This window comes from Bombina bombina, chromosome 1 (assembly GCF_027579735.1).
Source record: "Bombina bombina isolate aBomBom1 chromosome 1, aBomBom1.pri, whole genome shotgun sequence".
Lineage (NCBI taxonomy): Eukaryota > Metazoa > Chordata > Amphibia > Anura > Bombinatoridae > Bombina > Bombina bombina.
In genome coordinates this window covers 868,159,950-868,232,038 of record NC_069499.1, presented here as the reverse complement: position 1 = coordinate 868,232,038, position 72,089 = coordinate 868,159,950, and the positions used below count along the sequence as shown (strand labels likewise).

General features: G+C 39.5%; 1 long non-coding RNA gene across 4 annotated transcripts; it reads left to right on the top strand.

The window, feature by feature from the left end:
- The first annotated feature begins 26,757 nt into the window (after positions 1 to 26,757).
- Positions 26,758 to 59,089, top strand: LOC128646076 (uncharacterized). Of its 4 annotated transcripts, none has more exons than XR_008400182.1 (11): positions 26,758 to 26,819; positions 30,507 to 30,648; positions 33,223 to 33,329; positions 37,084 to 37,225; positions 39,297 to 39,403; positions 42,378 to 42,459; positions 42,825 to 42,997; positions 43,328 to 43,403; positions 51,208 to 51,328; positions 56,583 to 56,670; positions 58,879 to 59,089. It is a non-coding gene; the product is annotated as an uncharacterized LOC128646076 (long non-coding RNA). The 4 variants fall into 4 exon arrangements; XR_008400180.1 differs by lacking the exon at positions 42,825 to 42,997 and adding an exon at positions 38,338 to 38,407; XR_008400181.1 differs by lacking the exon at positions 42,825 to 42,997 and adding an exon at positions 32,279 to 32,348.
- The last annotated feature ends 13,000 nt before the right edge of the window (positions 59,090 to 72,089 follow it).

Here is a 72,089-nt window from a genome sequence, read left to right as displayed (position 1 = left end):
CATACACACCCTCACAGAGACACCCATAGAAAAAGCTCAAAGACATATGCGCACACCCTCACAGAGAGACCCACAGAAAAAAATACATACACACTCATAGAGACACAAACCAAAGCACAAAGACATAAACACAGACACCCACAAAAACACTCACAGGAGGTAACATTTATGCACCTTGCATCCCCTAAATCAACAGTGTGTGACATGCATGATAAAAAAAAATGCAGAAATTAAGAGATCACTTTTTAAAGAATTATATTTGTAAATGTGCAAACAAAAATATTTCTGTGAATTCAAAATTGTACATTAATGATCTGGGTAGATGGCTAGATGAAGACAAGTACTTTTAAAAGGTTGATATATGTTTGTTTTTCCCCCAACCAAGAGCACCACTTGAAATATAGTGTACAAATGTTCCCATCTGTCAGCTGTACATATGGATTTTGAAAATGCTGTACTCTATATGGTCTTGGTAGAAGCATAGGCTGTGGTACTCATACCATTTGATCTGGTTAAATGCAGGCCTGTTGGTATGTATTTCAAAATTAAGTCAGCTGTAGTGTAAACTGAACAGTTTTAAGTTAACCTGTCTCATTTCAAACACTGAGCAATCAGTCTGAGTATAACATTTTATGCAGATGTTAAAATGTTAGATAAAATGCCTCCTTGCATCTGGAAAGTCCTTGCATAATGGGGCAGTAAACTGGAATGTTTATATATATATATATATATATATATATATATATATATATATATATATATATATATACACAGTGGGGCAAAAAAGTATTTTGTGCAAGTTCTCCCACTTAAGAAGATGAGAGGGGCCTGTCATTTTCATCATAGGTATACCTCAACTATGAGAGACAAAATGTGGAAACAAATCCAGACAATCACATTGTCTGATTTGGAAAGAATTTATTTGCATATTATGGCGGAAAATAAGTATTTGGTCACCTACAAACAAGCAAGATTTCTGACTTTCACAGACCTGATCTTCTTCTTTAAAAGGCTCCTCTGTCCTCCACTCATTGCCTGTATTAATGGCACCTGTTCGAACTTGTTATCAGTATAAAAGACACCTGTCCACAACCTCAAACAGTCACACTCCAAACTCCACTATGGTGAAGACCAAAGAGCTGTCGAAGGACACCAGAAACAAAATTGTAGACCTGCACCAGGCTGGGAAGACTGAATCTGCAATAGGCAAGCAGCTTGGTGTGAAGAAATCAACTTTGGGAGCAATAATTAGAAAATGGAAGACATACAAGACCACTGATAATCTCCCTCGATCTGGGGCTCCACGCAAGATCTCACCCCTTGGGGTCAAAATGATCACAAGAACGGTGAGCAAACATCCCAGAACCACACGGGGTGACCTAGTGAATGACCTGCAGAGAGCTGGGACCAACGTAACAAAGGCTACCATCAGTAACACACTACGCCGCCAGGGACTCAGATCCTGCAGTGCCAGACGTGTCCCCCTGCTTAAGCCAGTACATGTCTGGGCCCGTCTGAAGTATGCTAGAGAGCATTTGGATGATCCAGAAGTGGATTGGGAGAATGTCATATGGTCAGATGAAACCAAAGTAGAACTGTTTGGTATAAACACAACTCGTCGTGTTTGGAGGAGAAAGAATGCTGAGTTGCAACCAAAGAACACCATACCTACTGTGAAGCATGGGGGTGGCAACATCATGCTTTGGGGCTGTTTCTCTGCAAAGGGAACAGGACGACTGATCCATGTACATGAAAGAATGAATGGGGCCATGTATCGTGAGATTTTAAGTGCAAACCTCCTTCCATCAGCAAGGGCATTGAAGATGAAAAGTGGCTGGGTCTTTCAGCATGACAATAATCCCGAACACACCACCAGGGCAACGAAGGAGTGGCTTCGTAAGAAGCATTTCAAGGTCCTGGAGTGGCCTAGCCAGTCTCCAGATCTCAACCCCATAGAAAACCTTTGGAGGGAGTTGAAAGTCTGTGTAGCCCAGCGACAGCCCCAAAACATCACTGCTCTAGAGGAGATATGCATGCAGGAATGAGCCAACATACCAGCAACAGTGTGTGACAACCTTGTGAAGACTTACAGAAAACGTTTGACGTCTGTCATTGCCAACAAAGGATATATAACAAAGTATTGAGATAAACTTTTGATATTGACCAAATACTTATTTTCCACCATAATTTACAAATAAATTCTTTACAAATCAGACAATGTGATTGTCTGGATTTGTTTCCACATTTTGTCTCTCATAGTTGAGGTATACCTATGATGAAAATTACAGGCCTCTCTCATCTTCTTAAGTAGGAGAACTTGCACAATTGGTGGCTGACTAAATACTTTTTTTCCTCAATATATATATATATATATATATATATATATATATATATATATATATATATATATATATATGCATATCTTCCAAAAGGGCACCTACCATTTGTGTATTGAGGAGGAAACATTTCTGCATGGTTTTAAATAAAGAATTTCTACAGCATTGTAAAATAATCATAAATACACTGCTGCTAAGAAAAATGTGTTTTTATGGACCCCTGGTCCCACCATACAACTACTACCACACTGAAGTTACAATCCGAAATTGCACAAAGAAATAAAAAACATTTGCTAAGTAAGTCCTACCTCCTCTGCAAATGAAAGTGATTTGCCATCTGACTCAGGCACACACTGTACAAACAAAGTGCCAAGTCTGTCTCACACTGTGCATAGTGGCTTAGTGCACACTCAGAAATCCTCTCAAATGCTAATACTTTACTCCTTGTAATAACATTTCCCATGCTCAATTAGCACTCTGCTGTAGTACCCACTGGTGGCTGCCAAAATTTAAAAAAAAAAAATTTTTTTTTAGTTCTTGCCTCATGGGGCCCCCCTGGCCCATTGGGCCCCTGGCAGGAGTCACCCCTGTCACCCCCTGATGGCGGCCCTGCAGTCTACTTCAGAATTGTTATTGTTTAAAAAGATAGAAATCACTTTATTACCCATTCCCCAGTTTTGCATAACCAACACAGTTATATTAATACACTTTTACCTTTGTGATTACCTTGTATCTAAGCCTCTGCAAACTGCCCCTTTCAGTTCTTTTGACAGACATGCATTTTAGCCAATCAGTGCTGAATCATAAATAACTCCCCAGGAGTGAGCACATTATCTATATGGCACACATGAACTAGCACTGTCTAGCTGTGAAAACTGTCAAAATGCACTGAGATAAGAAGTGGCATTCAAGGGCTTAGAAATTAGCATATGAGCCTACCTAGGTTTAGCTTTCAACAAAGAATACCAAGCGAAGAAAGCAAATTTGATGATAAAAGTAAATTGGAAAGATTGAAATATTTAGGAATATTTCTGACTCCAAAGATTAACCAAATATTCGAGACAAATTTCTTACCTCTCCAATCGACCATTATATCCACCTTGTCCTCTTGGCGTAGGAAACCTCTATCCTGGATAGGTAGGATCAACACTTTCAAGATGAGTATCCTACCAAAGATACTATATATCATACAGACACTACCCATAGCCCTCCCACGCACTTTTCTTACATCCTTGCAAACTAAAATCTTTGAATTTATATGGAACAAACACCATGCAAGGATCAATAGGAAGGACATGTATCAGACATTAGATAACGGGGGGCTAGGTGTACCTGACTTAGTCGTATATTGGAAGGCCACACACTTACAGAGAATAGTGGACTGGTACACTAACTTCAATTTTAAAATTTGGGTTCGCCTTGAACATGAGATAACTGGCTGTTTACACTTGGGTACACGGTGCTGGACGCCGTCAATTATGGGATCGTCACAGGTCCATCTCGCACACACATTACAGGAGACCATGTTGATATGGGAAAGGACCCTTGTAGAGTTCCCTAACATCTCCTCTACCTACTCCCCTCCTACTTCTTTCATCTCTAATAAGGAATTTGCCCCTGGCCTCTTGGCAAAGATAAAAAATGACACACAACCGGACAGGGAGTTGATGATATGTCACCTAGGGAATGAAACTCAGTTGCTTTCTAAGACGGCCCTAATTGAAAAAGGTTTTAATTGTTTTGGAGATTGGTATTTTTATATGCAGTGTTATAACTACCTATCAGGACATCCACACAAAAGGAATATGTTGAGACCCCTGACAATATTTGAGTATTTGTGTCATAAAGAATCTCCTACAAAACACACACTATCAGTGATATATGCGCTACTGAAACAAAATGCCCCAGGTCATTTTTTAATATGGCAAGTAATAGTATTAAGATACTGATAGCCAAGAATTGGAAAAGCTCCGTAATCCCGACCACAGCGCTGTGGGTGCCAGAGTGCAACCGCTCCATATTGCTAGAGGAATACCATTACCTTAAACAGCGAAGGTTAGACAAGTACATACAGATTAAGATACTCTGGGAAGAATACTTGAGGAATAAATTTGACTCCCACACATCATAACACTCGTAAGACAAAAAGCGCCCAAACACATGACATAGGATATTGGTGTAGGAAATGGAAGCCAATATAGAAGTAGTAGAGGGGGAATACATGAGAGATACCGGGAGGCACAGTGTGTTTGTTTTAGGTGTTATTATATGATTTATTGTTCCTTTCTTTTTTATTGTCTGTTTATTTGTTAATTGCATTGTGTATGTGCAGTCTACGCAGCTGTAAAGTCATATTGAGTTGTAACTCTACCAAGAGTACATGCACAGTGTATAATACTACTGGGAGCTAGCTGGTAATTGGTGGCTACCCACATTTCTCTCTTGTCATTGGCTCATCAGATGTGTTCAGCTAGCTCCCAGTAGTGCATTGCTGCACTGGAGCTGATATTATCTATGTGTTTAACTCCTTATATACAAGCAACTGTGCAATAACACCATGATTTAACATATTGCAGCATTTTCTTTTTGCACTTTTTTCTTTCTTTTAAGTAAGAGGAAAACATTTTGTTATTGGTGCAATCAGTATTACTCATCTGCTGTTTTTTTTATCGGTCGTGGGTAAGTGGAAATTTCCACACTATATATATTGTATAAAAACTTCCCTATATATAAATCATTAGTACACAGCAGGCTCAAACCCATAACTGCAGTAAGTACCCTACACGGTTAACTCCTTGACTGCTGCTGCTACATTGGACTAAATATGGGTACAAGGTTAACCTCTTGGATGCTGCAATGTTATATACAACGCCACATGCAGCTTTAACCGTTTGACTACTACAGCATTTTGTGCTAAATGATTGTGGGCAACCAGCAAGGTAAACCGTGTGACACTAAATGAATACTATGATGAGACATTTAACCTGATGGAAGCTGCACTGCTTGTGGTTGACCTTCAATAATTATCCCTCTGCATATATGAGTATCCTATATATTTAACCAATAGGACACTGCAGTATAAGATACTATTGTGTGTGTACTATATATTTAACCAATAGGACACTGCAGTATAAGATACTATTGCTTATGTACTATATATTTAACCAATAGGACACTGCAGTATAAGATACTATTGCTTATGTACTATATATTTAACAAATAGGACACTGCAGTATAATATACTACTGTGTATGTACTATATATTTAACAAATAGGACACTGCAGTATAAGATACTACTGTGTATGTACTATATATTTAACCAATAGGACACTGCAGTATAAGATACTACTGTGTATGTACTATATATTTAACCAATAGGACACTGCAGTATAAGATACTATTGTTTATGTACTATATATTTAACCAATAGGACACTGCAGTATAAGATACTATTGTTTATGTACTATATATTTAACCAATAGGACACTGCAGTATAAGATACTATTGTGTATGTACTATATATTTAACCAATAGGACACTGCAGTATAAGATACTATTGTGAATGTACTATATATTTAACAAATAGGATACTGCAGTATAAGATACTATTGCGTATGTACTATATATTTAAACAATAGGACACTGCAGTATAAGATACTATTGTTTATGTACTATATATTTAACCAATAGGACACTGCAGTATAAGATACTATTGTTTATGTACTATATATTTAACCAATAGGACACTGCAGTATAAGATACTACTGTGTATGTACTATATATTTAACCAATAGGACACTGCAGTATAAGATACTATTGTGTATGTACTATATATTTAACAAATAGGATACTGCAGTATAAGATACTATTGCGTATGTACTATATATTTAACCAATAGGACACTGCAGTATAAGATACTATTGTTTATGTACTATATATTTAACCAATAGGACACTGCAGTATAAGATACTATTGTTTATGTACTATATATTTAACCAATAGGACACTGCAGTATAAGATACTACTGTGTATGTACTATATATTTAACCAATAGGACACTGCAGTATAAGATACTATTGTTTATGTACTATATATTTAACCAATAGGACACTGCAGTATAAGATACTATTGTTTATGTACTATATATTTAACCAATAGGACACTGCAGTATAAGATACTACTGTGTATGTACTATATATTTAACCAATAGGACACTGCAGTATAAGATACTATTGTTTATGTACTATATATTTAAGCAATAGGACACTGCAGTATAAGATACAACTGTGTATGTACTATATATTTAACCAATAGGACACTGCAGTATAAGATACTATTGTTTATGTACTATATATTTAACCAATAGGACACTGCAGTGTAAGATACTATTGTTTATATCCTATATATTTAACCAATAGGACACTGCAGTGTAAGATACTATTGTGTATGTACTATATATTTAACCAATAGGACACTGCAGTATAAGATACTATTGTGTATGTACTATATATTTAACCAATAGGACACTGCAGTATAAGATACTATTGTGTAAGTACTAGATATTTAACCAATAGGTCACTGCAGTATAGGATACTATTGTGTATGTACTATATATTTAACCAATAGGACACTGCAGTATAAGATACTATTGTGTAAGTACTATATATTTAACCAATAGGACACTGCAGTATAAGATACTATTGTGTATGTACTATATATTTAACCAATAAGACACTGCAGTATAAGATACTATTGTGTAAGTACTATATATTTAACCAATAGGACACTGCAGTATAAGATACTACTGTGTATGTACTATATATTTAACCAATAGGACACTGCAGTATAAGATACTATTGTTTATGTACTATATATTTAACCAATAGGACACTGTAGTATAAGATACTATTGTTTATGTACTATATATTTAACCAATAGGACACTGCAGTATAAGATACTATTGTTTATGTACTATATATTTAAACTATACATACTAAATCAATAGCACATCTGAGCCACTCACTTCCCATGTTATAATTGTCCCATTACCCCATCCTCTCATTATTTCGACCATGGCCAACCCTCTGCACTCCCAGACTCTACGCAGGACACTGCTGCCGGATCCGCACACCATATCTGGGTTTTGATTGCGGTCCCTGCAGCAGAGGGAAAGCAACAATGGTCCTGGTAGCTGGAGTATGTGGGAGCCAGAGTGTGCATATACACTGTAGGGCTGGCTGGCTACACAGTAGAACACAAGTGGCGCTATGAGTGCTTAGCATATGGTTGCCACCTCGGCCATGTTTTCCTGGACACTTATGAGTTACACATGCTGCAGGGTGAGCAGAGGGGATCATGTATTGCGTCTCTGGACATCACATGAATACTGCTGATGAACAGCACAATACAGGTTCCTTCTGGCACACCCAACAGAATGTGTAACTCATAAGTGTCCAGGAAACTTTAGCCAAGGTGGCAACCCTAGGTTAGCACCCCAGGTCTGGACAACTGTGGTCACCCCACATCACCCGCACCTCCTTGCACAGAAACCAAAGTCTATACCTGGACTTAGAGAATCCCAACTTGAACCAAATTCTGACTCTGGGTTCTAATACACTCCAGAGATCTCACACAGGAACAGAAGTGGCATTTACTTGACACAAGGCATGCTGGCCTGGAGATTGTAGTTCTGTGTATTTAATGCCATGCTGTCTAATGCTAAAAGTCTAAGAGCTGTATATTTTATCGGCTGTGTATATAACTCTGTGCTATATAATGTACTAGGCGAGTGTATGATTACTACTCATGTAAAAAAACAGGACGATTTGGTGCGATTCAAAAAGTTATGGAGACACTGGGACAGTCAGGGCCGCCACTAGAAATTTTGGGGCCCCTGACTTAACCATTGATCAGGGCCCCCCCTCCCCTCCTTTGACATGTGCAATTTTTGACCAAGTGACTAAAACGTATATGCACTTTATTCTTAAGTGTCTATTTAAACTTGGAAATGTTGTAAAGGTAGTAACATACACTGAAACAAACACAATCACACATAAGGATTCACATATAGACACTCTAGCAAACACGGAAAGAAACTCAGACACAGACACCCAAACAGACACTTAGCACTTGTTTACATTGACCTGACAAGTAATGAGGTAAACTACAGTTTTGTAAAAAAAGGAGATTTAGAAAACAAAATATGGAGTTCTGATTATCTTTTTGTAAAGGAAGATGCCAACTAAATGATGACAACAGCATGCAGTGGCTGAAAGGAAGGGCCCTGAACTGCCTAAACAATAATTTAAAGGTTAAATGGTAGATCAGTGACTTCCGGAAAGGTCTCATTAGTCTCAAAGTCTGTAGAAAGATGTGAATAATCAGTAGTAAGGTCAAAATGTCCTAAAAAGGAACAGACAATGGACACACACACACACACAAACTCAAACTTGCACATACACCAACAGAGACAGCCTCAGAAAACACACAAAGACATACACACACACACACACAGACACCCACAGAAAACACATAAAGACATACATACACACCCTCACTGAGACATCCACAGAAAACACACAAAGACAAACACACACCCTCACAGAGACACCCACAGAAAAGACACACCCTCACAGAGACATCCACAGAAAACACAGACATACATACACACACACACACACACACCCTCCCAGAGACATCCACAGACATACACACCCACCCTCACAGAGGCATCCAGAGAAAATACACAAGGTCAAACACACGCCCACCCTCACAGAGACACCCATAGAAAAAGCTCAAAGACACACACCCATCCTCAAAGAGATACCAACAGAAAAAAAATACATACACACTCATAGAGACACAAACCAAAGCACAAAGACATAAACACAGACACCCACAGAAACACTCACAGGAGGAAACATTTATGCACCTTGCATCCCCTAAATCAACAGTGTGTGACATGCATGATAAAAAAAAATGCAGAAATTAAGAGATCACTTTTTAAAGAATCATATTTGTAAATGTGCAAACAAAAATAATTCTGTGAATTCAAAATTGTACATTAATGATCTGGGTAGATGGCTAGATGAAGAAAATTACTTTTAAAAGGTTGACATATGTTTGTTTGATATTTTCCCCAACCAAGAGCACCACTTCAAATATAGTGTACAAATGTTCCCATCTGTCAGCTGTACTTGTGGATTTTGAAAATGCTGTACTCTATATAGTCTTGTTAGAACCATAAGCTGTGGTACTCATACCATTAGATCTGGTTAAATGCAGGATTTAAGTTTTTTTGGTATGCATTTCAAAATTAAGTCAGCTGTAGAGTAAACTGAACAGTTTTAAGTTAACCTGTCTCATTTCCAACACTGAGCAATCTTAGTCTCAGAGTATAACATGTTATGCAGATGTAAAAATCTTAGATACAATGCTTCCTTGTATCTGGAAAGTCCTTGCATAAAGGGGCAGTAAACTGAAATGTAATATATATCATTTGTGTATTGAGGAGGAAACATTTCTGCATGGTTTTAAATATAGAATTTCTATAGCATTGTCAAATAATCATAAATACACTGCTGCTAAAAAATGTGTTTTTATGGACCCCTGGCCCCACCATACAACTACTACCACACTGAAGTTACAATCTTAAATTGCACAAAGAAATAAAAAACATTTGCTAAGTAATTTCTACCTCCTCTGCAATTGAAAGTGATCAGCCGTCTGACTCAGGCACACACTCTACAAACAAAGTGCCAAGTCTGTCTCACACTGTGCATAGTGGTTTAGTGCACACTCAGAAATCCTCTCAAATGCTAATACTTTACTCCTTGTTATAACATTTCCCATGCTCAATTAGCACTCTGCTGTAGTACCCACTGGTGGCTGCCAAAATGTAAAAAAAAAAATTATTTTTTTTTTAGTTCTTGCCTCATGGGGCCCCCCTAGCCCATTGGGCCCCTGACAGGAGTCACCCCTGTCACCCCCTGATGGCGGCCCTGGGGACAGTGTATGAAAAAGTGGGACAATCCCATTAAAAACAAGATGTCTGGTCATCCTACCTTAGTTTAGCAGCCCCCCTGCCCCTCTTAGATAGAGATTAATTGATTTACTGTACAATAGCTGCATGCAGTGCCTGCCTCAAGTTATAGGCTGTCAGCACCGCATTCGGGCAGAGAGAAGGGAGAGGGAAAGAGGGGCAAGATATCAGATGCAGAACTGTCTGAGAAATAGTCTGCAGTGCTAGCAGGAAGCTGGGTCATTATACCCACAGCAATTCTCTATCGTGGCTGCTGACACACACACAAAAAGCAAACAGTACACATTTATTATTAACAATTGGCCCTGATTTAGTCCATAAATAGTGACCAGGAGGCAATTACCACCCTACTCCGGACCAGTCCCTCTCTGTTTTTGGATATAGTGATTTTTTTTAAAAATGACCACCTCAACTGTAAGTTGAGCACTACACACACCACTACTGTAAGACAGAAGGCAATACATATATTTTTTTAATGTAAAGCTTATAAACAATATTTATTTAATTTTAACTTAAAGTACTTTTTAAATAATAAGTCTCCGTGCACTTGTTAGCACCGCCCACTTCCTGTACAGCTCCCAGCCCCTTTGCAGGGCTGCTACCAGAAGCTATGGAGCCTGCTAGCAAAGGAGAATATATAGGTAATACTCTGCATAAAATGCACATTTTTTTACCATGCTGTGCAGTTGATGTACGAGCAAATAAGATATGTTTTATTAAAATGATTGTTGCAACTGTTTTATATCACTTTAATTGACATATATATAGGCTAGATTAGGGTTGACACCTCAGCAATGCTTTCCTGGACACTTATGAGTTACACATGTTGCAGGTAGGAACATGAATAGTGCTTTCTAGGGTCACTATTCGTGTGATGTTTAGGTGTGCAATGCATGTTGTCTTCTGCACACCCTGCAGCATGTGTAACTCATAAGTGTCCAGGAAAACATGACTGAGGGGGGAACCCTAGTCTAGATATGTGCATTCAGATCCTTTGTGAGGATCAGAATGAAGAAGTAGGCGGCCGCTCATGCTGTTCGGCTCATTTCAGGGCTTAGCAAGGTTTAAAGGGACATGAAATGCAAAATTTTATTTCATGATTCAGAGAAAGAATACAATGTTAAATAACTTTCCAATTCACTTATTATCCAATTTGCTTTATTATCTTGGTATCCTTTGTTGTAGAAGCAGCAATGCACTACTGGGAGGACGCTGAATGCATATATGAGCAGCCACCAATCAGCAGCCTCTGAGTCTACCTAGGTATCCCTTTTTTACATACGATTTCAAGAGATTAAAACAAATTAGATAATAGAAGTAAACTGGAAAGTTGTTTAAAAGTACATTCTCTATCTGAATCATGAAAGGGAAAAACATTTGGTCTTATGTCCCTTTAAGATATCAGACTCTTTGTGTGCTGGTAATGTAATTGTTTTCTAGGCCCATCTTTGAACTAGCTTTATGGGGCCAGTGCTTATGGTCTCCTATGGACACCGCTGCTGCCTACAGAGTTTTTGGCAGTGGATCCCCAGCAGTGACCTCCCAACCCCCACATCCCACTGATTCAGAGAACTGAATTAAAATCTTCTATCACTGCAACAGCAAAATGACTATTTACCTCATAAAATGGCGCCTACTTGTTAAACGTTCATTAGTGTTTCAGTAGAAGTAAAACATAAACAAAAACGTGTGTATATATTGTTCTTGATTACTACAGTCCAATGACAGGAGTAGGTTAGCAGGTTAAACATACTGAGGTAATAACACTGACTAATTTCAGGATGTGTAAGCAATCCAGGAATAGGAACAGCACTTTTTAACCCTTTTCCTGCCGGGGTTAACTTGTCTACATCGGAACAAATTTGAAATCTTGCGATCGTGCAAGTGATCACAAGATTTCAATGATGGGATCGCGTCAGGGGGCGTCCCTATGATGCTAGGCACACCCTCCAGATCACGATCCCATCAGGGAAGCGCCAGTGGCTTCGGGAAAGCAGTTAGGACGTTGTATTTCGTCCTTCAACGCTAAAGCACCAGCAAAATTCGGACAAAATACAATGTCCTAACGGCGTTAAAGGGTTAAACTGAGTGCCCGGAGGAGACTTACCAAGTCTCAAATCATATGTAAAGCAACAAGTCCTCCAGCACTTCCAATAATAAAAGACCTTTATTAATATTACAACATGAGTCAACAAATATCTGAAACGTTTCGGGCCTAGCTCAGCCCTTCCTCATGCATAATTTCAGGATGTGTAACATCATATAAACCAGGATGCTTTGTGGTGTCCTTCTATACAGATTCCGAATTGTTAATAATTGACTTTGTTCTTGTTGGAAAAGTATTCTTCCTATGCTAATTATATGCTTGAGTCGGGATAAGGCAGCCAATGAAGAGCATGATGATTTAACCTTCATTACATCAATATAACCAGACAAAAAGAAAATCAAATTCATTTCAATCCCGAATTACAAATTTTTAAACCACAATTGAAATCACTAGAGTCAGACTCGATTTAAATCATGGTTTTCTACATAAAGGTTTAATTTTTAGAATAAGATTTCAGATTTTTTTTTTCCAGTTGTATTATGAAATTATTGGGAGGTGAATTATCTCTAGTTTAATAAGTCAATTGTTCATATTTGATCAACTTTTCAGCAAAGAAACATAATAATTGTCTTAATAACAATTAAAATAAATATAATAATAAAGTTTAAAATAATTATAAGTTTCATTTTAATTTTTACTGCTTGCCCCTCCCTTCTCACACTTAGGTCCTTGTGCAGATCTGTCCCAATCCAAACAAAATTCTATTCATTGTGCTTCTTGAAATTTAGTAAGGGGTTGATTCTATTTACATAGAATTGCAGAGGAACTATGGGATTAAAGGGACTGTAAAGTCAAAATGAAACTTTTGTGATTCAGATAGAACATGCCATTTTAAACTGCTTTACATTGTACTTCTATTATCTAATTTGTTCTCTTTGAATCCTTATTTCAAAAGCAAAACTAGGTAGGCTCAAGAGCAGTAATGCACTACTGGGAGCTTGCTGCTAATTGGTGGCTGCACTTATATGCATCTTGTTATTGACTGATGCAATATGTCCAGCTAGCTCCCAATAGTGCTTTGCTGCTCCTTCAACAAATTATACCAAGAGAATTAATCAAATTTGATAATAGAAGTAAATTGGAAAATTGTCTAAATTTGTATGCTGAGATCTGAGATGAGGAGGCAGTGTGCAGAAGCTTAGATACAAGGTAATTGCAGAGGTAAAACGTATATTTCTTTAAGTGTTGGTTATGCAAAACTGGGGAATGGTAAATAAAGGGATTATCTATCTTTTTAAACAATAACATTTTTAAACCATTTGAATCTGTGAATGAAAACTGTGAGCTGTCCCTTTAAGGCTGTGTGTTTTTGTGCCTGCTGCTTGTTTGAACCTGTAACACAATATCAGATTTATCCAGCAACAAAACCAGTGGATAGAGCTTCAAGGAGTCACTACCAAACTCCCCAACAATAATGCAAAAATGAGGATGAAGCTCTCCAAAATGCCCAATTATTTAATGCTTTATTGGAATGAGTGCAGAGTCATACAGCCACAACGTTTCGGGGAGCTATGCCCCTTAATCATGTGGTAAGTGATAATACAGGTGCACCTGTTTAAATACCTTACACTGGGATTTTAACCCTTACAATCTTATGAAATGCTTACTATAAATGTAACAGCACCATCTACTGGTCAAAAACAGGTATATACAAGTACAACATTTTTTAAAACATACAGCTATGAAGCCTCTGAAAAAAGGATCACATATACAAAGAATATAGTATAGAGAAAACTTCATCCAACTAATAATAGATATATTACATTAACAGGTTAATTTGCAACAAAAACAATGTGCTGAAGAATCTTGAACACAAGAGCAACATCAGTTCAATAGAATACAGACCAATCAATCTCTCTATTCAGCCCCCTCGGCTCCAGGGTATCCAACTTAAAAATCCAATAGGATTCACGTTGTTCCAAAAGGATATCTCATTTTTGCATGTTTGTCCCTGTAAGCCTGCGCGTATTGTGTGTGTGCAAGCCCATTTAAGACTGTGTCCGCATGGTGTGAGCTGTTCCTTTAAGGCTGTGTGTTTTTGTACCTGCTGTTTGTTTGTCCCTGTAAGTGTGTGTGTAAGCCCATTTAAGACTGTGTCCGCATGGTGTGAGCTGTTCCTTTAAGGTTGTGTGACTCTGCGTGCGACTGTACCCTGAAGACACTGTGCATATGGTGTGAGCTCTCCCTTTAAGACTGCATGCACCACCTTTCTTTGTGCATGCTGTGATCTGTCCCTTTAATACTGTATTTAGAGTGCTTTAAGGCTGTATGTATTGTGTGAGAGCATATGTCCCTTTAAGACTGTTTGTTGTCTGTGTGTGGTGTAATCTATTCCTTTAAGGCGTGTACCATTTAAATTGTGTGCAGTTGTCCCTTTAAAGGCTGCCTGTGTGCCTGTTTCTTTAAGACGGTGTCCTTTTAAAGCTCTGTTAGCTTAGGTGCTTCATGGGTCCCAGTAGCTAACAGCCCCAAATGTGTAATTTATGTGACAGGGGTAGTATCATAAAAGGCTTTTGTCAAAGAGTGATTTTTGTTCATGCTGCAGTAAGGTGTCCTGTACCTTTTAAGGAGGCATAAAAGATCAATTAGGCCTTAAAGGGACATGGATGTTGAAATCTTTCTTTCATGATTCAATTTTAGACAACTGTCCAGTTTACTCTATTATTTAATTTGCTTCATTCTCTTGGTATCCTTTGTTGAAGCAGCAGCAATGCATTACTAGGAGCATTGGAAAGCCAATAACATGAGACATTAGGGTTGCCAGGTGTCCTCCACAAAAATACCGAACACCCAAGAAATTTTTTTAGTTTGCGGTGAAATTTACTGAAAAAGATAAATATATATATATATATATATATATATGTACACATACAATATATACACAGTATATATATATATATATATATATATATATACACATATACAGTATATACATACACACACACACACATACATATATATATATACACATATATATATATATATATATATATATATATTATATTGGCTGGCTGCTGCTTCAATGATTTGTGTGACACAGTGTAGATAATTTATGATGACTTATTCAGGCACACACACTTGCCTTCACAGTGTCTGTTAAATTAATATAACAGCAGAGTTATCACATTATTATTTCAAAATTCAAAATTTTTCACAACAAGGGAGGGAAGCAGACTAGCAGGGCAGCACGCACTATTAACTTATTGCTGGCTGTCACTACTCACTAACTTATTGCTGGCTGTCACTCTGCAGTTGCACTCAGACTCTCTCTCTGCCTCTGCCGCGCCTGCAGGCAATGAATGACACACAGACTGAGGCTGCTGAGAGCGGGTCTTCTGTTCTCTGGCGTGATGACGTCACGCTCAAGTGACCCGCGTGATCACGTGCAATACGGCAGGCAGCGCAGAGAGAGGCCCCGACTCAACTCCGGCTCCGCACATCACTGTCAGGAATCGGATCAGAAAGATGATGATCCGATCAGACAGCTGAGCAGAGCCTGAGTTGAGAGTGAGACTGAGACACACGGGCTATTAGCTAAACAGGGGCTGGTTGGTTGTGTGGGGTTACGGGTAAGCAGCTAGCAGCAGCCACAAGCCAGGCATAATTTTTTTTTTAAAGAAAACTGCAAAGGCTATGTCCGGTTTTTTTAAAATAAAATTACCGGGCAGTAGCCTGAAATACCGGACAGTCCGGTCTAATAACGGACACCTGGCAACCCTATGAGACATATATGTGCAGCCAACAATCAGCATCTCCTGAGTCTACCTAGGTATCCCTGTCAATAAAAGAATTCAAGAGAACAAAACAGTTTAGATAATAGAAGTAAATTAGAAAGTTTCAAATTGCATGCTCTATCTGAATAATGAAAGAAAATGTTTGAGTTTTATGTCCCTTTAATGCCTGAGGGACATAAAACTCAAGGGGAGAGGAGCCTGGTACTAGTCTGAAGGATACACAGACTTGTGTTTGCCTCTCAGACTGTGTATGGTATCAGCTGTTCCTTTAAGACTGTGTGCCTTGGGTATTTGTGCTCCTTTACCAATAAGGTCTAAACCCCCTATTACGTCCTACGTAGTGTAGCATAACATGAAATAATAAGACAGCACACCAAGTTGGGAGGAAAAGACCGGTCACGGTCGCGTTTATTAAAATAAACGAATAACTAATGCCTAAAGCGTTATTCGAATTTGCCTTAGGCATTTTACTTAATACCAAACTTGGCAACAAGTTCGTTAACAACAAAACGTTGGCGGCATCTCACCCTAACCTAGCCCCTTTAGTCAGATGGTCAAGGCCCCTTTCGATGCCTGCAACGTGACACCCGGCTGTCACGCCCAATGGCACTGAGAGAGAGCTGTGATGGTTTAGAGGTGTTCGGTCTTGTTCGCCAGGGAGAGGACCCCCAGGCCGGCGCCTGGCGGGCGTAACCCCCCCCTTTAATTAGACCGGCACTCTTCTCTCTCCGTGCCCGCTCCCCAGGGCCCTGACCACCCGCCTAACTGGGCATCAACCCAACCCAGTACGGTGACCTCTCGCAATCGAATCGTACAACCCTATTGATAGAGGTGGGTGACTAAATTAAGAACCCGGTCTTACATAAGGCTAGCTCAAATAAACCTACCCCTGCCGGGTTAGCTCACCCTACAAGCCGCATTGCCGCCAATCCACTGCTACTCCGGGGACGGGTGGGCGGGAAACTTTCCTCTTGAAGTCTGGAACCAAAAAGAGGCCGGATACTCTGCTGCAGGACCCTATAAAGGTAAGAACAAAACACCGCCTCCTCTCTTGCAACAATGTAACAAACAAACACAATCTCCAGACTTCAAGTTGGTAATCCCTTAGTGATGTTACAGGCCCACTAGAGGGCCCTCCACTCTCATAAGGTCTAAACCCCCTATTACGTCCTACGTAGTGTAGCATAACATGAAATAATAAGACAGCACACCAAGTTGGGAGGAAAAGACCGGTCACGGTCGCGTTTATTAAAATAAACGAATAACTAATGCCTAAAGCGTTATTCGAATTTGCCTTAGGCATTTTACTTAATACCAAACTTGGCAACAAGTTCGTTAACAACAAAACGTTGGCGGCATCTCACCCTAACCTAGCCCCTTTAGTCAGATGGTCAAGGCCCCTTTCGATGCCTGCAACGTGACACCCGGCTGTCACGCCCAATGGCACTGAGAGAGAGCTGTGATGGTTTAGAGGTGTTCGGTCTTGTTCGCCAGGGAGAGGACCCCCAGGCCGGCGCCTGGCGGGCGTAACCCCCCCCTTTAATTAGACCGGCACTCTTCTCTCTCCGTGCCCGCTCCCCAGGGCCCTGACCACCCGCCACAAGAGCCAGGCATTCTCTTGCCGCCACTTAACCGACAGGCACCTACAATAAAATAACATGTCAACAGTAACAAATAACCAAATGAACAACAACAAACAGCTTTTTTTTTTTTTTTTTTTTTTTTTTTTTTAAAACTATAATACCCTCAACAAAGTGCTCTTAATATCTGACAGAAACATGTCCAACCCGACATCAGTCAGATGGACCCCATCAGGGCGAAATAGGTCCTTCTTGTCGGCCGTTATCCCATCGTGTCTAATCACGAAGCCCCCCAAGGCCGTGACCGCTCTTCCCAACTCTCTATTGACCTTCTTCCGCACGTTATAGGCTGCTTTCTGGGTCACAATGTGTCGCCAATGCAGCCGAGCAACCACATTTGACCAACCTATTTTGACCTCTTTCAACCACGTGTGCACCCATTTAATATCCGCTGTCATCCTTTTAATAAGGTCCAGGGCCGGTAATGCACCCAAGTCATTACCCCCCAAATGCAGCACAATGACATTCGGCTGCCCCCACCTCCTATGTGCATCCTGCAACAAGGCTGGTAAATCGTCCCACACAAGACCCCTGCGTCCCAACCACCGGAAGTTTGCCCTGGACGTTCGGAATCCAAGCTGTCGCCCTTCCGGCATCCGCAATGCCCTGATGGACGCCCAGTGGATAAATGAGTGTCCCACTATCCACACTCGCACCGGTGGTGAACTTCCCACTGTACCTGGTAAAACAGACGACACCAAATTAAACCTGGGCTAGTGCCCTAGCCCCGCAACAACCGCCCACTCACCTTCTGAAATCCATCAGCAGCCCTGTCCCACACACGCACCCGCCAACCCACCGGGTGTCGCGCAGAAGCTAACTCGCCTAACGCTCAAAGCCACCAGGCCGCCACCTATCCTAGCAATGCGGACCTGGTGTGGGCCTAATATATGCCTTAAATTGGGCCGACTTCCATCTTCCCAAGCGCTTAATCTCCGCCGATGATTCCCCTTTCTCCGCTGCGCTAGTTGCAGCGCCTATCCGAAAGGAATGGGCCGCTATTCTCTTCGGGTCCAAGCCCGCCAACTCAGCCGTCTTAGCGAGAACTCTCCTAAACTGAAATTTGGACAATGCGGACCCATCCTCGTGCAAGAGAAATTGCGGGCCTTGTCCCGGACGGAGTTTCGCAAACTCCTCTACGCAACGCACAGGGCAGCATATTGCTACCTCATGGCGCGCGAGAGGCAGCCATGTGCCTTTGCCCTCCTGGTCGGTTTTGGACATAGGAACGTACAATAGCACACCCCCTCGTGCTAATCGAACGTGCTCCGCCAATACCCCCCCGGACCCCTCAGTCTTCGACGAGGAGACCAGTTCGCTCACCCGAAGGGCACCCGCAAATGCCAACGCAAAAGCGGTTCTAAACAGCAACGTCTCGTAGTCAGACTTGCATACGTCTTGCAGGCACCGAGCCAACTGCTCTAGCCTGTCCGCTGTAATCGGTTCCCTTTTATCCTTCACGCGGGGAGCAGTTCTCCCCCATCCCTTCAGCACTTTCCTTACTAGGAAAGCCCTGGAGTGGTCGACAAAACCCAAAGCCTGGTTAAAGAAAGACACCGCTGCCAGCCTACCAACTGCTCCAGCCCTGCTAATGCCTTCCCCTTTCAACTGAGCCAACCAACCCAACACTTGCACCCTCGAGGCCCCTTGTACCTGAACCTCCCTCTGCCGACAGAAAGTCACCCATCTGTTCCAGTGGCCCAGGTAGGTAGCCCATGTCTTCGGAGCCAGTGATGTCTTAACTAGCCCGAGGATGCCTTCCCAGCCTTCGCCAGCTGCCAAAGAAAAGAAGGGCACGTTAGACCCTCCTTAGCCGCCCTGGGCGCTGCCCTCCTAAACTGCCCCCAGTTGAATCGAGAGAGTGCGTCAGCGATAACATTCTGCACTCCCGGGACGTGTTTGGCGGTGAAAGAGATGTTGAGCTGCAAACAGCGCAACACCAGGTGCCTCAGATAGCTCACCACATGAGGTGAAGCCGCCGACAACCTATTAATGGCGTACACCACGCTTAGATTGTCTGTCCAAAACACCACTGACCTATTTGATAACCGCGCACCCCATATTTCTACAGCTACCACTATGGGGAACAGCTCCAAAAGCGTCAAATTCCTGACGTACCCGGCCTCTATCCAATCCCTGGGCCAAGGAGCGGCGCTCCATTCCCCATCCAGGTAAGCTCCGTACCCGAAGCCACCCGCTGCATCCGTGAAGAGGTGAAGTGCCTGATTGGAGACTGGTGGGTGCCTCCAGAGGCACACCCCGTTGAAGTCAACTAAGAATCTGGCCCAGACTTCCAAGTCCTCCTTCACCTCTATCGTAACGCGCGCCCATTTCGCCTGACCTGGAGGGCCTTTCAACTGGCCCTCCAATCGGCGATTGAAGACCCGGCCCATCGGGATCACGCGCCCAGCAAAGTTCAGGAGGCCTAGCAATGATTGCACCTCCTTGATAGGCACCCTATCGCGTTCCATAATTGCTCGGACCGCCTGCAGCATTCGCTGCACCTTGTCGCCGGGCAATCTACAGACCGCACGCACTGTGTCAATTTCTATCCCCAGAAACGTGATACATGTGCAGGGGCCCTGCGTCTTTTCGTCCGCCAGGGGCACCCCGAAACTGGCCATTACATCCTTCATGGTTCTCATCAGCTGTTCGCAATCCGCGTAACCCGCTCTCCCCACCAGAAGGAAGTCGTCGAGGTAATGGGCGATCGCCCCACCCCCCCCGACGCCGACCAGACCACCCAGTGCAGAAAGGAACTAAAACACTCAAATAGTGAGCAGGACAAGGAACACCCCATTGGTAGGCACCTGTCCACATAATAGGACCCTTCGAACCTCATCCCCATGAGCCTAAACGCTGAGGGGTGAAGGGGCAGCAGTCTGAATGCCGACTCAATATCGAGCTTTGCCATCAATGCCCCCGAGCCACACTCCCTAACCACCTCCAGAGCGTTATCAAAAGACTGATAATGCACCGAGCTGATTTCCGGGTCGATCGCATCATTGACTGACCCGCCTTTCGGGAAAGACAGGTGATGAATCAACCTGAATTTCCCCGGCTCCTTCTTTGGCACCACCCCCAATGGCGAAACCACCAGGTTCTCGATGGGAGATTCCGCAAATGGGCCAGACACCCTACCCAATGCGACTTCCTTTGCCAATTTCTCCCTCACCACGTGTGGGAATTCGTAAGCCGTCTTTAAATTTTTGTGTACCCCAGACCCACGCACCATCCTTGTAACCGGTATCTCGAAGCCCCACTCCAGGCCACCCCGGAGCAGTTCCGCTGCCCCCCTGTCTGGATAACGGGCCAGCCAGGGAAGCATAGGGGCCAGCTTAAGCGGGGTTGGGGCCCTTGACCACAGCTCCAGCTTTTGGCGCTGGCTTCGATTGCCCCGAGTCCCTGCGTTTGCTGCAATCGACCCCCGCATGCGGTCCTCCACAATATCTGCAGATGTGGCGAAAGGAGCAACTGCTCCCTCTGTCGCACTGCTTGTCCTGGAATTTCCAGCACTCTCGCCCGCGCCGACCTACCCTCGCACTCTGCCTCGGCGATCCCAGCCGCGCCAGCGTAGGGGGGGTGGGGCCCCCTTCCAACCCCAGCTTCGACCACAGGTGCATGTCCTGCGTACCGAAATGAAGTAGGTGGTTGCCCACCATCTTCCTCCTGAAGGCCATGTCATATTCCCTCCAAGCACCCTCTTTAAACCTGCCATGGATATCCTCAATAGTATCCTGGTACTTAAAAAGGCTGTGGCCCTGCAGTGGCCACCTATCCACATAACACGCTGCCAGCACTCGGAAGCATTTCAGCCACTCCTCGTATGTTTCAGGCCTGCGCACTTTTTTGGGGCCTGACCCATCTTGGGCCCTTTCTTTCGCCCTAAACGCGTCCAGTGAGAGGTCAAAGACATTAACGTAACGACCCTCCTGTATTTTCTTCACTGTTTTCGCCTTGAGGTGCCCGTACAGGGAATGCACCAAACACGGGTACGTGTCTCCCTGTGCCGCCACCTTACGAGGCACCGCGGTCCCAGGGGGGGCGCCCCCAGGCCCTGCGGGCCCTTGGACCCCTTCAGCGGGTCCTGGCGCCCTGTCCCTCTCCTTCGCCTGCCCTGCCGCCATCTTCTTGATCCAGCGAAACATTCTACGCTGACCCTTTCCAACCAGCCCCAGGTCCTCCCCACTATCTGAACCTGAAACACTAGATGAGGACCCTGTGTCAGCGTGCAGTGTGTGTGGTGCATAGTACTCACAACTTCCCGAGCGGTCTGCTGCGATGGGTGCCTGGGACGAAGATCCGGCCTGCTCTCTTTGCTCTGCGCACTGTCCTGCCACCACTAGCGCACTGGATGCTTCTGCTGCCATTGTGGAAGTATTCCTACTCGATACCTGGGGAGACAAATTAACTTGGGGAGTACTCTGGGCAACGGGTGGAGCGTCAAAAGAGCGATTCCTCCCCTCCACCCTGAGATCCCCCCCAGCGTCCATCCCCAGAGCTGCAACCACAGCCCTTCTAATCAACAGTTCTTGCCCAGGCCCCTCCTGGGCATGAGCACTAAACCCTTGAGGGGCCTGCTGCCTGGCCATCTCACGCAGCGCAATCTCCACAGCTCTCTGTATCATTGCCTCTTGCCCCAGTGCCGTCTGCGGTGCCTCAGGCCCACCCCCCGAAACTCCTGGCCTGTCACCACCAAGCCTCATATTCCCAGGCACCATACACCCATACACATCCTCACCAACCGTAACACACTGTGACCCATGTGCACTGACATGCGTTATCCCCGCATGTGTCCTCCCTCTGCCCCCAGTGACATCCCCCATACTCCTGCCACTGCTGGCTTCCATGACTCTCACAGTATTGCTGCTCATATTCATGCCCCTTCCAGCTCCAGACACTCTCCCATGACCGCTAGCTCTATGCCCCCCTTGCGCCTGCGCGCCTGTACCTCCGCGACTCATGTCTGCCTGCGCCGTCTGCGTAGGCCCCACAGCTCTCAACCCCACAGGCTCACACCTCCAGCCAGCATCCACCAGGCCTTGGCGCTCCTGCGCCCACACTACAGGCCCATCAGTACTCGTGTGCGCATGCGCGCTTGTACTAGGCCTCGCCTCCACGCCGCGCTGCTGAGATCCTGCCGCCCCAGCCGCCCTAATGACGACCGGTAAGTCCTGCCGCCTCCGCTGTGCGCTGCCCTCTGCCGCCCCGCCCGCGACCGGGAGCCTCCCCAAGTTACCTGGGCCGCTCCGGTCGCGGGCGGTGTCCTCCGGACCTCTGACCCTCCCTCCAAGATGGCGGCCGCACTCCTCCTCCTCCGATGAGCTGGAGGAGAACATCTCGCGCGACCCGCCATCTGAGAGGGATGGGCCTGCTGCGCACTCTGCCATGTGGGGCCTCGTGGTCCCTGACACACCTGCCCCACTCGCCACAACCCCACCGCCAGCCAGGGCCGCGCTCCCGCCCTGCCCTTGAGCCTCAGGGGCCATCACAGAAGCCAGTGATTGGGCCAGGACTAGTACCGCCGCCATGGCTACCGGTGGCAATGCAGGCAAAGCCCCAGCCTGTTCACACCCTAAACTTTCCTCTTGAAGTCTGGAACCAAAAAGAGGCCGGATACTCTGCTGCAGGACCCTATAAAGGTAAGAACAAAACACCGCCTCCTCTCTTGCAACAATGTAACAAACAAACACAATCTCCAGACTTCAAGTTGGTAATCCCTTAGTGATGTTACAGGCCCACTAGAGGGCCCTCCACTCTCATAAGATTGTGTGCGTGTGGTGTAAGTTGTCTTTTTAAAGGGACCCTAAAAACCTTCTGTTTCCATGTAATTGTCATTTATTTTTACCATTTATGTTTAGATTGTAATAAAAGATACTGTAGGGAGTGCTTCATTTGTCTTGTTTAGGAGTAGGGAGAGGTCAGCTATAGTGTAGTGTTCTGTGCAAACCATGGATAATAATGATCATATGGCTGCCTGATCATTATTATCCATGGTGTGCACAGAACACTACACTATAGCTGACCTCTCCCTACTCCTAAACAAGACAAATGAAGCATTACCTACATTATCTTTTATGATCTTCCTAATACCTGCTAATTAGACAAGCCACTGATGCTATAACATGAGGAGCACAGAGAGCGTGAGCTGCTGGTCAAAGCCACAAATAAAAAACTAAGGAGAAGATTTGCAAAGGGTCCGATCTAAACAAACTCTGAAAGTTATAGGAAAGAAAAAAAATGTATGGCTTGAGGGGGACCCCGGGAGCTTGGAGAGAAAGGAGAGGGGTAGAAGGGTGACACAGCTTAGTGTTGAAGATACCAGAATAAATTTGAGACAGCAGCCGCCTCGCCGATGGAACAGTGTGTTGGGCGATCCCTACCCATCCCTCTTTCCCTCACACCACAAGAATGAATTTTACATTATGAATAGAGTAAAAAAGAATGATTAGCTTACAAGTGTATTAGCTATAGCTATATAGCAACACTAGCTGATGCCGGTTTAAAAGATATTCTTGAGAAAAAAATAAAGATAATAGCTGCAAACTTTATAGCAGCAGTAGTTTTTTAGTTATGCTGTGAGCGTCTACATTCCTGTGCGCTCACAACAATAAGCACAGACTTCCGGTTTTGTCCACTCACAGCCATGTCTGCACGGATTCGGCATGGAGCGCTCAGAAAGCACAAGTAAATGTAAAAAAAACACAAATTGGAACACCTATAATAAAAAAAAAAGGGATTTGCATTTTAAAAACTAAAAAAACTTTATGAATAAAAAAAACACAAAATCCTAAGGACAAGTGTTTAAAGTTCCTTTAAACGCTGAGTGAGTTGTGTGCATGAGTGTACGTGTCTGACCCTTTAAGGCTGAGTGCATTGCTTTGAGAGAGTACAAGGTTGTGTGTGTGCACATAAGGTGGTCTGTCCCTTTTTAAAGGTTGTGTGCATTGTGTGTATGCCTACCCCTTTAAGACTGAGTGTTCCTTTGGTGGTTGTGCGCCTGTACTATTAAGATTGCATGTGTGTGGCCCCTTTAAGTCTGTGTTGTATCTGCCGTTTCCTTTAAAGGCTGTGTGTGGTGTGTCTGCACCTATCCCTTTAAGACTGATTGTTGCTTGGGTGCACCTTTACCATTAAGATTGAATGCATGTGGTTTGTTATCCCTTTAAGTCTGTGTGTGTTGTGCCTGTCCCTTTAAAGGCTGTATGCATTATTTGTGTATGCCTTAGGGTTGCCACCTCAGCCATTTTTTCCTGGACACATATGAGTTACACATGCTGCAGGGTGTGCACGGAGGAACATGTATTGTGTTTATAGACAGCACTATTCATATTCCTCTCTGCACACCCTGCAGCATGTGTAACTTATAAGTGTTCTGTATTTTAAGGAACGGGTGGCAACCCTAGTATGCCTACCCCTTTAAGACTGAGTGTTCTTTGGGTGGTTGTGCGCCTATAGCATTAAGATTGCATGCGTGTGGTGTGTTGCCCCTTTAAGTCTGTGTGTGTTGTGTATGTGTGTCTGTCCCTTTAAAGGCTGTGCACATTGTGTGTGTGCCTGTCCCTTTAAGACTGAGTGTTCCTTGGGTGCATGTGCGTCTGTATCATTAAGATTGCGTGCGTGTGGTTTGTTGTCCCTTTAAGTCTGTGTGCATTGTGTGTGCTTGTCCCTTTAAAAGCTGTGTGTATGCATACCCCTTTAAGACCGAGTGTTTCTTGGGTGGTTATGTGCCTGTACTATTTAGATTGCATACGTGTGGTGTGCTGTCCCTTTAAGTCTGTGTGCATTGTGTGTGTGCTTGTCCCTTTAAAAGCTGTGTGCATTGTGTGTCTGTGCCTATCCCTTTAAGACTAAGTGTTCCGTTTGTGCTTGTAAACCTGTACCATTAAGATTGCATGTGTGTGGTGTGTTGCCTCTTTAAGTATGTGTACGTTGTGTGTGTGCATGTTCCTTTTAAATGCTGTGTGCATTATGTGTGTCTGCGCCTATCCCTTTAAGACTGAGTGTTCCTTGGGTGCTTGTGCACCTGTGCCATTAAGATTGCATGTGTGGTGTGTTGCCCCTTTAAGTGCCTGTCCCTTTAAAAGGCTGTGTGCAAAATGTGTGTGCGCCTATCCTTTTAAGACTAAGTGTTTCTTGTGTGCCTGTACCATAATTGCATGCATGTGGTGTGCTGTCCCCTTAAATTTTTCTTTCATGATTAAGGAAGAGCATGCAATTTTAAACAATTTTCCAATTTACTTCCATTATCTTATATTCTTCATTCTTTTGATATCCTTTGTTCAAAAGAATATCTAAATAGGCTCAGTGGCTGCTGAGTTGCTCACCCATGTGCATTGATATTTATTCAACAAAGGATATCTGAAGAATGAAGCAAATTAAATAATAGAAATAAATTGGAATGTTGTTTAAAATTGTATTCTCTATCTGGAACATGTTAGAAAAAAAATGTTTCATGTCCCTTTAAGTCTGTGTGCATTGTGTGTGCCTGCCCCTTTAAGACTTAGAGTGTGTTCACATACTGTGATCTGTCCCTTTAAGACTGTGTGTGACATGAGTTGTCTATTTAAAGGCTGTGTGTGCATGTCCCTTTAAGACTGTTCCCTTTTGCTTTTGGAGATATAACCAGTCCTGCATTATTGTTGGTCACCCCATACCAATTGTTAAAGTAAAATATTGCTGTATATCCAAGAAAATAACTTACATTTAATTAAATGTTGTTAAATCTGCTAGAAAAAAAACCATAATACAAATGAACTGTTTAGTCAGAAATTCACTTTTCATCATGTACTGTAGTGTTACATACAAATAAAGCATGTTAAAAAAAAAAAAACAACGAAAAAAAAAAAACCTTTATTCTGATTGGTTGCTGTATGCCACATGATCATAAAGCCATGAGGTTGCTTCTGGAAGGCTGAAATTGCGCCAAAAAAATTGTGAGATGTTTGTGTGTTTACCAGGTGAGAGTTGCATTACTTTGTGTTGTGTTAAATATGTGATTTGTATCTTATATTCAGCAGTGCTATTTATATCATGTGTTTGCCTGCAGATGAGTGTGTATATGAGACAATAATTATTGTCTGCTTATTATGCTTTTAATGTGACCTAGTAAACTGTTTAGCTGCAATGCAGAAACCTATAAATGCACTATCTTCACTACGTGTGCTTTCTCCATTAATACTGTAAGCATTTTGCATTTTACAAAAGATGTCTTGATGTTTATAAACGTTTAGTTGTGTAGCATTGATTTGATCTATAGCTCAGATTACAAATAAGAGACAGTTCTCTTGATTTCAGTGGATAAAAAGTTCCTAAGTAAATGAGTTACAGCTCTGCAGTGTAAAAAACAAACTGCTTTGTACTGACTGAATGGGATGTGTAGCTTGTTTGTGGGTAAGCACATAATTAGGCTAGGAAGGAACGGAAACTCTTGCAATGGCAGATTATTATTTTAGTGTAAGAGATCAGTCTGTAAATGTCTCTAGAAGTATCCAATAGAAATAGACAACATTTTACATAAATGGGTGTATTACTCACTTGCACAAGGAAGGTTTTTTTTAAATATTTTTTTTTTAAAAAAAAAGGAAAAAACTTGCCTGCTAGTATATTACTCTTTAAATTCATTCAGTGGGCTTTGTGTTTGAGCCTGTTTTGTATACAGTATTGTGTAAATGCTTCTATTTAAATGCATTGATGCACATTTCTGTTTTTACCTTTCTATTTAAAGGGACAGTATACAGTAAAATTGTTTTTTGCTTAAAGGTAAGGTAAAGTTGAGCACACTACTTAACGCTATGTTTACTATTTTTAAAAAATAACATAAGTTTCATTCATCATTCGAGAATATTTCACATAATTACATATTTTTCTAACGTTGAACTATTGTTCCGACACCAATCTTTGTCCGCCCGACATTTTGGGAACTTTGATTGACAGTCGCTACCGATATTATAGACCAATCCGCTGTTTCCCCTTCAGGGGTTTAGCCCATCCATTCCGACGTCACTCGATGACTGAGCGCATGCGTCGGACTAAACCTACTTCCACCCGTGCTCGTTCGTGAGTCGCGCATGCTCAGTGTAAGTTATGTAGCGATTGCTTTATTATCTTTCTGCCTGCGATCGACGGAACTCTTAGGCTCAATGAATCATTTGTTACAATCTCAACAATGTATCTGGCAGTGGGGGAAGTGGCGCATGCGCATAAGATCTATAGAGTCTGTGAACGCGCATTGAGCTGACGTAAGCAGAGGGGTGAGACCGCTTGCTGAAATAAAATATAGAAACACGGAAGTGGCATGGGGGAGGAGAATTGAATACAACGTTAGGAATTATAAACTTTGGATTTCAGGTAAACAACATAATATAACAAAAAACAAAGTTAGCGACTAGCTTATGGTTAATTAGTACTTTGATTATATGGATTCAATAGCCCTAAACTTTACCTTACCTTTAATGTATTTCCAATGACTTATTATACCAGTTGCAGAGTATATAAAGTGTATGGGGAATTGCATTTTCAGGTTTATTTATAAGATATTAAATTTCTGGTTTTAAACTTGGTTGACTGACCTTGCAGGTACAATTTATCTCATTATGTTACCAGTTTGTGTACACACATTTGCTTCCTTATCTTGTCTGTTTGTAAACCAAACCCCAATACTTACAATGAAAAAGTATTTTATTTAGTTATCTCTTCTACCCACCAGGAGTGTCATTTCTTCTGCTGGCTGTGTTTACATAGTTTGTCAATTACTTGGACTTAAAGGGACAGTCTAGTCAGACTTAAACTTTCATGATTTAGATAGTGCATGCAATTTTAAACAACTTTCCAATTTGCTTTGTTCTTTTTGTATTAGTGTAAGGCTAACCTAGGTAGGCTCATAAGCCCTTGGAGGCCGCCTCTTATCTGAATGTATTTGACAGTTTTTACTGCTAGTGGGCTTTAGTTCATGTGTTTCATATAAATAACATTGTGCACGTGGCCGTGGATTTATTTAAGAGTAAGCACATTTATTGCCTGACATGCAAGTCCGTCAAATGATCTGAGATAAGGAGGCAGTCTTCAGAAGCATTGATACAAGTTAATCAGAGGTAAAAAGTATATTTCTATAACAGCGTTGGTTATGCAAAACTAGGGAATAGATAATAAAGGGATTATGATGTAAAATATATTTTACTAACACATTACAAGTTAATTGCTTTTATTTTGATTAAGCAACTACAAGTATATGAAATCATTAAAGGGACAGTATACACCAATTTTCATTTAAAGGGACACTGAACCCAAATTTTTTCTTTCGTGATTCAGATAGAGCATGCAACTTTCTAATTTACCCCTATTATCAAATTTTCTTTATTCTCTTGGTATCTTTATTTGAAATGCAAGAATGTAAGTTTAGATGCCGGCCCATTTTTGGTGAACAACCTGGGTTGTCCTTGCTGATTGGTGGATAAATTCATCCACCAATAAAGTGCTATCCAGAGTTCTGAAAGAAAAAAAAAAGCTTAGATGCCTTCTTTTTCAAATAAAGATAGCAAGAGAACGAAGAAAAATTAATAGGCGTAAAGTAGAAAGTTGCTTAAAATTGCATGCTCTATCTGAATCACGAAAGAAAAAAATTTGGGTTCAGTGTCCCTTTAACTGCATGTAATAGACACTACTATAAAGAATAAGATACACTGATCTAAAAATCCAGTATAAAACCTTTTACAAACATACTTGGGAGCTCCCAGTTTAGCACTGTTGATGAGGTAGTCTGGGACACTCGCTGTAAGGGGCTTGGTAAACAAAACAGACACTTTTCTTCATTTAAAATATAGCTGTTATAGTTCTGCTGGTCTCATAATAGAAAATAAACACCCACTGCATGCAGATCTGCTCACATTGAGCTGCAGACACGGAGGACGCTTTGTGGTTGCCTTGGAGATGTCAGCTTGCAGAGAAGGCTGATTGGTTGCCGGTGCACCAGCATTCTCAAACACTGCTCAGTTTCTGTGCGCGGATGAATAAGCCAGGCAGTCTGCATGAGCAGGTGTACACAGGGGTCGTATGACTGCCCTGCCCTGGGAAGCTCATAAATTTGAAATGCACAAACAATATTAATGGATTTTAATTATAAAAATGTAAATGTCAAGTAATTTTTTTTTTTTTTTAATGGTTTTTGTTCCCAAAATGACTGTCCTTTTAAGTCCAAAAACTTTCAGTATAGGTTGGGATACCACAGGCTAAATCGGCTATTTCAAATGCCAAAATAAGGGTAAACTAGCTTCTTGTAAACAATGCAATGCACTCCAGCAGGATATATATATATATTCTCTCTCTGTGTCTCTCTGTGTCTCTCTGTGTCTCTCTGTGTCTCTCTGTGTCTCTCTGTGTCTCTCTGTGTCTCTCTGTGTCTCTCTGTGTCTCTCTGTGTCTCTCTGTGTCTCTCTGTGTCTCTCTGTGTCTCTCTGTGTCTCTCTGTGTCTCTCTGTGTCTCTCTGTGTCTCTCTGTGTCTCTCTGTGTCTCTCTGTGTCTCTCTGTGTCTCTCAAATTATTATAATAAATCCCTTAGTATACTGTTGCCATAGCCTGACTACCTCTGCTAGGTTACTTCTCTGGAATCTATAATATAAATGTATTAAGTCTATTTTGTCTCTTCTAGCTGGCTTGTTTGGAATATCTGTCCAGCTCAAAAATGGCTCCAGCGGTTAGAAACCGGTGTTGGATGGCAGAATGGTTTTATGGAAACTTCAAGCATATGACAGCTTCATTTTCTTCCACAAGGCTGTGAGACCAGGTTGCAGGTAAGTACAGGTTATTAATATGTAGGTGTCGCATGGTCACTGGCAGATATTATAGTGAGCTCTCTGCACATGGTGGCAGCTGTAGTTACGGACACTAAGAGCAGTCCGCGGCTGCTCCTGGTGCCCGTGACTACAGCTGTAAAGCTATGGTGGGGAGTAAACTGTTTCTGAAGCCTCTGGACATGTGACTAGTCTAAAATAATTAATTTCTGCCTCTAGGATTATATTTTATTTCCCCCTATTTTCAAAGACTGCTTAACAGCATCATTTACTTCTCTCCCGTAAAACCCAACATGGTCATTGGCAGACGTTACAGTGAGCTCTCTGCACATGGTGGCAGCTGTAGTTACGGACACTAAGAGCAGTCCGCACCTGCTCCTGGTGCCCGTGGCTACAGCTGTAAGGCTATGGTGGGGCGTAAACTGTTTCTGAAGCCTTTGGTCATGTATAGTCTAAAATAAATTACTGCCTTTAGCATGGCATTCCCCCCCCCCCCCCCCTTATTTTCAAAGACTGCTTAACAGCATAATTTACTTCTCTCCCATAAAACCCAACATGGTCATTGGCAGACGTTAGTGAGCTCTCTGCACATGGTGGCAGCTGTAGTTACGGACACTAAGAGCAGTCCGCACCTGCTCTTGGTGCCCGTGGCTACAGCTGTAAGGCTATGGTGGGGCGTAAACTGTTTCTGAAGCCTTTGGTCATGTATAGTCTAAAATAAATTACTGCCTTTAGCATGGCATCCCCCCCCCCCTTTATTTTCAATGGCTGCTTAACAGCATAATTGTACTTTCTTCCCTCCTGATAGTCCCAACATGGTCACTGGCAGACGTTACAGTGAGCTCTCTGCACATGGTGGCAGCTGTAGTTACGGACACTAAGAGCAGTCCGCACCTGCTCCTGGTGCCCGTGGCTACAGCTGTAAGGCTATGGTAGGGTGTAAACTGTTTCTGAAGCCTTTGGTCATGTATAGTCTAAAATTAATTACTGCCTCTAGCATGGCATTCCCCCCCCCCCCCCTTATTTTCAATGGCTGCTTAACAGCATAATTTACTTTCTTCTGACCTGTTAGACCCAGCATGATCACTGGCAGATGTTACAGTGAGCTCTCTGCACATGGTGGCAGCTGTTTTTTTGGACATATGGAGCAGTGCGCGCCTGCTCCCTGTGCCCATGGATACAGCTGTAAAGCTATGGTGGATTGTAAATTGTCTCTTGACGCCTATGAGCATGATATTTTAAAATAAAATAATTTACCTCTAATATAGCCTTTTGAATTTTCCCTTTTTCCCCTATTTTTCAAAGTAAAGTTTCTGACTTTATAGTCTATATTAAATAAAAATAGCCTAATGCATTTCTCCTATTAAAGTACATGACCACTATATCTCTCCTTTTCAAAGTACTCTAAGGACCCTTGTCTTGTTTTCCTACATGACTGCTTCACACATGCTATATATCCAAGTAACTCCTCTTTGGCAAAGATCTCTCTTCTCCATATGTTTATTAGCGGTAGGTACAATAAACGGTCTTCATAGCAGCGGTGTCTTTGGGAAGTGGAAGCAGCGGGCCCCTGCTGAAGCTACCCAAGGCTAGTTCTATACTGTGGTACATTACAAGTTTGTCTCCTCAGCCTTAGGTCATGCTCCCCATCATACGTCCCATGCAAGCCCAGCCTAGAAAATGCACAGCTAACATTCATGGTAAACTCTTGTTGTATTTATTATTGCTCTGTCACTGCCTATAATTACCAAATCTTTACTAATCCAATTCCTGATCCTTTTATACCATTCCCCAGACACCTGGATTTCTTACTCTTCTTTCCCTTCTTATGCTCTTTATTTTATAATTGTAGCATTTATGAAATGATTATATGGAGTGACTGTTGGGTGGTAGTTTTGAAGCATTTGGTCATATAGCTAACCACTTAAACCCACTAAATAGATATGCTGTGCAGCCCAGAATATAGACCTTAAGACTTTATGTTCATTCTAAGTGTTTTATCTCTGCATTTTCTACTTGAGTATTAACTATAGGCAATGCAAATTTACCACAATGTCCTGTTTCTTACGTTAAAGGGATATTCCAGCCAAAATTGGAATCCACATGGATGCATTTCGGTATTGAACAGAAGCAATTTTGTAATATACATGCATTATCAAAAATGCTTCTAATAAAAGCTATAGCTGTTTCCAAAGTGTATTTAAGTATGCACCGTGCACCAGCATTTTAAACACAGCACTTGCTTAGAGAGCCTAAGGTGCTGGTACCATCTGGTAATTACTCAATTTGTTCATTGCTGACATGATACAAGCCCCAGTGATGATCTGAGCAGCTGCATTATTTAAAATGTGGGTATAGTGACAATATCTAGCAATGCTTCACATGCACGTGCAGAGAAAAATTTTAATACTAAAATAGTGATAACTTTTACTAGAAACATTTTTGCTAATAAATGTATATTATAAATATGTTTCTATTCAAAGATGTAATTCATCTATGTGCATTTAGATTTTGACTGGAATGTCCCTTTAAGTAGTATGTATTTTTTTTTTTCCCCCCCCCCCGTATCTGTAGGTGATGCTAAAGTTATCAGATCTACAGCACCAGGTGACATACAGCCAACACTTACAGTGTCTACTTCATTGTCAAAAGAAATGTCTGTGTCTCCTTTGTTAAACCAGGTAAGAGTTAAATTGTTGTAAAATACATTAAATTCATAGTGTTGGAGCTGTTTCCTGTATAACAGTAGATCATTTTTATTGCAGACATATAGTATAATTAAATGGTGATAATAGTCATACCATTACATGCTCTAATTTGTTATTAGCAAATGGAATTTTAAGACTAGCGACCCTGCATTATTGTGTGTTTTTAACCCGCAAAGGGGTAAACACAGAGTAGAAGTACTTCTTCAGACCAGCAAAGCAGTGCTGGTCCCAATTGGTGGCGCTAGTTAAATATCCGAGTTGTGTTACTGATTGTATCTGCTTGGGACTAAACACATAGCATTAGACAATGTCCTGCTCAAGACCCACAGAGCACTGCTCTGGGGGTCCCAAGCAGTATTTCTACTGTGTGTTAACCCACACAGTGGTGCAGGATCACTAGTCTTAAAATTACATATTCTAACTAATGTAATTTTACCACTATAATGACCCTGTAATGTTGTCCACTTGTCCTTGCAGTGTCTTTTTGAGGCCTGACTGTACTTTTTATCCTTAAAGGAATAGGGAAAGCATTTGATAGTCCTAGTGTATATCTATCTTGTCTCTTAAAGGGGCATTAAATAGTATGTTGTTGGGCAAAATAGCTTTTTTTTTCTGAGATAAAACAGTGTTTTAGCTTCTTAAGCAAGATTGACGAGCATAGGCAGCTATTTATTAAAGGGACAGTCTATGATAGAATTCTTGTTTTAAAAGACAGATAATCCCTTTATTACCCCCCCCAGTTTTGCACAGCCAGCAGTTGTATTAATACTTTTTTTTTTTTTTTCTGTTTACCTCTGATTACTTTGTATCTAAGAACCTTCTGACAGCCCCCCTGATCACATGACTGTGACTATAAAATCTATTGAGTTGCATTTAGTATCGTGCTGTGCTAACTCTTAAATAACTCCTTGTGCCTGAACACAGTGTTATCTATATGGCCCACAGTCTCTTGTTAAAAGCAATTTAAAAAATGTGGTAAGAGGCAGCCCTCAAGGGCTTAGAAATTAGCATATGACCCTACCTAGGTAATAATTATTGTCTGCTTATTATGCTTTTAATGTGACCTAGTAAACTGTTTAGCTGCAATGCAGAAACCTATAAATGCACTATCTTCACTACGTGTGCTTTCTCCATTAATACTGTAAGCATTTTGCTGTTAAACTTTTACAAAAGATGTCTTGATGTTATAAACGTTTAGTTGTGTAGCATTGATTTGATCTATAGCTCAGATTACAAATAAGAGACAGTTCTCTTGATTTCAGTGGATAAAAAGTTCCTAAGTAAATGAGTTACAGCTCTGCAGTGTAAAAAACAAACTGCTTTGTACTGACTGAATGGAATGTGCAGCTTGTTTGTGGGTAAGCACATAATTAGGCTAGGAAGGAACGGAAACTCTTGCAATGGCAGATTATTATTTTAGTGTAAGAGATCAGTCTGTAAATGTCTCTAGAAGTATCCAATAGAAATAGACAACATTTTACATAAATGGGTGTATTACTCACTTGCACAAGGAAGGTTTTTTTTAAATATTTTTTTTTTTTAAAAAAAGGAAAAAACTTGCCTGCTAGTATATTACTCTTTAAATTCATTCAGTGGGCTTTGTGTTTGAGCCTGTTTTGTATACAGTATTGTGTAAATGCTTCTATTTAAATGCATTGATGTACATTTCTGTTTTTACCTTTCTATTTAAAGGGACAGTATACAGTAAAATTGTTTTTTGCTTAATGTATTTTCAATGACTTATTATACCAGTTGCAGAGTATATAAAGTGTATGGGGAATTGCATTTTCAGGTTTATTTATAAGATATTAAATTTCTGGCTTTAAACTTGGTTGACCTTGCAGGTACAATTTATCTCATTATGTTACCAGTTTGTGTACACACATTTGCTTCCTTATCTTGTCTGTTTGTAAACCAAACCCCAATACTTACAATGGAAAAGTATTTTAATTAATTATTTCTTCTACCCACCAGGAGTGTCATTTCTTCTGCTGGCTGTGTTTACATAGTTTGTCAATTACTTGGACTTAAAGGGACAGTCTAGTCAGACTTAAACTTTCATGATTCAGATAGTGCATTCAATTTTAAACAACTTTCCAATTTGCTTTGTTCTTTTTGTATTAGTGTAAAGCTAACCTAGGTAGGCTCATAAGCCCTTGGAGGCCGCCTCTTATCTGAATGTATTTGACAGTTTTTACTGCTAGTGGGCTTTAGTTCATGTGTTTCATATAAATAACATTGTGCACGTGGCCGTGGATTTATTTAAGAGTAAGCACATTTATTGCCTGACATGCAAGTCTGTCAAAAGGTCTGAGATAAGGAGGCAGTCTTCAGAAGCATTGATACAAGTTAATCAGAGGTAAAAAGTATATTTCTATAACAGCGTTGGTTATGCAAAACTAGGGAATAGATAATAAAGGGATTATGATGTAAAATATATTTTACTAACACATTACAAGTTAATTGCTTTTATTTTGATTAAGCAACTACAAGTATATGAAATCATTAAAGGGACAGTATACACCAATTTTCATTTAAAGGGACACTGAACCCAAATGTTTAATTTTGTGATTCAGATAGAGCATGCAACTTTCTAATTTACCCCTATTATCACATTTTCTTTATTCTCTTGGTATCTTTATTTGAAATGCAAGAATGTAAGTTTAGATGCCGGCCCATTTTTGGTGAACAACCTGGGTTGTCCTTGCTGATTGGTGGATAAATTCATCCACCAATAAAGTGCTATCCAGAGTTCTGAACGAAAAAAAAAGCTTAGATGCCTTTTTTTCAAATAAAGATAGCAAGAGAACGAAGAAAAATTAATAGGAGTAAATTAGAAAGTTGCTTAAAATTGCATGCTCTATCTGAATCGCAAAAGAAAAAATTTGGGTTCAGTGTCCCTTTAACTGCATGTAATAGACACTACTATAAAGAATAAGATACACTGATCTAAAAATCCAGTATAAAACCTTTTACAAACTTACTTGGGAGCTCCCAGTTTAGCACTGTTGATGAGGTAGTCTGGGACACTCGCTGTAAGGGGCTTGGTAAACAAAACAGACACTTTTCTTCATTTAAAACATAGCTGTTATAGTTCTGCTGGTCTCATAATAGAAAATAAACACCCACTGCATGCAGATCTGCTCACATTGAGCTGCAGACACGGAGGACGCTTTGTGGTTGCCTTGGAGATGTCAGCTTGCAGAGAAGGCTGATTGGTTGCCGGTGCACCAGCATTCTCAAACACTGCTCAGTTTCTGTGCGCGGATGAATAAGCCAGTTAGTCTGCATGAGCAGGTGTACACAGGGGTCGTATGACTGCCCTGCCCTGGGAAGCTCATAAATTTGAAATGCACAAACAATATTAATGGATTTTAATTATAAAAATTTAAATGTCAAGTAATTTTTTTTTTTTTTTTTTTAATGGTTTTTGTTCCCAAAATGACTCCTTTTTAAGTCCAAAAACTTTCAGTATAGGTTGGGATACCACAGGCTAAATCAGCTATTTCAAATGCCAAAATAAGGGTAAACTAGCTACTTGTAAACAATGCAATGCACTCCAGCAGTATATATATATATATGTGTGTATGTACAGGCTAATTAATGGTTTCTCAAATTATTATAATAAATCCCTTAGTATACTGTTTCCATAGCCTGACTACCTCTGCTAGGTTACTTCTCTGGAATCTATAATATAAATGTATTAAGTCTATTTTGTCTCTTCTAGCTGGCTTGTTTGGAATATCTGTCCAGTTCAAAAATGGCTCCAGCGGTTAGAAAACGGTGTTGGATGGCAGAATGGTTTTATGGAAACTTCAAGCATATGACAGCTTAATTTTCTTCCACAAGGCTGTGAGACCAGGTTGCAGGTAAGTACAGGTTATTAATATGTAGGTGTCACATGGTCACTGGCAGATGTTATAGTGAGCTCTCTGCACATGGTGGCAGCTGTAGTTACGGACACTAAGAGCAGTCCGCACCTGCTCCTGGTGCCCGTGACTACAGCTGTAAAGCTATGGTGGGGAGTAAACTGTTTCTGAAGCCTCTGGACATGTGACTAGTCTAAAATAATTAATTTCTGCCTCTAGGATTATATTTTATTTCCCCCTATTTTCAAAGACTGCTTAACAGCATCATTTACTTCTCTCCCGTAAAACCCAACATGGTCATTGGCAGACGTTACAGTGAGCTCTCTGCACATGGTGGCAGCTGTAGTTACGGACACTAAGAGCAGTCCGCACCTGCTCTTGGTGCCCGTGGCTACAGCTGTAAGGCTATGGTAGGGTGTAAACTGTTTCTGAAGCCTTTGGGCATGTATAGTCTAAAATAAATTACTGCCTCTATCTAGCATGGCATCCCTCCCCCCCCCCCCTTATTTTCAATGGCTGCTTAACAGCATAATTTTACTTTCTTCTGACCTGTTAGACCCAACATGATCACTGGCAGATGTTACAGTGAGCTCTCTGCACATGGTGGCAGCTGTTTTTTTGGACATATGGAGCAGTGCGCGCCTGCTCCCTGTGCCCATGGATACAGCTGTAAAGCTATGGTGGATGGTAAATTGTCTCTTGACGCCTATGAGCATGGTATTTTAAAATAAAATAATTTACCTCTAATATAGCCTTTTGAATTTTCCCTTTTTCCCCTATTTTTCAAAGTAAAGTTTCTGACTTTATAGTCTATATTAAATAAAAATAGCCTAATGCATTTCTCCTATTAAAGTACATGACCACTATATCTCTCCTTTTCAAAGTACTCTAAGGACCCTTGTCTTGTTTTCCTACATGACTGCTTCACACATGCTATATATCCAAGTAACTCCTCTTTGGCAAAGATCTCTCTTCCATATGTTTATTAGCGGTAGGTACAATAAACGGTCTTCATAGCAGCGGTGTCTTTGGGAAGTGGAAGCAGAGGGCCCCTGCTGAAGCTACCCAAGGCTAGTTCTATACTGTGGTACATTACAAGTTTGTCTCCTCAGCCTTAGGTCATGCTCCCCATCATACGTCCCATGCAAGCCCAGCCTAGAAAATGCACAGCTAACATTCATGGTAAACTCTTGTTGTATTTATTATTGCTCTGTCACTGCCTATAATTACCAAATCTTTACTAATCCAATTCCTGATCCTTTTATACCATTCCCCAGACACCTGGATTTCTTACTCTTCTTTCCCTTCTTATGCTCTTTATTTTATAATTGTAGCATTTATGAAATGATTATATGGAGTGACTGTTAGGTGGTAGTTTTGAAGCATTTGGTCATATAGCTAACCACTTAAACCCACTAAATAGATATGCTGTGCAGCCCAGAATATAGACCTTAAGACTTTATGTTCATATCTAAGGTTCATTCTTATAAGTGTTTTATCTCTGCATTTTCTACTTGAGTATTAACTATAGGCAATGCAAATTTACCACAATGTCCTGTTTCTTAAGTTAAAGGGATATTCCAGCCAAAATTGGAAACCACATTGGGTGCATTTCGGTATTGAACAGAAGCAATTTTGTAATATACATGTATTATCAAAAATGCTTCTAATAAAAGCTATAGCTGTTTCCAAAGTGTATTTAAGTATGCACCGTGCACTAGCATTTTAAACACAGCACTTGCTTAGAGAGCCTAAGGTGCTGGTACCATCTGGTAATTACTCAATTTGTTCATTGCTGACATGATACAAGCCCCAGTGATGATCTGAGCAGCTGCATTATTTAAAATGTGGGTATAGTGACAATATCTAGCAATGCTTCACATGCACGTGCAGAGAAAAATTTTAATACTAAAATAGTGATAACTTTTACTAGAAACATTTTTGCTAATAAATGTATATTGTAAATATGTTTCTATTCAAAGGTGTAATTCATCTGTGTGCTTTTAGATTTTGACTGGAATGTCCCTTTAAGTAGTATGTATTTTTTTTTTTTTCCCCCCCGTATCTGTAGGTGATGCTAAAGTTATCAGATCTACAGCACCAGGTGACATACAGCCAACACTTACAGTGTCTACTTCATTGTCAAAAGAAATGTCTGTGTCTCCTTTGTTAAACCAGGTAAGAGTTAAATTTTTGTAAAATACATTAAATTCATAGTGTTGGAGCTGTTTCCTGTATAACAGTAGATCATTTTTGTTGCAGACATATAGTATAATTAAATGGTGATAATAGTCAAACCATTACATGCTCTAATTTGTTATTAGCAAATGGAATTTTAAGACTAGCGACCCTGCATTATTGTGTGTTTTTAACCCGCAAAGGGGTAAACACAGAGTAGAAGTACTTCTTCGGACCAGCAAAGCAGTGCTGGTCCCAATTGGTGGTGCTAGTTAAATATCCGAGTTGTGTTACTGATTGTATCTGCTTGGGACTAAACACATAGCATTAGACAATGTCCTGCTCAAGACCCACAGAGCACTGCTAGTCCCAAGCAGAAAGCGCTGCTGATTGGGACCGGCACTGCTCTGGGGGTCCCAAGCAGTATTTCTACTGTGTGTTAACCCACACAGTGGTGCAGGATCACTAGTCTTAAAATTACATATTCTAACTAATGTAATTTTACCACTATAATGACCCTGTAATGTTGTCCACTTGTCCTTGCAGTGTCTTTTTGAGGCCTGACTGTACTTTTATCCTTAAAGGAATAGGGAAAGAATTTGATAGTCCTAGTGTATATCTATCTTGTCTCTTAAAGGGGCATTAAATAGTATGTTGTTGGGCAATATAGGTTTTTTTTTTTTTTTCTGAGATAAAACAGTGTTTTAGCTTCTGCAAGATTGACGAGCATAGGCAGCTATTTATTAAAGGGACAGTCTACGATAGAATTCTTGTTTTAAAAGACAGATAATCCCTTTATTACCCCCCCCCAGTTTTGCACAGCCAGCAGTTGTGTTAATACTTATTTATTTATTTTTTTTTATCTAAGAACCTTCTGAAAGCCCCCCTGATCACATGAATGTGACTATATTAAATCTATTGAGTTGCATTTAGTATTGTGTTGTGCTAACTCTTAAATAACTCCTTGTGCCTGAACACAGTGTTATCTATATGGCCTACAGTCTCTTGTTGTTAAAAGCAATTTAAAAAATGTGGTAAGAGGCAGCCCTCAAGGGCTTAGAAATTAGCATATGACCCTACCTAGGTTTAGTTTCAACCAAGAATAAGAAGAAAACAAAACAAATTTGATAATAAAAGTAAATTGGAAAGTTGAATAAAATTACAAGTCCTATCTGAATAATAAAAGTTTAATTTTGACTAGACTGTCCCTTTTAATGTAAATGTTTACTTGCTTGCACATGGGATCATAATAACAGCCAGTGGTAAAAAAAATTAAACTTAAAGGGACAGTCTAGTTCAAAAAAAACTTTCATGATTCAGATAGGGCATGTAATTTTAAACTATTTTCCAATTTACTTTTATCACCAATTTTTCTTTGTTCTCTTGGTATTCTTAGTTGAAAGCTTAACTCAGGAGGTTTATATGCTAATTTCTTAGACCTTGAAGGCCGCCTCTTAAGAATGCATTTTAACAGGTTTTTCACCACTAGAGGGTGTTAGTTCATGTTTTTCATATAGATAACACAAACTTCAAGTCTGTCAAAAGAACAAATAAAGGGGCAGTCTGCAGAGGCTTAGATGCAAGATAATCACAGAGGTAAGTTATATATAAATATAACTGTGTTAAAGGGACAGTACACTATAAAATAGTTTTTATATAAATTTATTTTCAATGACTTGTTTATACCAGCTGCAGTAGATAAAATGTGAGAAATTGCATTTTCAGGTTTATTTGTGTATATGAAGTAGCTGGTTTTGTGCTTTTAAACCACAGCCTATTACAATGGGTTGAGTTTCAGTTGATATCAGATCTCATTATGTTATCACGATGTGTACACACACTTGCTTCCTTATCTTATATTTCTCTGGAAAACTAAAGCTCAATACATAGAGGGAACAATGGAAAATAATAATTGTATTACTTTACTATCCTGCACCCCACTGTGAGTGTAATTTCTTCTGATGGCTGTGTTTACTTAGGCTATGCAATAGCTGAGACTCCAGTATAGGTTGGGAAACCACCAGCTAAATAAGCTATTTCAAATGCCAAAATAGGGGTAAAGGAGTTAATTAGAAACCATTAAATGCACTCCAGCAGGTAAAAGGGATCATTGAGAACAATTTAAATTGGAGAACATTTTTAGGTGAACTGTCCTTTTTAAAATCACTATCTAATCCATTTAAACAAGTTTCCTATTTTATTTCTGTTATCAATTTTGCTTAGTATCCTTTTGTTAAAGGGATAGTCTACACCAGAATTGTCATTGTTTAAAAGATAGATAATCCCTTTATTACCCATTCCCCAGTTTTGCATAACCAACACGGTTATATTAAATATACTTTTTACCTCTGATTACCTTGTATCTAAGCTTCTGCAGACGGCCCTCTTATTTCAGTTCTTTTGACAGACTTTGTATTTTACGTGCACACTCCTGGGCTCCTTTCAGCCGACTTGGCTTTATTCTTCAACAAAGGATACCAAAAAGAATAAAGCAAATTGAATCGTGAATGTTTAATTTATAAGTCAAGCATCCTAGAGTTATATTTTAAAACCATGTTTAAATATTACTGTTTTTTCTTATGTGTTGTAATTTAATTTTGTTTGTGTCCCTATGTCACTTTTGTTATGTTAACATATATATTATATATACACCATTGGGAAACAGATGTGAAAGATAGAAAATACTTTCTTTTCATGACCTTTTAGACAGATATTGAGGGGGGGGGAGGGGGGAAGAGTGTTGCTCTTATAATCTGTACATGAATGATCCTATTTGTGTTTATCATGCAGTGCGAGAAGCACACTTCACTACACCCCCCTTCTCTGTATTTGTGTTTATCATGCAGTGCGAGAAGCACACTTCACTACACCCCCCTTCTCTGTATTTGCCTTTTAGGGATAGCTACAAAAATGACTTTTTATAGCTACTTATGTATTGCTGTGCAAGAATTGAAACTTTGTTTCCTCTCAACAGATGCAGCAATGTGAAGCGAGAGGCCATAATATACAGAGGTCTTCACTTCAACTGCGTCTGCTGACATCCAGGCTGCAAGTTGGTAAGGACAGAGACTGGGGCTACTGTTGCCTTTCCCATATATTAGATTCAATTTTGTAACAAACTGCTTTATAAATTATAAAGCAGAAACCTTAATGCTGCTGTTAAGCTAAGGTTTTATGATTTGATGTTTGATCATTTGCCATAACGAAGGCAGGATGAGGTATACATTGTATTCTGTGTTTGACAGCTGTGTTTATAGGCAGTGGGGACAGTGCGGCCGACTGCTCTCACCACCCGTGATCATGGAAAGCTAGGCAGATAACAATCTCTACCTCCAAATGCCTTTTTGGCATTTTTTTTTTTCTTGGTCTATTGTGAATGTATATCTGTCTCCTGTGCATCTCCCATTAACATTTGTTTAAGGTTATCCGGTCAAGCTGCTGTTTGCTGCATGAGGACACCTCTGCTGCACAAGATCTGCTACGTCATTCTGCTGCACAAGATGAGACTTCGCTGGGACACCATTCAAGTATGACAAGGATTCAACCAGATTCATCCGTCCTCAGACGTGTTCAGAACGCTACGTTGAGATATATGTATAATGTTTTATTATTATTCTGTATAAAGTTAGAATTCGTAGTATGGTAACTGAACACATTGAATTCTGTGTCTGCTGAAGTGTTCACGGATAGTGAGTGTAGAGTGCGGCTGCTCTCACTGTTTATGATCATGGGAAGCTAATCAGATTTCAGTTTTTTTGGTTATCGTACAAAATTTCTATAATTATGTATAATTTATTATTATGTATAATATGTTTGGCTTAAATATGGGAAAGGCAACTTTAACTCTGTACTTTTTGTACACTGGGTGCATTTAGAGCACCAGGTTGTCTAGTTTCTTACACTAATTTTGTTTTCTGTATATAGACTTGGTTTTATATAAAGATCTTCAAGCACTGGACAAAATGTCTACATGAAACATTTCTCCGTTACATCAGCCCAGGTAAGCATGAGTGGTTGTGAAGATGTAGCATTTAAAACTTTCAATGCTTGCATTTTTGTTTCCCTGCATCTAAAAGGGATATAAAAACCCAAATGTTTATGTCATGATTCAGATACAGCATGCAACTTTCCAATTTACTCATATTATCAAATTTTTGTTCTCTTAATCTTTTTTTGAAAACGCAGGAATGTAAGCTTAGGAGGCCACCCATTTTGATTCAGAACCCTGGGTAGCGTTTGCTGATTTATTGGCTACATTTAGCCACCAATCGGCAAGCGCTACCCAGAACATTTGGGTTTCATATCCCTTTTATGTTCTGCTTACTTGGTTTTGTTAAAATTGCATAAGTCTCATTGTCATAGCAATGGCACTTAATGCTAAGTCACTAAGGTTCCGGGTTTAAAAATTCACATGGCCCAGGTGGAAGGAATATCTATGTCTACCTCATTTCTAAATTTACTTCAATTTTCTCTTGGTATTTCTGGTCAAAAAAAGAATATGCACATATCTTACAGTAAAGGGAGCTAGCTATTTATTTGTTCCTGCTTATTAGAAGTAATAAGGAAAGCTGTTTTAAAATTGTTTATTTCCAAATCACAAAACTGAAGCATTTGGCATTTTTAAGGATTTCAACTCGTTTTGTCACCATCTCATAGGTTCATGAGTATAGATAAAATGTGACTATTGTAACACATCTAGAACTCGCACACCCTCTATATAAACTGTACCTTGTTCAGTTACTTAATTTCCTATTGCCTCTATAGGTGAGAACTGGTTCTGGGATGCTGTAATGATCACTAACTCTTTGCTTCAGTCTGTCAGAATATTTGTGTACAACTTTATTTTACTTCTGTTTATAATGTACCTCACGCTTTATTTTACTTCTCTTTATAATGTACCTCACGCTTTATATTTTACTTCTCTTTATAATGTACCTCACGCTTTTTTACTTCTCTATATAATGTACCTCACGCTTTATTTTACTTCTCTTTATAATGTACCTCACGCTTTATTTTACTTCTCTTTATAATGTACCTCACACTCCCCCCCCCCCCCCTTTTTTTTTGCTTAAACTTCTTTTCATAAGAGCATAATGAGGTAGGCTTAAGAGTGGATGTCTTGAGCATTGTTGCAAACCCTTTTGCTTATGCAGTGCTTAAGACATGGGCACGTACTTCTTGAGCCTACGGACATGCTCCTAAAAAGAAAAATATACCCTGTGAGCTTGTGCACGTGCTCAGTAGGGGCTTGTTCCCCTAGAAAGTGTGAATATAAAAAGACTGCAAAATTTTGATGTCTTTAAACTGCATGTTATTTCTGAATCATTCAAAGTTTTTGACTTCAGTTCCTTTAATTCTGTATTAAGACAAACGGTTTCAGATCTGATGGAGTTGTACTTTTAAAGAGACAACCAAATGCAGAATCATTTGAAAGTGATGTAGCAAATCTGTAAAAGGCTGACAATAAAATATCACCTTAGTATCTCTGTAAAAAATGACCGTATGTGACCTCTGTGTCTTTGGTAGCCTCATCCCATTATAGACCAAATGTAAGCATCTATGTCCCAGGACTAGCACAGGATCATGCGCCTTAGATGTCCCTTTATTTCCGTTCTCCGCTAAAGAAAGTTTACTATGATTAATTTTTGGTTAAATCCCACAAGATAACGGTAAAGTATGAACTTGGCACAGACTTATGAAATTCCTGACAGTGTAGGGGTTAATTATGTAGCTTGTAAGATTAAGTGTGGCTGTAGTGTTTTTTTCCTTTTGCGCAGTGTAGGATTCACACACTGCTCTCTTTTCTCGAGTGGGACATGCAGAATAGAGCAATCTCGCCACTGTCAGCTAGATTGCCGCAGAAAGCCCAGGACAGTGGCATCCTTTAGGGCTAATAAACTACTGCGCCTGTACGGCACTGTTCGTTAAGGGGTTAAACGGAAACAATGCATATTGCTGAATGAGTTGATACCAGGTGTACGTGTTCCCTGAATACAATTTATTCAAATGGATGCCGTTGAGGAGAAAAGTGTACACCATGTCTACTGTACGTTATCCTCTAGGGTTTGTAGGAATCCCCCATCCAGCTCCCTTTCTGCTACCGGTGCATCCTGGTTCAGCCCCTTTGTGATGTCATCACGTGCGTACGTGGTGACATCACCAGCACTCCTGTGAAGCCTGGGAGTGCCGTCCATTAGGTCACTAATGGTCCCCGGCCTGCAGTGCATGTGATTACCAAAAAACAATTTTGATCGGCGATTCCCCACCTTTGTGCATTGAAGGGATTAAATTATATATATTTTTTTAAGCCGAGGTAAGCTCTGGAGCACTATATGGCAGCAGTTTTACAAGAATGTTATCCATTTGCAAGAGCACTATATGGCAGCAGTTTTACAAGAATGTTATCCATTTGCAAGAGCACTATATGGCAGCAGTTTTACAAGAATGTTATCCATTTGCAAGAGCACTAGATGGCAGCAGTTTTACAAGAATGTTATCCATTTGCAAGAGCACCAGATGGCAGCAGTTTTACAAGAATGTTATCCATGTGCAAGAGCACTATATGGCAGCAGTTTTACAAGAATGTTATCCATGTGCAAGAGCACTATATGGCAGCAGTTTTACAAGAATGTTATCCATGTGCAAGAGCACTATATGGCAGCAGTTTTACAAGAATGTTATCCATGTGCAAGAGCACTATATGGCAGCAGTTTTACAAGAATGTTATCCATGTGCAAGAGCACTATATGGCAGCAGTTTTACAAGAATGTTATCCATTTGCAAGAGCACTATATGGCAGCAGTTTTATAAGAATGTTATCCATGTGCAAGAGCACTATATGGCAGCAGTTTTACAAGAATGTTATCCATTTGCAAGAGCACTATATGGCAGCAGTTTTACAAGAATGTTATCCATGTGCAAGAGCACTATATGGCAGCAGTTTTACAAGAATGTTATCCATTTGCAAGAGCACTATATGGCAGCAGTTTTACAAGAATGTTATCCATGTGCAAGAGCACTAGATGGCAGCAGTTTTACAAGAATGTTATCCATTTGCAAGAGCACTATATGGCAGCAGTTTTACAAGAATGTTATCCATTTGCAAGAGCACTATATGGCAGCAGTTTTACAAGAATGTTATCCATTTGCATGAGCACCAGATGGCAGCAGTTTTACAAGAATGTTATCCATGTGCAAGAGCACTATATGGCAGCAGTTTTACAAGAATGTTATCCATTTGCAAGAGCACTAGATGGCAGCAGTTTTACAAGAATGTTATCCATTTGCAAGAGCACTAGATGGCAGCAGTTTTACAAGAATGTTATCCATTTGCAAGAGCACTATATGGCAGCAGTTTTACAAGAATGTTATCCATGTGCAAGAGCACTATATGGCAGCAGTTTTACAAGAATGTTATCCATTTGCAAGAGCACTATATGGCAGCAGTTTTACAAGAATGTTATCCATGTGCAAGAGCACTAGATGGCAGCAGTTTTACAAGAATGTTATCCATTTGCAAGAGCACTATATGGCAGCAGTTTTACAAGAATGTTATCCATTTGCAAGAGCACTATATGGCAGCAGTTTTACAAGAATGTTATCCATTTGCAAGATCACTAGATGGCAGCAGTTTTACAAGAATGTTATCCATTTGCAAGAGCACTAGATGGCAGCAGTTTTACAAGAATGTTATCCATTTGCAAGAGCACTATATGGCAGCAGTTTTACAAGAATGTTATCCATTTGCAAGAGCACTAGATGGCAGCAGTTTTACAAGAATGTTATCCATTTGCAAGAGCACTAGATGGCAGCAGTTTTACAAGAATGTTATCCATTTGCAAGAGCACTATATGGCAGCAGTTTTACAAGAATGTTATCCATTTGCAAGAGCACTAGATGGCAGCAGTTTTACAAGAATGTTATCCATTTGCAAGAGCACTAAATGGCAGCAGTTTTACAAGAATGTTATCCATTTGCAAGAGCACTATATGGCAGCACTATTTCCTGTTATGTAGTGCTCCAGACACCTACCTATGTATCTACTCAACAAAGAATACCATGAGAATGAAGCACATTTAAGAGCAAGAAGAAATTGGAAAATTGTGGGTTTAATATCCCTTTTAAAGGAATAGGAAGTGGTAATGTACATTTGTAAGTGAAGGATACTACCACTTACTATTCCTTTAAAAAGGGACATTAAACCCACAATCTCTCTTCTCCAATTTCTTTTTGCACACAGATTTGCTTCATTCTCATGGTATTCTTTGTGTAGATACATAGGTAGGTGTTTTCTTTGTAGTATGTGTGAGCTATAACATAGCATATGTATATTGCTGCTTGCAATCTGTATACTTTTAATTGGGGGGGGGGGGTGTTTTAGATTCTTAATCCAGATTAGCATTTAGTTCTAGGTAGCTTCTTATTAAAGGTACATTGAACCGAAACGGTTTCTTTCATGATTCAGATTGAGCATTGAATTTTAAGCAACTTTATAATTTACGCCTATTCATTTTTCTTCTCTTGTTATCTTTATTTTAAAAGCAGGAATGTGATGCATAGGTGCCAGCCCATTTTAGGTTCAGCACCATGGATAGCGCTTGCTTATTGGAAGCTTACATTTACCCACCAATAAGCAAGCATAACCCCAGGTTCTCAACCAGAAATGGGCTGGCTCATATGCATCACATTCCTGTTTTTTAAATAAAGATAGCAAGAGAACGAAGAAAATTTGATATTAGGAGTAAATTAGAAATTTGCTTAAAATTGCATTATCTGAATCACAAAAAGAAAAAAATTGGGTTTAGTGTCCCTTTTAATGTGTCTGCACCATGTAGTGGGTTAATGCTCGCTAAGACATTATTTTCCCTCCTGTGCTGGCTGCGGTCTTCAAAACTGCACTTTTTATTTTAAACTTTTAGTGGTGCCAATTGATGAAGCTTCCATCTCTCGTATTCTTGCACCCTGCGTGACATAAGCAGCGCACATTCACAAATCTGTTATGTTGGATCCTGTTCCTTACACTTCACATTAACTCATACAATAGAGAGTGGAATCTTTACAAGTTTGCGTGTGGTGGCATTTACTCATTCTATTTCTGTAAACTAAAGTTATTTTCTAATGTTTAATGTATGTTATATGGGTACCTCACAAAAAAGCTTAACATTTGGGGAGCAAACCACAAAAAACAACGCAATCTATAGGCCTTGATCAGCAGCAGCAGTTTTATTTTTTCTCTGATACTAGAACTTTTGGTAATCTTGTTCATTTTTCAGGACAACCTATGTCTCTGTATCATGTTATGTCTATTAGCAAATTTATATTCTATTATCCTATGTTAAGTAAAACAAATAAAACAAAATAAAAAAATAGGCAGATAGGTTCAGGAGCATCCATGTGTCAGGAGAACCATATTGTAGGAGTTTAGCAAAAATGCTTGTAACAATATTGTACATTGTGTGTAGTCTGCTGCCATCTAGTGCTCAAAAGCATTGTTGCAAAACTGCTGCCTTCTAGTTCTCCAGACAAGTGCACACTTTCTACAGAAGTAGCTCTTAAAGAATTGCATGAAAATAAAGTACATTTGCTAATAGAAGTATAAGTTTTTGGTTTTTTTTTCCAACTTGCTGTTATACAAAAAATATAAATTGGGGATTGTTTAAGCCTAGCAATAAATCATTGTTAATGTATTAGATTGCAAAATGTAAATCTAGTCGAGCAATATTTAATTGCAGGAACATCTTTCAGTGCTCCTTGCAAATAAGAGGAAGCCGAATTACACGTTGCACAATTAGTATTTTGTCATTTAAACGCCCTTATTGTCTAATAGCGTTGGCTTCATGTCTAGCAGCCTTCATCATAAGATGATGTTATTTATAAATATTACTTAAAGTGAATGTAAAGTTAAAGCGTTTACCTAAAGTGAAACGATAGAAGGTAAATGAATGAGTTTCATTTTTGAAATCTTTAGGATCTACTTATCGAGAGATTTCACTATAAACGCTACACGGATAAGAGCGCAAGCTCCGGTTGCCATTTTCATCAATTGACAGATGACTCGTCTGCGTTCAGTCCCTTTGCACAATTGTCACTGCCCGGGGGGAAAACTATTGGTTTATTGCAGATGAGTCATCTGTCAATCAATTGATGAAAATGGCAACCGGAGCTTGAGCTCTTATCCGTGTAGCGTTTATAGTGAAATATATCTGAAGGTTAAGTATATCTTGAAGATTTCATGAATTAAACCCTCATTCATTTTTTTTTTTTTTTTAACTTCTATCGTTTCACTTTAGGTAAACGCTTTAACTTTACATTTACTTTAAAGTGACACTAAATTTCCCCCCCCCAAAAATGCTTTCATGATTTAGAGCAGGCAACTTTCTAATTTAATCCCATTATCACTTTTTCTTTGTTCTCTTGCTATCTTTATTTAAAAAGCAGGAATGTTTAGCTTTTGGTTGAGGACCTGGGTTATGCTTGCTTATTGGCGACTTACCCATAAGCAAGCGCTATCCAGGGTTCTGAACTTAAAATGAGCCAGCTGGTAAGCTTACACTCCTGCTTTTTAAATAAAGATAGCAAGAGAACAGAAAAATGAATAGGAGTAAATTAGAAAGTTGCTTAAAATTGCTGCTCTAATCCATGAAAGAAAACAAATGGGTTTAGTGTCCTTTGTTAAACCAAATCGCACATTAATTGCTGAGTTTAACACAGGTTGATTAAATGATAATCTGAACTACAAATATTTATTTGCTTATTTTATCTGAATACTGGCTTTAGTTAGGTGGTCAGTAAAATTAGCTGGTGGTACCCACTAAATATGCCCTGAGGAGAACACTTTCTAATATACATATGTGTTATTGTTTTGTGATGTGTACCCATTCCAATGTATTTGTGTAAAGGGACCATCATTTGATGGGTACATGGTTATTTATCAGGCTCTTGTTCTTCCTCTATTGTGAAGTTCACTTTAATCTCTTGAACTCTTTTTGCACTTCTACGTTTATTTACAGTACATTTTGTTAATATAAGTAAATGAAATAGTCTCTTAATTACTGGACCAGAAAGGTTTGTCCCTTTAATCTCCCTTCTGATTGTGAATATATTAACAGATAAGTCCCATGAAAGGAAAACTAACTGTAGAAAAGGGAGTAGTGTATGAAGTAAAGCGCACTGTAGGTTATAGATTTTATGATACAGGGCTAAAACACTCACAGAAAATGTAGCCACCCTGGTGGGATGAGGAAGTTGCTGAGTGGGGGCAGTGCAATACTTTGGCAGAAAATGTTATAATACAAAGCGCACATTAATTGCACAATTTTGTATAAAAGTTTTTTTACTTTAGGCAAGAAAACATTGGAAAAAATGAATATTGGCTATTTTAGCTTAATATTGGCTTACATTTTATCTGGGGTCAGTAAAATAGTAGACTGGTGCCCTAATCAAAAAGGTCTTGGGGAGAGCACTTTCACTTTATCCATAAAATTCTTTCAGGTTCTTTAATTCAAAATTTTACATTTTGAGCTCCATTTTATAATTTATAACTTTGTTTAACACTAAAAAAAAAAGTATTCTAATACCCTCTGCTGAAATGTAAAATAGTTTTTAAGGTGACACAACTTACGGAAGCGTATTTAGAAAATGCAAGCTAATTTTGCTATTGTGCAGATAAATTTAGAGGTGGTGAAAAATATAACGGTTGTTAGTTTCTAGTGGGACCAAGGTGGTTTTGAGAGGTATTTTCTAATTGCAGTAAAATCTATATGGCACTACGAGAGCATTAAAGCTTTCTTTTTTTTCTTCCTCAGCATATGTGACCGTGTATGGAGAGATGCTCACTTCACCTCTTGTTTACGCAGAAGAAATGCTTCCACGCTGTCGCTAGATGATTCTCACTCATTACAATGGCACCATGATGACTGTTTACAGGTAAGGGCAGACTGGAGCTACTCTTGCCTTTTCCTATATGGCATATGCTTTATTGTTATTAACTTGCAATGACTGCTAGATTTTATTTGTTGTGACCTCCTGTTCAACCAGTTGTCAATAGACCACTGGCAAGACTTACATTTGTGTTTGCATCAGCAAACAGACTTTCAATTACAGCTATCAAACATTTTCTTTGCCCGGTGCTCATGCATTTTATAGCTTGAGCGCAGACCCAGTTGTTAATGTTTACTTCATGTGCTATCTCTCTGAGCCTAAGGGATATAGGTAGGGAAATGTCTCTTCTTAACATGGTCAGAAGGTAAACATTTCATTCTGTGACTGCCAACTGTGTCTACTGGCTGTGGGAGCAGAGTGCGGCTGTTCCCACATTCTGTGGTCATGGGAAGTGGAAGCAGAGTGCAATCGGTTCTTTTGGCCATGCATAGTTAGGGAAGTTGCCTTTGGCACACTTTTTCCTTATGTGATGAGCTGATAGCATGTGTAGTGAATTTTTAGCAATTGGGTAGGTAGTGACCAAAAGGTAAATGGTTCCTCCATTTGTCTCTCCAAACCTTCAGTGGTTGAAAGATTTCTTTACCGGTGGGGTCTTCAGGATGTGACTGACCTTGATGGAACAGTTACAAGAAATCTTCTGAAAATACTTCAATTTGTGTAATTGGGCATTTTCTTTGCCCGGTGCTTTATGCTTTCATAGGTGTGAGGAATCGACAAGCGTTCATGCTCCTTGGTGAAGAAAGTGAATCGGCCGTGTGGCTCCGAAGCCTTGGCTTGTCTGAATTGCACCGTGCGTTCTCCTTGTGAGTACCCTGTATATTGAATACATGTGAATCTCCAAGTATAAGAGACTGCATAATAAGGCATCTCTTCTACTTTTTGTCTTTTAGGACATTGTATATTTCACCATTCAAAGAGAACTGACTGCTCATAATATTGGATTGAGATCATCTGGTCAGATATTTCTCAACTGACTTTTTAATCTATTTTCCTCAATTGTGTGATCATTTGTTTTGCCTTTTTTGATTGTACTATTATATTTTACAGTCTTACGTTCCATATATTTTATTTGTGTGCGCACCTCAATACGATATTGTGTACAATATTGTTTTGGTTTTTTTATGGCTTGAGCGCTGACCCAGTTGTTAATGTTTACTTCATGTGCTATCTCTCTGAGCTTAAGGGAAATAGTTAGGGAAATGTCTCTTCTTAACATGGTCCGAAGGTAAACATTTCATTCTGTGACTGCCAACTGTGTCTACTGGCTGTGGGAGCAGAGTGCGGCTGTTCCCACATTCTGTGGTCATGGGAAGTGGAAGCAGAGTGCAATCGGTTCTTTTGGCCATGCATAGTTAGGGAAGTTGCCTTTGGCACACTTTTTCCTTATGTTATGAGCTGATAGCATGTGTTGAATTCTTAGCAATTTGGGTACATAGTCATAATTTGTGTCTCCATACCTTCTGTGGTTCAAAGAGATTTCTTTACCGGTGGGATCTTCAGGATGTGGCAAACATTCTTTCAATTACAGCAATCGGGCATTTTCTTTGCCCGGTGCTTATACTTTTTATAGGTGTGAGGAATCAACAAGCGTTCATGCTCCTTGGAGAGGATGAATCGGCCGAGCGGCTCAGAAGCCTTGGCTTGTCTGAATTGCACCGTGCGTTCTCCTTGTGAATACCCTGTATATTTAATACATGTGAATCTCCAAGTATAAGAGAGACTGCATAATAAGGCATCTCTTCTACTTTTGTCTTTTAGGACATTTTATTTTTCACCATTCGAAGAGAGCTGACTGCTCATAATATTGGATTGAGATCATCTGGTCACAGATATTTCTCAACTGTCTTCTGTCTTTTTAATCAATTTTCCCCAATTATGTGCATTTTTTTTTTTTTTCTTTTTTGATTGTACTATCCTATTTTACAGTCTTACGTTCCATATATTGTGTGCGCACCTCTGATACGATATTGTGTACAATATTGTTTGTTTTTTATGGCTTGAGCGCTGACCCAGTTGTTAATGTTTACTTCATGTGCTATCTCTCTGAGTCTAAGGGGTATAGGTAGGGAAATGTCTTCTCAACATGGTCCGAAGGTAAACATTTCATTCTGTGACTGTCAACTGTGTCTACTGGCTGTGGGAGCAGAGTGCGGCTGTTCCCACATTCTGTGGTCATGGGAAGTGGAAGCAGAGTGCAATCGGTTCTTTTGGCCATGCATAGTTAAGGAAGTTGCCTTTGGCACACTTTTCCCTTATGTGATGAGCTGATAGCATGTGTTGTGGATTCTTAGCAATTGGGTAGGTAGTGACCAAAAGGTAAATGGTTCCTCCATTTGTCTCTCCATACCGTCACTGGTTCAAAGAAATTTCTTTACCGGTGGGGTCTTCAGGATGTGACTGACCTTGATGGAACAGTTACAAGAAATCCTCTGAAAAGACTTCAATTTGTGTAATTGGGCATTTTCTTTGCCCGGTGCTTATGCTTTCATAGGTGTGAGGAATCAACACACGTTCATGCTTCTTGGTGGAGAGGGTGAATCAGCCGAGCGGCTCCGAAGCCTTGGCTTGTCTGAATTGCACTGTGTGCATTCTCCTTGTGAGTACCCTGTATATTGAATACATGTGAATCTCCAAGTATAAGAGACTGCATAATAAGGCATCTCTTCTACTTTTGTCTTTTAGGACATTTTATTTTTCACCATTCGAAGAGAACTGACTGCTCATAATATTAAAAACTGGAAACTCTGTGATAGTAATACCACAGATAACCTATAGGAGGTGCTAATCAACAAATGTGGGTTACCCAAGTGTAAATATACATTTATAAAAACCCAAAAAATTTAAAAAATTGTGGAGATAGCAAAATAAAATACAAAAATGATTAAAAGAATTATTATAATCAACAGATGAATGTATATATGTGTATACACACGTGGCACTGGGTAGTAGCCAATATGAACAGTCTAAGTAGACAGTCCCACAAAAGTCCGTATAAGAAAGAAGGCAGCTCTCGGTCTTCACTCGGTCTGTTTTTGTTTTGATTACAGTTTTCCTGCTCATAATATTGTATTGAGATCATCTGGTCACAGATATTTCTCAACTGACTTTTTAATCAATTTTCTCCAATTGTGTGATCATTTGTTTTGCCTTTTTTGATTGTACTATCCTATTTTACAGTCTTACGTTCCATATATTTTATTTGTGTGCGCACCTCAGATACGATATTGTGTACAATATTGTTAGTTTGGTGTTTTTTATTTATGGCTTGAGGGCTGACCCAGTTGTTAAGGTTTACTTCATGTGCCATCTCTCTGAGCCTAAGGGATATAGGTAGGGAAATGTCTTCTCAACATGGTCAAAAGGTAAACATTTCATTCTGTGACTGCCAACTGTGTCTACTGGCTGTGGGAGCAGAGTGCGGCTGTTCCCACATTCTGTGGTCATGGGAAGTGGAAGCAGAGTGCAATCGGTTCTTTTGGCCATGCATAGTTAGGGAAGTTGCCTTTGGCACACTTTTCCTTATGTGATGAGCTGATAGCATGTGTTGAATTCTTAGCAATTTGGGTACATAGTCATAATTTGTGTCTCCATACCTTCTGTGGTTCAAAGAGATTTCTTTACCGGTGGGATCTTCAGGATGTGGCAAACATTCTTTCAATTACAGCAATCGGGCATTTTCTTTGCCCGGTGCTTATGCTTTCATAGGTGTGAGGAATCAACAAGCGTTCATGCTCCTTGGTGGAGAGGGTGATACAGCCGAGCGGCTCCGAAGCCTTGGCTTGTCTGAATTGCACCGTGTGCATTCTCCTTGTGAGTACCCTGTATATTGAATACATGTGAATCTCTAAGTATAAAAGAGACTGCATAATAAGGCATCTCCTACTTTTGTCTTTTAGGACATTGTATTTTTCACCATTCGAAGAGAGCTGACTGCTCATAATATTGGTTTGAGATCATCTGGTCACAGATATTTCTCAACTGTCTCTTTAATCAATTTTCCCCAATTGTGTGATCATTTGTTTTGCCTTTTTTGATTGTACAGTCATTTTACAGTCTGTTTCATATATTTGTGCGCACCTCTGATACGATATTGTGTACAATATTGTTTGTGTTTTTTATGGCTTGAGCGCAGACCCAGTTAATGTTTACTTCATGTGCTATCTCTCTGAGCTTAAGGGAAATAGTTAGGGAAATGTCTTCTCAACATGGTCAGAAGGTAAACATTTCATTCTGTGACTGCCAACTGTGTCTACTGGCTGTGGGAGCAGAGTGCGGCTGTTCCCACATTCTGTGGTCATGGGAAGTGGAAGCAGAGTGCAATCGGTTCTTTTGGCCATGCATAGTTAGGGAAGTTGCCTTTGGCACACTTTTTCCTTATGTGACGAGCTGATAGCATGTGTTGTGGATTCTTAGCAATTGGGTAGGTAGTGACTAAAAGGTAAATGGTCCCTCAATTTGTCTCTCCATACCTTCAGTGGTTCAAAGATTTCTTTACCGGTGGGGTCTTCAGGATGTGACTGACCTTGATGGAACAGTTACAAGAAATCCTCTGAAAAGACTTCAATTTGTGTAATTGGGCATTTTCTTTGCCCGGTGCTTATGCTTTCATAGGTGTGAGGAATCAACAAGCGTTCATGCTCCTTGGTGAAGAAAGTGAATCGGCTGTGTGGCTCCGAAGCCTTGGCTTGTCTGAATTGCACCGTGCGTTCTCCTTGTGAATACCCTGTATATTGAATACATGTGAATCTCCAAGTATAAGAGAGACTGCATAATAAGGCATCTCTTCTACGTTTTGTCTTTTAGGACATTTTATTTTTCACTGTTCAAAGAGCTGACTGCTCATAATATTGGATTGAGATCATCTGGTCACAGATATTTCTCTACTGTCTTAATCAATTTTCCCCAATTGTGTGATCATTTGTTTTGCCTTTTTTGATTTGTACTATCATATTTTACAGTCTGATTCATATATTTTATTTGTGTGCACGCCTCTGATACGATATTGTGTACAATATTGTTTTTTTTTTTTAGGGAAGTTGCCTTTGGCACAATTTTCCCTTATGTGATGAGCTGATTTAGATTTTCATGCAAAACAGACGGAGGACATTTCTCAAATCAAATTGTTTTTTTATGCTAATATGGGAAAGGCAACAGCTCTGTACATTTGTATACTAGATGCACCTAAAGCATCAAGTTGTCTGGTTTCTTACGCTAAGTGTGTTTGGTTTTTTCCCCACAGATTACAGAGAACCTAATCGAACGCCTTTCTGCAACTATTGAATAATTGGAACACAACTTGTGACTTTAGCCCAGTGACATTAAGCTAGGTAAGAATGAACGGTTTTGCGTTTGGTAGTGTATTGACATTCAGGAATTGTTAATAGCATATTTGCTCACTTTCTTTGTAATCGGACTGATCATAGCAGTGACTTATTTAAAGGGCCACTAAACCCAAAAAAATTCTTTCATGATTCAGTTAGAGAATACAATTTTAAACAACATTCAAATTTACTATTATCTAATTTGTTTTATTTTCTAGATATCCTTTGTTGAAGAAATAGCAATGCATATGGGTGAACCAATCACACGAGGCATCTATGTGCACGCACCAATCAGCAGCTACTGAGCCTATCTAGATATGCTTTCAAGCAAAGAATGTCAAGAGAATGAAACAAAGTAGATAATAGAAGTAAATTAGAATGTTTAAAATTGCACACTCTTTCTAATTAATGAGAGAAAAAATTGGGGTTTCATGTTCCTTTAATATGCAGCGTATTGTTTAAGCACTGGACTGGAAGTGCAGATTTTTGTCTGTTTTAGAAGGAAAAATAAAATGTGTTGTCCTAATGAAATAAAAATATACATTCCTATTTTTTTTAATCCCTTTTTATAAAGAGGACCCTATAAAAGTTTAGTTGTCTAGAACAGTGGTTCTTAAAATTTTGCAGACTGTGGTACAATTGGCAGTGCAAATAAAATAGGTATTTTCAAATTATATTACAATATATTTAACCAATCAAGTTAATCCAAACAGCCCATGGTACTTACTGTGTTGCTGCTCGTGACTCAAAGTGTAAATATAAAAAGACTGCACATCTTAATGGTGGTAGTAAATTGGAAAGTTGTTAAAAATTGCATGTTCTATCTGAATCATAAAGGTTTAATTTTGACTTGTGTCCCTTTTTTGAGCTAGCCAAAGCACAAATTGCACAATTTAATATAATTTGATTTTATTATAAATTATATAAAGAGGAAAGCGGTGTTACAACATTTGAACAAACTTAAAGTAGATATAGGTATGTTACAAGAAACACACCTTGACAAGTTAGAAAGTCAGAAGCTTAAATGGGGGTGGGTTGGCGAAGTAGTATATGCCCCAGGTACGCACAAGAAAAAAGGTGTGGCCGTACTGTTTAAGAAAAATTTGCAATATCAAATTTTTAGAAAAGTAGATTTATTATTCTAGAAATGTAGTTAGGGAAAAAAAAATAACATTGTGCAATATATATTGCCCAAATGAGAAGAAAAGGTGTTTTTGGAAAACAATCTCAAGGCAAATTGATGGGGGCAGACAGAAATGTTATTTTGGGTGGGGATCTGAATATGGTAGCATCTGGACTATTACATAGGAAACAACATGCGGGTAAGGCAGCAATTGGGGAATAGAGACACTAGAACATTTAAAAAGTTTTGTTATAACTTGGAACTCTTAGATATATGGAGGAATACTTTCCCAGACAGTAAGGAATATACTTGTTTGTCTAAGGCATACAAATCTCTGTCGCGCATTGATATGTTTCTGATCAGTAAGAATCTGTTTACCCTGGTTCAAAAGACAACAATCACCCCAATTACCATCTCTGATCATGCACCAGTCCTGCTCTCTGATAATTAACGCCAGTAACTTACCAAATAGGCTCTTTTTTCCAAATTACCTATATACAAATTTGAAATTTCAGAATTTTCTGTCTAGTTTATGGGAAGAATATTATGCCAAGAATAAAGAATCAGTTGAAAATATAGAGATACTGTGGCAGGCATTTAAGGCAGTTGCTCGGGGAGAAATAATAGCCTTCTTTGTTAAAACAAAGAAGGCAAATAATAAGTATTGGTTGCAACTCACAAATCAGGTCATCAACAAATACCAAATATATATACAGAATAATAGTGAGAACTGGAAACGGTATTTAGATGCTAAAAAACAGGGATGACTGGTGCATGGCGAGAGAAACACAAGCAGAAATTAGGCGGAATAGTAAGTTCATGTCCTATGGTAACAAGACAGGGAAATTCCTAGCTAAAATGATCAATTTTCAGAAGTCGAGTAAAAATATAACTTCCATTAAAGTAAAAGATAAAGTCCTTACTCAGCCATTAGAGATTAAGGAATTTCAACAATACTTTCAAAAAATGTATGGGGAGAAAGAAATAGCTATGTTATTGTTCAGATGATTGTATTGTAGGATGGAAACTTCTGTTTGGCATGAATGTTTGTCCCATGTGCTCATTTTAATTTTTTTTATTTTTTATTGCAGGTTCTGTCATAGCTGTCTCTTTAAAGATGAACAATTAAACTTATATACACACACGATGTGCACAGGGAAAAAAAGGTGATTATGGCAGAAGTGCAGCATTTTTCTTCGACTACCTTGAACGATAAACATGGATGTAATTTGGATTTATGACCTCTGTCTGCTATTTTAAGTGTTGTGTTGCTGTGTGTCAATAAAGCTTTGACTTCTCTTACATGGGTGTGTTTATTTTTGGCTCTTTACAATATGAAATGTTTACGTTCTACAGTTATAAACCTCTTGCTCTTGAGGAACATCAGTATTTGCATTGCTAGATTCTGGTGATCCATGATGACATCTAACTCATTGGGGACTTGGATGAAGGAAGAGGCTCATGCTTGGGGTGGAACATGAGCATTTGGAGGGTCATGAGGCACCCACAATTGATAGAGGACAACAGACTTTTTTTATTAGGTTGAATTACTGTAATCTGGATCACCAGCAACCTTGGGCAACAGGGTGGTTATTGATAAGGAGTAGCAGGTTTTTAGAGCCCTATTATCCAATAAGCCATAGAGGGTCACGAAATTGTACATGTACAAAACGTCACCCCTTTGTAATAAGGGTAGGTTGTTTGCTATCATGAGTCATTGATTGATTTCCTCCTTGTCTCCAGCTTGGACAAATTCAGGACCCACATCACCGGCCAGCTTAAGGTTTCCAGGTTCCTGGTGTCCCACTAAGAGAGCTGGGTAAGGTGCAGGGTCACATGTGGGGTAAGAGATCACAGGGAAATATTTCATGGATATTTGAGCACCAGACCACTTAAATTGAGTAAAGCTTTAGGTGACCCAAGGGAAAACTAACTAGGCAGGGGGGAGAGTAGACCTGAAGAAAAGGACAACTCCTAGTTAAGAATTGTCTGATTCACAGGTAATTATGAAATGTCTTGTGGGATGTTGAACACCCCCTGTTTTTGTTTTGAAAGTGTGCTTGTTTCACAATCTACAGGAGGGAATTCTGTAACATAAATTTCTTCTATAAGGTACGCCGAGTCCACGGATTCATCCTTGTGGGATATTATCCTCCTGCTAACGGGAAGTGGCAAAGAGCACCACAGCTGTCAAGGTATATGTAAGGTTAATAAATATATATTTTAATCATATATTTCAAGATTAATAAATACATATCTTTAATCGGATATTTTGCTGGTCAGTAGAAAATGACTCATTTCGTTCAGAAGGGCTGACCTCAACCATGTTTAATTCTCCCCCACTTTTTCAATTACACAGGAAACTCATAAAGATTACTTTAAAAGAGACATTCCTAGCTAAAGTGAGAACAATAGAGCATTTGGTTTAATTAAAATGTAACAACAATTTCAGAACCCATATAAAGTGATTGCAACATAGAGAGAGACAGATCTCTGCTAAGCTAAACTTGTAAACTGGTTCCTGTTGGGCGTGAAATACCATTTACTCAAGCAAAGCTGATCTATTCTCATTGACTGCAAATTATACTTATTGGTATTTTCTGAGGTCAAAATATTCCTATCAAGGAATATTGAATATCGATTTGGTACTCTTTTTGGTAATGTATTAAGATTGCTATAACAGATTTAAAGAGCAGATTGTACTTTTAAACTGTGTCATTGTTTTGGATAGTTCTTAGCTGGCCTGTTTGTATGCAAAAACAATTTAAAAACATAATTTATGTAAGAACTTACCTGATAAATTCATTTCTTTCATATTAACAAGAGTCCATGAGCTAGTGACGTATGGGATATACATTCCTACCAGGAGGGGCAAAGTTTCCCAAACCTTAAAATGCCTATAAATACACCCCTCACCACACCCACAAATCAGTTTAACGAATAGCCAAGAAGTGGGGTGATAAGAAAAAAAGTGCGAAGCATATAAAATAAGGAATTGGAATAATTGTGCTTTATACAAAAAAATCATAACCACCACAAAAAAGGGTGGGCCTCATGGACTCTTGTTAATATGAAAGAAATGAATTTATCAGGTAAGTTCTTACATAAATTATGTTTTCTTTCATGTAATTAACAAGAGTCCATGAGCTAGTGACGTATGGGATAATGACTACCCAAGATGTGGATCTTTCCACGCAAGAGTCACTAGAGAGGGAGGGATAAAATAAAGACAGCCAATTCCTGCTGAAAATAATCCACACCCAAAATAAAGTTTAACAAAAAACATAAGCAGAAGATTCAAACTGAAACCGCTGCCTGAAGAACTTTTCTACCAAAAACTGCTTCAGAAGAAGAAAATACATCAAAATGGTAGAATTTAGTAAAAGTATGCAAAGAGGACCAAGTTGCTGCTTTGCAGATCTGGTCAACCGAAGCTTCATTCCTAAACGCCCAGGAAGTAGATACTGACCTAGTAGAATGAGCTGTAATTCTCTGAGGCGGAATTTTACCCGACTCAACATAGGCAAGATGAATTAAAGATTTCAACCAAGATGCCAAAGAAATGGCAGAAGCTTTCTGGCCTTTCCTAGAACCGGAAAAGATAACAAATAGACTAGAAGTCTTACAGAAAGATTTCGTAGCTTCAACATAATATTTCAAAGCTCTAACAACATCCAAAGAATGCAACGATTTCTCCTTAGAATTCTTAGGATTAGGACATAATGAAGGAACCACAATTTCTCTACTAATGTTGTTGGAATTCACAACTTTAGGTAAAAATTCAAAAGAAGTTCGCAACACCGCCTTATCCTGATGAAGAATCAGAAAAGGAGACTCACAAGAAAGAGCAGATAATTCAGAAACTCTTCTGGCAGAAGAGATGGCCAAAAGGAACAAAACTTTCCAAGAAAGTAATTTAATATCCAATGAATGCATAGGTTCAAATGGAGGAGCTTGAAGAGCCCCCAGAACCAAATTCAAACTCCAAGGAGGAGAAATTGACTTAATGACAGGCTTTATACGAACCAAAGCTTGTACAAAACAATGAATATCAGGAAGAATAGCAATCTTTCTGTGAAAAAGAACAGAAAGAGCAGAGATTTGACCTTTCAAGGAACTTGCGGACAAACCCTTATCTAAACCATCCTGAAGAAATTGTAATATTCTCGGTATTCTAAAAGAATGCCAAGAAAAAAGATGAGAAAGACACCAAGAAATATAAGTCTTCCAGACTCTATAATATATCTCTCTGGATACAGATTTACGAGCCTGTAACATAGTATTAATCACAGAGTCAGAGAAACCTCTTTGACCAAGAATCAAGCGTTCAATCTCCATACCTTTAAATTTAAGGATTTCAGATCCTGATGGAAAAAAGGACCTTGAGACAAAAGGTCTGGTCTTAACGGAAGAGTCCACGGTTGGCAAGAGGCCATCCGGACAAGATTTGCATACCAAAACCTGTGAGGCCATGCCGGAGCTACCAGCAGAACAAACGAGCATTCCTTCAGAATCTTGGAGATTACTCTTGGAAGAAGAACTAGAGGTGGAAAGATATAGGCAGGATGATACTTCCAAGGAAGTGAAAATGCATCCACTGCCTCCGCCTGAGGATCCCGGGATCTGGACAGATACCTGGGAAGTTTCTTGTTTAGATGAGAAGCCATCAGATCTATTTCTGGAAGTTCCCACATTTGAACAATCTGAAGAAATACCTCTGGGTGAAGAGACCATTCGCCCGGATGCAACGTTTGGCGACTGAGATAATCCGCTTTCCAATTGTCCATACCTGGGATATAAACCGCAGAGATTAGACAGGAGCTGGATTCCGCCCAAACCAAAATTCGAGATACTTCTTTCATAGCCAGAGGACTGTGAGTCCCTCCTTGATGATTGATGTATGCCACAGTTGTGACATTGTCTTATCTGAAAACAATGAACAACTCTCTCTTCAGAAGAGGCCAAGACTGAAGAGCTCTGAAAATTGCACGGAGTTCCAAATTGATCGGAAATCTCACCTCCTGAGATTCCCAAACCCCTTGTGCCGTCAGATACCCCCACACAGCTCCCCAACCTGTAAGACTTGTATCTGTTGAGATTATAGTCCAGGTCGGAAGAACAAAGAAGCCCCCTGAACTGAACGATGGTGATCTGTCCACCATGTCAGAGAGTGTCGTAAAATCGGTTTAAAGATATTAATTGAGATATCTTTGAGTAATCCCTGCACCATTTGTTCAGCATACAGAGCTGAAGAGGTCGCATGTGAAAACGAGCAAAGGAGATCGCATCTGATGCGGCAGTCCTAAGACCCAACATTTCCATGCATAAGGCTACCAAAGGGAATGATTGTGACTGAAGGTTTTGACAAGCTGATATCAATGTTAAACTTCTCTTGTCTGACAAGGACAGAGTCATAGACACTGAATTTATCTAGAAACCTAAAAAGGTTACCCTTGTCTGAGGAATCAATGAACTGATTGGTAAATTGATCCTCCAACCATGAACTTGAAGAAACAACACAAGTCGATTCGTATGAGATTCTTCGAAAATGAGAAGACTGAGCAAGTACCAAGATATCGTCCAAATAAGGAAATACCAAAACCCTATTCTCTGATTACAGAAAGAAGGGCACCGAGAACCTTTGAAAAAAATTCTTGGAACTGAGGCTAGGCCAAACAGTAGAGCCACAAAACTGGTAATGCTTGTCTAAAAAGAGAATCTCAGACACTAAAAGTGATCTGGATGAATCGGAATATGCAGATACACATCCTGTAAATCTATTGTAGACATATAATGCCCTTGCTAAACAAAAGGCAGGATAGTCCTATAGTAACCATCTTGAATGTTGGTATCCTAACATAACGATTCAATAATGATAGATCCAGAACTGGTCTGAAGGAATTGACCTTCTTTGGTACAATGAAGAGATAAAATAAAACCCCAGCCCCTGTTCCAGAACTGGAACTGGCATAAATACTCCAGCCAACTCTAGATCTGAAACACATTTCAGAAATGCTGAGCCTTGCTGTGTCGACTGGGACACGGGAAAGAAAAGAATCTCTTAGCCGGAGGCCTTAACTTGAAGCCAATTCTGTACCTTTCTGAAACAATGTTTCTGAAACCAGAGATTAAGAACGGAATTGATCCAAATTTCTTTGAAGAAAACGTAATCTGCCCCATACCAGCTGAGCTGGAATAAGGGCCGCACCTTCATAGGTACTTAGGAGCTGGCTATAGGTTTCTATAAGGCTTGGATATATTCCAAACTGGAAATAGTTTCCAAACTGATACCGCTCCTGAGGATGAAGGATCAGGCTTTTGTTCCTTGTTGTGAGGAAAGGAACGAAATGATTATTTACCCTGGAAAGAAAGGGAAAGCAAAGTTGACTTAGAAGACATGTCAGCATTCCAAGTTTAATCCATAAAGCTTTTCTAGCTAAAATAGCTAGAGACATATACCTGACATCAACTCTAATGATATCAAAAGATGGTATCACCAATAAAATTATTAGCATGTTATAGAATAATAATAATGCTATAAAATTATGATCTGTTACTTGTTGCGCTAAAGCTTCTAACCAAAAAGTTGAAGCTGCAGCAACATCCGCTAAAAATATAGCAGGTCTAAGAAGATTACCTGAACATAAGTAAGCTTTTCTTAGAAAGGATTCAATTTTCCTATCTAAAGGATCCTTAAATGAAGTACTATCTGCCATAGGAATAGTAGTACATTAGCAGGAGTAGAGACAGCCCCATAACCTTAGGGATTTTTGTCCCAAAAAACTCTAATCTGTCAGATGGCACAGGATATAATTTGCTTAAACGTCTAGAAGGAGTAAATAAATTACCCAAATTATTCCATTCCCTGGAAATTACTTCAGAAATAGCATCAGGGAGATAAAACACTTCTGGAATAACTACAGGAGATTTAAAAACCTTATTTAAACGTTTACATTTAGTATCAAGAGGACCAGAATCCTCTATTTCTAATGCAAATAACACTTCTTTAAGTAAAGAACGAATAAATTCCATCTTGAACAAATACAAAGATTTATCAGCATCAACCTCTGAGACAGTAACCTCTGAACCAGAAGAACCATTATCAGTATCAGAATGATGATGTTCATTTAAAAATTCATCTGAAAAAAAGAGAAGTTTTAAAAGACTTTTATGTATACTAGAAGGAGAAATAACAGACATAGCCTTCTTAATGGATTTAAAAAATAAAATCTCTTATGTTATCAGGAACACTCTGAAAATTAGATGTTGACGGACAGCAACAGGTAATGTAACAGTACTAAAGGAAATTTTATCTGCATTAATAAGTTTGACATGACATGCAATACAAATAACAGCTGGAGAAACAGATACCAAAAGTTTATAGCAGACTTAGCTTGGTAGCTCCAGCACTGTGCAGTGATTTTCTTGTAGTATCTTCTGACTCAGTTGCAACGTGGAACATCTTGCAATATGTAAAAGAAAACAACAACATATAAAGCAAAATTGATCAAATTCCTTAAATGACAGTTTCAGGAATGGGAAAAAAATGCCAGTGAACAAGCTTCTAGCAACCAGAAGCAATAAATAATGAGACTTAAATAATGTGGAGACAAAAATGACGCCCATATTTTTTAGCGCCAAAAAAGACGCCCACATTATTTGGCGCCTAAATGCTTTTGGCGCCAAAAATGACGCCACATCCGGAACGCCGATATCTTTGACGCAAAATAACGTCAAAAAATGACGCAACTTCCGGCGACACGTATGACGCCGGAAACGGAAAAGAATTTTTGCGCCAAAAAAGTCTGCGCCAAGAATGACGCAATAAAATGAAGCATTTTCAGCCCCCGCGAGCCTAACAGCCCACAGGGAAAAAAGTCAAATTTTTGAGGTAAGAAAAAATATGATAATTCAATGCATAATCCCAAATATGAAACTGACTGTCTGGAAATAAGGAAAGTTGAACATTCTGAGTCAAGGCAAATAAATGTTTGAATACATATATTTAGAACTTTATAAATAAAGTGCCCAACCATAGCTTAGAGTGTCACAGAAAATAAGACTTACTTACCCCAGGACACTCATCTACATGTTTGTAGAAAGCCAAACCAGTACTGAAACGAGAATCAGTAGAGGAAATGGTAAATATAAGAGTATATCGTCGATCTGAAAAGGGAGGTAAGAGATGAATCTCTACGACCAATAACAGAGAACCTTATGAAATAGACCCCGTAGAAGGAGATCACTGCATTCAATAGGCAATACTCTCTTCACATCCCTCTGACATTCACTGCACGCTGAGAGGAAAACCGGGCTCCAACTTGCTGCGGAGCGCATATCAACATAGAATCTAGCACAAACTTACTTCACCACCTCCCTTGGAGGCAAAGTTTGTAAAACTGATTTGTGGGTGTGGTGAGGGGTGTATTTATAGGCATTTTAAGGTTTGGGAAACTTTGCCCCTCCTGGTAGGAATGTATATCCCATACGTCACTAGCTCATGGACTCTTGTTAATTACATGAAAGAAATAAGCATTCATTGTTGCTGAGTTTGGCAGAGTCAGAGAAATAAATTGTATTTCAAATTGGTAGTCACAGCCTATATATTGTTTAAATCTGTATCTGATTGGCTAAGTAACTTATCTGTGCAAGTTCTGATATTGTAAATTAATATTGTATTAGGATAAATTGCAGTTAAATTGCAGTGTGTATATATATATATATATATATATATATCTATCTCCTATTGATTATAAGCACTGTTAGAATTGTATCGCTTGGATGTTTAAAAGATAAAGATTTTAGTCTCGTTGTGTAAACTGAATGAAAGGCTATTTGTAAATAAGGCTGGTTTTAAAGGTAAGCGTGTATGAACTTTGCATAGCATATTTAAATAGTTTTGAAGCGCATATAATATTGTCATATTGTGGTATTGCAAATATATTTCAAAATGTAAATGGATATTAACTAAATAAAAGAATTCAGGTATTTATATTAATCGTATGGTTTCTAGTAGATGCATGTTGGTTAAGGGTTTCTATTTTTAAGGATTATTATTTGTATTGTGTTATAACCCTGCCATAAGCGGATGTATTATTTGGAGAGCACTAATTAGATTTTCATAAATATACTGACACAGCAGAGCTGTCTATATAGCTCCACCCCCCAGTCATTCTCTTTGCTTACTCTAAGTACTAGGAAGGGTAAAGTGAAAGGTGATAAAATATTAGTTTTTAATTTCTTCAAGAGTTTTTTGTTTTAAATGGTACCAGTGTGTACTATTTACTCTCAGGCAGCAGATGGATGAAGACTTCTGCCTGGAGGAGGATGATCTTAGCATTTGTCACTAAGATCCAGAATGGTTCCCACAGAGGCTGAGGGGTACAAGAAACTTCAGTGTAAGGAACGTTTTCATGCTATATAGCAGTGAGGTATGTTCAGTCATTTTTTCTGGAGAGACTGTATTTCAGAAAGGCTGACCGTATCCCCATGATGGTAAGGGTAAGCAGTAATCCTAAGAGCTATAGAAGGGCATTACTAAGCTTGCATAAGGGGCTAATTAAAAAGTGGTTGACACTGAGTTTTTGAATGTTTGTGGGCAAACGTTTTGTGAACTGGGAGTGCTGTTAACATTTTTTTTGGGCCATAACGTTTTTTGGCAACTTTGAGGGTACACTTGACTTATTTTTTGAGGTCTCAGAACCCACATGGCTAGTTCAAAACCGATCTGGTGCGGTTCTTTAAGGCTGTAAAGACAAAGTTAGATGCAGCAAGCTTCAACTCTGGAGGGCCCTTGTGGAAGTTTTGGGCCAAATCGAAGCTTTAACCCCATTTTTCCAATCTCCCAGGGCAGGTAGGCGCCACAGCAGGGCTGTGGCGAGGTGCTGGGTGTTTTTTTCCGGAATTAGGCCTATTATCAATCCGGTTTGCACAATAAAGGGTTAAATGTTTGTTTTTCTTGTGGGGCAAACTTAACTACACAAATTGAGTCTGATATCAAAAATTAGAAAACATTGGTGTATTTTAAAGCAGTTTTTTGCAGAACGTGTATACCGTTTTTAAGATTATTTTTTTTTCACTAAATAACGTGTTTTCAAGCTTGTTTGTAGTCATTACTAGCCTGTTCAACATGTCTGACATTGAGGAAAGTCAATGTTCAATATGTTTAGAAGCCATTGTGGAACCCCCACTTAGAATGTATCCCTCATGCACTGAAAGGTCAATTAATTGCAAAGAACATATTTTAGCTACTAAAAGTATGTCGCAGGATTATTCTCAGTCAGAAGGGAATCGGGTTATGCCATCTAATTCTCCCCAAGTGTCACAACCATTAACGCCCGCACAAGCGACGCCAAGTGTTATATGATAACATATCCTGAAAAAGAATCTCATATCACTTTTCAGCAAGGAAATGACTGACACAGGTTTTCTGCAATCCTTATGATAACAATGTTTTTTTCTTTCATGTAATTAGCAAGAGTCCATGAGCTAGTGACGTATGGGATATACATTCCTACCAGGAGGGGCAAAGTTTCCCAAACCTTAAAATGCCTATAAATACACCCCTCACCACACCCACAATTCAGTTTTACAAACTTTGCCTCCTATGGAGGTGGTGAAGTAAGTTTGTACTAGATTCTACGTTGATATGCGCTCCGCAGCAGGTTGGAGCCCGGTTTTCCTCTCAGCGTGCAGTGAATGTCAGAGGGATGTGAGGGGAGTATTGCCTATTTGAATGCAATGATCTTCTACGGGGTCTATTTGATAGGTTCTCTGTTATCGGTCGTAGAGATTCATTTCTTACCTCCCTTTTCAGATCGACGATATACTCTTTATATATATATATATATATATATATATATATATATATATATATATATATAATCATTACCTCTGCTGATTTTCATTTCAGTACTGGTTTGGCTTTCTACAACATGTAGATGAGTGTCCTGGGGTAAGTAAGTAAGCTTATTTTCTGTGACACTCTAAGCTATGGTTGGGCACTTTTTTATAAAGTTCTAAATATATGTATTCAAACATTTATTTGCCTTGACTCAGGATGTTCAACATTCCTTATTTTCAGACAGTCAGTTTCATACTTGGGATAATGCATTTGAATCAATTTTTTCTTACCTTAAAAAATTTGACTTTTTCCCTGTGGGCTGTTAGGCTCGCGGGGGCTGAAAATGCTTCATTTCATTGCGTCATTCTTGGCGCAGACTTTTTTGGCGCAAATTTTTTTTTTTTCTGTTTCCGGCGTCATACGTGTCGCCGGAAGTTGCGTCATTTTTTGACATTTTTTTGCGTCAAAAGTGTCGGCGTTCCGGATGTAGCGTCATTTTTGGCGCCAAAAGCATTTAGGCGCCAAATAATGTGGGCGTCTTATTTGGCGCTAAAAAATATGGGCGTCATTTTTGTCTCCACATTATTTAAGTCTCATTATTTATTGCTTCTGGTTGCTAGAAGCTTGTTCACTGGCATTTTTTTCCCATTCCTGAAACTGTCATTTAAGGAATTTGATCAATTTTGCTTTATATGTTTTTTTCTATTACATATCGCAAGATGTTCCACGTTGCAACTGAGTCAGAAGATACTTCAGGAAAATCGCTGCCCGGTGCTTGAGCTACCAAGCTAAGTGTATCTGCTATAAATTTTTGGTATCTGTTTCTCCAGCTGTTGTTTGTATTGCATGTCATGACAAACTTATTAATGCAGATAAAATTTCCTTTAGTACTGTTACATTACCTGTTGCTGTTCCGTCAACATCTAATTTTCAGAGTGTTCCTGATAATATAAGAGATTTTATTTTTTAAATCCATTAAGAAGGCTATGTCTGTTATTTCTCCTTCTAGTATACATAAAAGTCTTTTAAAACTTCTCTTTTTTCAGATGAATTTTTAAATGAACATCATCATTCTGATAATGTTTCTTCTGGTTCAGAGGTTTCTGTCTCAGAGGTTGATGCTGATAAATCTTTGTATTTGTTCAAGATGGAATTTATTCGTTCTTTATTTAAAGAAGTATTAATTGCATTAGAAATAGAGGATTCTGGTCCTCTTGATTCTAAATCTAAACGTTTAAATAAGGTTTTTAAATCTCCTGTAGTTATTCCAGAAGTGTTTAATCTCCATGATGCTATTTCTGAAGTAATTTCCAGGGAATGGAATAATTTGGGTAATTCATTTACTCCTTCTAAACGTTTAAGCAATTATATCCTGTGCCATCTGACAGATTAGAGTTTTTTGGGACAAAATCCCTAAGGTTAATGGGGCTGTCTCTACTCCTGCTAAACGTACTACTATTCCTACGGCAGATAGTATTTCCTTTAGGGATCCTTTAGATAGGAAAATTGAATCCTTTCTAAGAAAAGCTTACTTATGTTCAGGTAATCTTCTTAGACCTGCTATATTTTTAGCGGATGTTGCTGCAGCTTCAACTTTTTGGCTAGAAGCTTTAGCGCAACAAGTAACAGATCATCATTTTATAGCATTATTATTATTCTATAACATGCTAATAATTTTATTTGTGATACCATCTTTTGATATCATTAGAGTTGATGTCAGGCATATGTCTCTAGCTATTTTAGCTAGAAAAGCTTTATGGCTTAAAACTTGGAATGCAGATATGTCTTCTAAGTCAACTTTGCTTTCCCTTTCTTTCCAGGGTAATAAATTATTTGGTTCTCAGTTGGATTCTATTATCTCAACTGTTACTGGAGGGAAAGGAATTTTTTTACCAAAGGATAAAAAATCTAAGGTAAATTTAGGTCTAATAATCGTTTTCGTTCCTTTCCTTTCCTCACAACAAGGAACAAAAGCCTGATCCTTCATCCTCAGGAGCGGTATCAGTTTGGAAACCATTTCCAGTTTGGAATATATCCAAGCCTTATAGAAACCTAAAGCCAGCTCCTAAGTACCCATGAAGGTGCGGCCCTCATTCCAGCTCAGCTGGTATGGGGCAGATTACGTTTTCTTCAAAGAAATTTGGATCAATTCCGTTCACAATCTCTGGTTTCAGAACATTGTTTCAGAAAGGTACAGAATTGGCTTCAAGTTAAGGCCTCCTGCAAAGAGATTTTTTTCTTTCCCGTGTCCCAGTAAACACAGCAAAGGCTCAGCATTTCTGAAATGTGTTTCAGATCTAGAGTTGGCTGGAGTAATTATGCCAGTTCCAGTTCTGGAACAGGGGCTGGGGTTTTATTTTATCTCTTCATTGTACCAAAGAAGGTCAATTCCTTTAGACCAGTTCCGGATCTATCAATATTGAATCGTTATGTAAGGATACCAACATTCAAGATGGTTTCTGTAGGACTATCCTGCCTTTTGTTTAGCAAGGGCATTATATGTCCACAATAGATTTACAGGATGCATATCTGCATATTCCGATTCATCCAGATCACTATCAGTTTCTGAGATTCTCTTTTTAGACAAGCATTACCAGTTTTGTGGCTCTACCGTTTGGCCTAGCATCAGCTCCAAGAATTTTTTCAAAGGTTCTCGGTGCCCTTCTGTCTGTAATCAGAACAGGGTTTTGGTATTTCCTTATTTGGACGATATCTTGGTACTTGCTCAGTCTTCACTTTTTCGCAGAATCTCATACGAATCGACTTGTGGTGTTTCTTCAAGATCATGGTTGGAGGATCAATTTACCAAAAAGTTCATTGATTCCTCAGACAAGGGTAACTTTTTTAGGTTTCCAGATAGATTCAGTGTCTATGACTCTGTCCTTGTCAGACAAGAGAAGTTTAACATTGATATCAGCTTGTCAAAACCTTCAGTCACAATCATTCCCTTTGGTAGCCTTATGCATGGAAATTTTAGGTCTTAGGACTGCCGCATCGGATGCGATCTCCTTTGCTCGTTTTCACATGCGACCTCTTCTGCTCTGTATGCTGAACCAATGGTGCAGGGATTACACAAAGATATCTCAATTAATATCTTTAAACCGATTATACGACACTCTCTGACATGGTGGACTGATCACCATAGTTTAGTTCAGGGGGCTTCTTTGTTCTTCCGACCTGGACTATAATCTCAACAGATGCAAGTCTTACAGGTTGGGGAGCTGTGTGGGGGTCTCTGACGGCACAAGGGGTTTGGGAATCTCAGGAGGTGAGATTACTGATCAATATTTTGGAACTCCGTGCAATTTTCAGAGCTCTTCAGTTTTGGCCTCTTCTGAAGAGAGAGTTGTTCATTTGTTTTCAGATACACAATGTCACAACTGTGGCATACATCAATCATCAAGGAGGGACTCACAGTCCTCTGGCTATGAAAGAAGTATCTCGAATTTTGGTTTGGGC